This window comes from Cornus florida, unplaced genomic scaffold (assembly GCF_030987335.1).
Source record: "Cornus florida cultivar Cherokee Brave unplaced genomic scaffold, ASM3098733v1 CherokeeBrave_3.0.0_Hap2_Chr11, whole genome shotgun sequence".
NCBI lineage: Eukaryota > Viridiplantae > Streptophyta > Magnoliopsida > Cornales > Cornaceae > Cornus > Cornus florida.
Genome location: NW_026775581.1, coordinates 82,104,865 through 82,176,953, shown reverse-complemented (window position 1 = coordinate 82,176,953; position 72,089 = coordinate 82,104,865). Strand labels below are relative to the sequence as shown.

The 72,089-nt window shown below is 33.1% G+C and overlaps 3 protein-coding genes, 1 long non-coding RNA gene, 3 other non-coding genes and 1 pseudogene across 7 annotated transcripts; 3 read left to right on the top strand and 5 right to left on the bottom strand.

Moving 5' to 3' along the window:
* Positions 1–3,362: 3,362 nt before the first annotated feature.
* On the top strand, positions 3,363–5,559 carry LOC132285986 (protein JINGUBANG-like). Its single transcript, XM_059788235.1, has one exon. It carries the CDS (start codon positions 3,439–3,441, stop codon positions 4,798–4,800), a length of 1,362 nt encoding a protein of 453 aa, XP_059644218.1. The 5' UTR covers positions 3,363–3,438; the 3' UTR covers positions 4,801–5,559.
* A 15,751-nt stretch (positions 5,560–21,310) lies between these two features.
* On the bottom strand, positions 21,311–25,462 carry LOC132281410 (VAN3-binding protein-like; annotated as a pseudogene).
* A 9,737-nt stretch (positions 25,463–35,199) lies between these two features.
* On the bottom strand, positions 35,200–40,095 carry LOC132285238 (VAN3-binding protein). The gene is made up of 9 exons (XM_059787408.1): positions 39,830–40,095; positions 39,434–39,708; positions 39,265–39,327; positions 38,278–38,346; positions 37,822–38,197; positions 37,251–37,415; positions 37,079–37,128; positions 36,748–36,805; positions 35,200–36,663 (listed from the first exon to the last, which is right to left on the bottom strand). Coding segments are annotated over exons 1-9 (1,248 nt in total). The 5' UTR covers positions 39,831–40,095; the 3' UTR covers positions 35,200–36,472.
* A 2,711-nt stretch (positions 40,096–42,806) lies between these two features.
* Positions 42,807–44,014, top strand: LOC132285299 (uncharacterized). Its single transcript, XR_009472501.1, has 2 exons — positions 42,807–43,067; positions 43,770–44,014. It is a non-coding gene; the product is annotated as an uncharacterized LOC132285299 (long non-coding RNA).
* A 9,523-nt stretch (positions 44,015–53,537) lies between these two features.
* Positions 53,538–54,476, top strand: LOC132281409 (extracellular ribonuclease LE-like). Its single transcript, XM_059783116.1, has 3 exons — positions 53,538–53,648; positions 53,800–53,955; positions 54,282–54,476. Exons 1-3 carry the CDS (start codon positions 53,538–53,540, stop codon positions 54,474–54,476), a joined length of 462 nt encoding a protein of 153 aa, XP_059639099.1.
* A 1,237-nt stretch (positions 54,477–55,713) lies between these two features.
* On the bottom strand, positions 55,714–55,872 carry LOC132287225 (U1 spliceosomal RNA). The gene has a single exon (XR_009472956.1). It is a non-coding gene; the product is annotated as a U1 spliceosomal RNA (small nuclear RNA).
* Positions 55,873–56,473: 601 nt separating this feature from the next.
* Positions 56,474–56,634, bottom strand: LOC132287224 (U1 spliceosomal RNA). The gene has a single exon (XR_009472955.1). It is a non-coding gene; the product is annotated as a U1 spliceosomal RNA (small nuclear RNA).
* A 771-nt stretch (positions 56,635–57,405) lies between these two features.
* On the bottom strand, positions 57,406–57,566 carry LOC132287226 (U1 spliceosomal RNA). The gene has a single exon (XR_009472958.1). It is a non-coding gene; the product is annotated as a U1 spliceosomal RNA (small nuclear RNA).
* Positions 57,567–72,089: the final 14,523 nt, after the last annotated feature.

Here is a 72,089-nt window from a genome sequence, read left to right as displayed (position 1 = left end):
GTTTAAATATCAGTGTAGGATGATAAGTGTAATTCCCCCCCACCCCCAAAACATCAAATATTATTCATCCTGAAGAAGAAGAGTGTGGGTGTTCATTTTCCAATTGCTGACATGGCATGTTGATAAGTTAACATAACCCTTTATCTAGGATTTCGTGACAAGTTGAAAAGTCAAAAAATTGCACTAAGTCTCGAAGGCTTAATCTATCGAGCACCTCAAGCCCTGGCAAAGCACCAGTCCATCAAGCCTCGAGAACTTAACTCTCGAGCACCCCAAGCCCTAGCAAAGTACTAGGCCATCAAGCCTTGGGAACTTAACTCTCGAGCACTACAAGCCCTGGCATCACATCAGGCCACCAAGCCTTGAGGGCTTAACCCTCGAGTACTTCAAATCCTGGTAGCACACCAAGTCAACAAGTCTCAAGGGGTCAATCCTCGAGCAACTCAAACCCTAGCAACGCACCAGGTCAACAAGCCTAAAGGAACCAACTCTCGACCGACTCAAGTCCTGGCATCGCACCATGCCAATAAGCTTTGAGAGCTCAGACCTCAAGCATTACGAACCCTAGCAACATGCCAAGTTGCTAGGACTTAAATGCTCAGCCTATAAGCTCCTTTGAGCCTCATAGTGCTTCGAGGCATTAGAACCCCAGAGAGCTCGCCTACAAATGACTATACTCCCACAGGTCCAAACATACGTGAAACGAAGGTAGGGCCTTCTCGGCTATATATATGGGATCTTAACTTGGGAAATTCAGAAGGATCTTGGACTGGTGGACGAGAAGTAAAGAAGTGCCTTTGCTCCCTACGAGGCCCGATCAACGAGATGATGGAAATATATACATTATGACAGCAAACCTTTAAATCACATTTAATGCTATGATAGACTTGGCCAACCGACGGCCAAGCAAGAACAAAATGTATTAAATGCCCCAAATAGGGGAGAAGCAACAAAGTGCATGGCTTGATGAGAAGATTGGACCTCTTAGGCTCCTAGGTCCATCAGGACTACCCATGTGATCATGGTTAGGAGCGAGACGCGCAAGGGACCGCTGGTTAATAACCAGCATGTTCTAGAGCCTATAAATAACACTATCACATGAAGGAAAGGGGGGCCAGAAAAGAGCTGTCATAAATACTGTATATCTGCCCTACCTCCATCTTAATCTTGAAGATCGGTCTTCTTCTCCTCCTTCACTAAATATCTTCTCTGTTTTCCTTCATATTTGTATTCTTAATATCACCCTTATACACTTGTTTATTGTATTATTCAAAAAGAACCCCTACAAAGAGGAATCAAAATTCAAAACATCAAATAAGAGTATTTGATCTACCTGAAATATGCAGCTTTCTTTATGTGCAAAAGTTTACATTTGTATCGGGTGTCCAAATCAAATTGTATAATATATTAAGATAAAATTCATGAAATTAAAATTAAAAATTTCTATTATTTACTTATTTTTGAAAACTTCAAAAAATGGACAAAATACAAATTCAACTAAAATGTTATTGTACATGTATCTTTTCATTGTGTTTAGAAAAGTATGGCCGTAATTCACTATCATCTAGAATAGAAGGCTGAAGAGTCAAGTCTCGGGTTTAAAAAGTCTCTATGAATCATCTTATCCTTGATATTTTTTATAAATAATTTATCTTAATCTTTTTCATGAACAAATGAAACCTGAATTTCTCGAACGTATTTCAATAGATCTTGGGTAAGTCCTTTTCCAAATGATATGCAGAATATTTCGGAACTGCTCTAATTTTTTTTTTTTTTTTTTCATGAAAAAAATCATTGAATGGAACACTTTTTTTTTTCCTTCTTACTTTTCATATAATGCAATGCATTGCTCTCATCATTGATCAATTGAGAGTTGACCATGGTAGTTGGTTCCATCTCATTGTTATTTACTCATGCAACCACGTATTCCCCCTTTTTATAATATTTTGTCAGACATCTTTCAGAAAGATCAATGTCCCCCACATATATATATATATATATACACACCATTATTGATAACTAACTGCTATACATATACAGTTGAAAAATCAATCATCTTGTCCTTTTCCGTCTTAATGCTATGGCTCAATAGTAACATTTGATAAGATGTTCACTAATTAATGTCAATGTCGATCTTCTCTAGTACATGCATGATGCATCTATATATTCCTTTCGTGATGTCTATATATATATATATATCATGTTGGAAAACTCAGTATACTATATAGTTTTAATTTAATCAACCTATACTTTAATTCAATTAATCAGAGGGCTCTCATTGAGTACCCAAAAATGTCATCATGAATCTCATTAAATACCTACCATATGAGTAAAATTAATATCATATCCCCCAATTTTTTATAATCTACTCAAATCTTTTTCACGAACAACGAATGAAACCTGATGATAGTTTTGCTCAATCTTGTCCTTTTCAATCTTAATGCCCTGGGTCAATATGAATATTTGATAAGATGTTCAGTAATGCCAATGTCTTCTCTATTATATATATATATATATATATATATATATATATATTGTAGTGTATCTATTCACTGTATCACCATGTTGGGAAACTCAGTACGTATATACTACTGTATATAGTCTAATTTTTTCAACCTATGCTTAGTTAAATTTGAAGCACTCTTGAAGAAATCAGAGGCTCTCTTTGAGTACCCAAAGTCATGTCATGACCAAGTCACTTAGACAGGGTGTGGTAGCAGGAACAGGAACAAGAAATTGACAAAATTTAGAATCTGTTTGGTTTGTAATTCTAAAAATAATTTTCAAAAATTTAGATAATTATAAAAAACAATTCTATGAAAAGAGATTTTTTTATACCTTAGTTTTCAAAACACTGAACGAAACAGAGTTCTTTGTAAATAGAAAACTGTTCTCATAATTACAAACTAAGCAGGCCCTAGTCACACGCAGTAAAAGTTGTTCAATTTCAATTTTAAGGCACTAGTTTCATACTATTGAACATAACTTTTTTTATTTTTTTTTCAAACAAAAATAGAGGGAGGAAGACTCGAAAACAGGCATACCCGAAATGCTCTATTAACTAAGCCACTGCATAATGCCCTACCAAACATATCTTATATATGTATGAAATCCATGTGTGATCCCATTTGATCAATCAATTAACTTGGGAGAGTTAATTGATCATGCTGCAATTTTGATCTCTATGACACAATTCTCCCCAAATATCAATTCAATATGTCTATACTTTATAATAGTGAGTTATTCAATGGTGATAAAGGACACCACGTCTATTTTTAACCAAAAATAAATAAGCACAACTAAACCCATTAAATTGGCTTATTAATACACCCATTCAATCTTCACATTTATATATATCTACCACCCATAGCCATATTACCAATCCCATTTCTCTCTCTCTCTCTCTCTCTCTCTCTCTCACCTCTCTCTCTCTTTAGCATGGAATACTATGGCAAGAGAACTTTGTTCAGCTTCATAGATGAAGAGAAAAAGACAATTCAATCACCAACTCACCTCTATGGCCTCCAAATCCATCAACAAATATCAGAACAAGATGGCCATTTTAGCCCTCCAAGGCCTTCTACACCCACTTCCACTATGTATTCTCCACTCCCACCTCCAAGCCCTGAATCACCATGGACTCTCTCCCCTCTCCAAACACCATCCCCCTCTCTCCTCTACCACTGCATCGCCTCGCGTCACCGCCAAGAAGGCAACATCTACTCCATCACCGTCTCCAAAGGAGTAGTCTACACTGGCTCTGAGAGCCGCCGGATTCGTGCATGGCGCCAGCCGGACTGCATCGAGCGCGGGTACCTCAAGGCGAGCTCCGGCGAAGTCCGGGCCATCCTAGCTTATGGTAACATGCTCTTCACTTCACACAGGGATCACAAAGTCCGAATTTGGAACGTCACGAATTCGGATAATTTCAGGTCCAAAAAGGTCACAACCCTACCTAGAAAAAACTCATTCCTCTTGTTTTCTAGGGCAAGTGGGCACCAACACAAGGATTGTGTGTCCTGCATGGCTTATTACCATGCAGAAGGGCTTTTGTACACTGGGTCATGGGACAGAACAGTCAAGGCGTGGCGAATGTCCGATAATCGGTGCGTGGACTCATTTTTGGCTCATGAAGATAATGTGAATGGCCTAGTGGTGAACCAAGATGATGGGTGTGTTTTCACATGCTCATCTGATGGTTCGGTCAAGATTTGGAGGCGAGTATATGGACAGAACTCGCATACTCTCACCATGACACTTAACTTCCAGCCGTCGCCTGTCAATGCACTGGCCTTAAGCACATCACTGAGGTCTTGCTTCCTCTACTCCGGTTCGTCCGACGGATTCATAAACTTTTGGGAAAAAGAGAAGATGTCTGGTAGGTTTAACCATGGAGGGTTCTTACAAGGGCATAGATTTGCAGTGCTTTGCTTGGTGTCCATAGAGAAGTTGATATTCAGCGGATCGGAGGACACGACGATTAGGGTTTGGAGGAGAGAGGAAGGGAGCTGCTTTCATGAGTGCCTTGCAGTGTTGGATGCACATAGAGGGCCAGTGAGGTGTTTGGCTGCTTCATTGGAGATAGAGAGGGTTGTGATGGGTTTTTTGGTTTATAGTGCAAGTTTGGATCAGACTTTTAAGGTGTGGAGGGTTAAGGTGTTGCCTGATGAGAAGAAGGTGTGTTTGGATGACAGGACTCATGAAATGAAGAAGAAGATCATGGAGTATGAAATGAGTCCTGTGTTATCTCCTTCATGGGTAGAGAAGAAACTTCAAGGTAATAACCACCCTTTTCATTAGATTTTAATGTAGAGAGGGACAGTGCATGGCAGCAATTATTCTTATTATTTCATGATGAAAGTACATGGCCTGTTCCATACTTGTATATATATATATATATATATATATATATATATGATGAAAGTACATGGTCTGTTCCATACTTGTATACAAATATAATATACATATATGATGAAAGTACATGGTCTGTTCCATACTTGTATACAAATATAATATATATATATACATATATATATATATATATATATATATATATAAAGTTATGTATTAATGTAGAGAGGGACATGCAGTGAATGGCATGTGCACAAATGCTAGCTAACATGGTATTATTTTTGTTATTTCATGAAAGTGACTGGGCTGTTCCATACATATATATATATACATAGTTATGCATTTATAATGTATTGTTTATTTCTATTTAATCTAAGGCTCCGATTGGATACACATGATAGAAAATAAAGAAAATGATAATAGTTATTCATTTAGAAAACTTTGACTTACTACCACATTTTATTTTTGAATCATTTGATGTCATTTTTAGTCATATTCCTTTCATATACTTATATATTATTTATATCTCATATTAGAGGTATATTTCGGTAACTTTGACTAACAAAAATTGTGAGTAAATTTTTTTGAATTGGACAACTAATATAGGACGGAAGGAGTATAGGAGAAAAGAAAAGAAAAAAAAATAATATCAATAATCTCTATTCATGTTTGGATAAATAGAAGAGATTAAAAAAATAAAAATAAAAATGATAGTATTCTTATTTAGATAAGATAGAGGGAGAAAATAAAAGAAATGATAACAATTAAATTACTATCATATCCTTTTAAATAGATGGGATATGAGTGGAATAACAATTTCTTCTTTTTAATTGTTGAGGACAATTTTAGAATTATGAAAATACTACTTAAACACTATCATTTCTCTCATTATCTTCTCATTTTTGGACGGATAGGATGTGGGTATCAATCCTTACCCCTTCCTATCATTTCCTTTCTCTCATTTTAACCCATCCAAACACAATCAACATTATCCTTCCATATCCTTTCTCTCACTATCCTTCCAAATCTCTTAATTCAAATGAAGCCTAAAAGTTCAAGCTGACGGAGAGTATGTAACTCATTAAGATATTTATATACCATACATCTCTTATTCATGATTATAGTCTTTTCTTGTCTCACCTGTCTGTCATGTGTCATTCCGTGCAATATTAAATCAAAAGTACAACACATTACATACAACACAACACGTTAATTTAATACATAGCTATAACTATAAAATTGGGACTCCATGTACATTTGCTAAAAAAACAAAATATATGCATTTGTACATGTCCTTAGGAATATAAACATAGTACATGATACTGCAAGCAAAAGTATACACACACATGGAAATATAACATATAGACAGGGCCGACCTTGGGGCAAGGTGACCAATGCGGTTGCCTAGGGCCTCCAATTTGAAAGGGTTTCAAATTTAGGATTATACTGCAAATATAGTAATATGTATATGTGATCATAATTTTCATTATTAAAAGACATGTAATTCACACTTATATATCATGTAAATTTATGGTAATAAATAACTTTAAAAAAAATTATGGCAATAAACAGTACTTATAATATAATATATATATATATATATATATATATATATATATATATATATATATATTCATATCTATAATACAATAATTTGTTTGGTAACAATAATTTGTTTATGCAATGGTGTCAATAATCTTACTTACCAAATAATAATAATAATAATATTTTGTTTATGTCCCCACCCATCAAAATAAAAATAAAAATCTATATTTAAACATAGAAACTTGGTTTATTTTATTATTATATTATTTTTGGGCTCATGTGCATGCACGACAAGCTCCATTAAGCCCAATCTAAATAATCAAAATTTTAACTCATTGGTGCAATCTACTGTCACATTCTCCAAAATAACCTTGAAGATTTCCTAAAATATGATATAGTTTATGATATTGATGAGACAAAATTATTTTCAGAGGTACAAGTCTTAAGAGAAGCTTTACCAACAAGAACAAAAAAGCCAATTGAGGTATTGGATGTTATAAAAATGCTAGATTATTGTTTTCAGACTACTCCAGTTGCAGTTGCATTTGCTGAGAGAAACTTTTCAAAGTTAAAGTTGATTAAATCCTATCTACGGTTGACGATATGTTGTGGAAACTTAATTGGAGCCCTTTAATTAATAATTTTGTAATTCAAAATGCAAAACGATCACATTTATTTGATATGAAGTTGAATTTTGATTTTTGTGCCTAAGTTGTATTGAATATCTCATTAAAATTTTTGATGTAAAATGGATCGTATTATTTATAAAGCACAAATATTGGATTTTATTCTGTGTGTTTTCAACATATATTAATATATTTTGTATTTAACGTCTAATTTTAATGAAAATTTCGCACTCTTATAAAAAAATTTTTTAGCACCTGTGAAACCTTAAGGGTCTTACACTTGAAAGTTCACCTAGGGCCTATATTTTGGAACCTCAAGGTGGGCCCTACATATAGATATATAGAAATGGGCAAAAATCCTCTCCATGGCACCTCTCACTGGAGGCTGTCCATGGAGGATCCTACAACTGTGATGAAGCCAACTCAGCCACACTTGCCTTGTCATTGCCCACTAAGTGCCAACTCAATAACTGAAGTAAGAAAGTTACTTTGTTTTACCATCTACGAATACCGTATACATAATTAAAATATAAAATTATTTTATTCACTTATATGTGGGACCCCCATATTACTTTTTACTTTTCAGCTTCTCTTCTTCGTCTTCCTTCAGCTTCTCTTCTCTTTTCTGGTTCGTCTCCTCCCTTCTCTCTGGTTCCTCTGGCTTCGTCTTCCAATATCGTATCTACCGTCGTTGTCTTCCCATTGTTTTGTTTAATAGCAGTTCTTGTTGTTGTTGTTGCATCTTATTCCATCAAAAGTACTATATTATTCCATATTTTATAAGGGCTTTAAACATTTGGGGGAAAATAGAATGGCTAAGAAAAAAACTACAGCAAAGAAGAAAGTGGGAAAATTTTGGGTACCTAAAAGAATGAAGAAGACATATTTTTCAGGTGGTAGGCAGGAAGTGGTTAAACTACCTCCCACAGTGTTCGTCATGTATAGGTAAATATTCATGATGTTTTTCAAATTAATTTTTATCCACAATTGCGTTTGAAGTGGTGAGAAGAAATTAGTTAAACCGCCTCCCACAGTGTCCTTCATGTATAGGTAAATATTCATTATGATTTTCAAATTAATTTATATTCACAATTGTATTTATTTTAGGATTTTGGTTTTCTAAAAATTGATTGATTTTAAAAAAATTGATTGATTAAATAGGTTGTGTAAAAATATTTACTAAAATTTAAGTATTTGTAATTTTTGTTGTACAATTGTAAAATTCACATTGTGTTAGGAATATTTATGACGAAAAATGCAATTCTCCTGGGGGAGGATTTTTGCCCTAGAAATGCACAAGGAAGATGTGACTTATCATACCTTTCAAAAAAAAAAAAAAAAAAAAGATGTGATTTATCATTAATCATTGTCTACCGGGTGTTGCTTATGCCCCTAACTACAAGCTGGTGCAGGCACAGATTGGGAAACTTCATAGTATGTGCCTGCTGCTCGTAAAGTCGTACGTTTGTTTGATCAAGACTAAAGAGTTCCAGTACTATAAAAAATTTAAGAGGTGATTACTGACGAATACAATCCAACCAAATGGTTTGCCGTGGAATTGGTGCGAGTCTTCAATATAGCTAGGTGGCCTATTGAAAAACTTGAAATGTCACATAAAATGAACATATTTCTAACTGGTCCTGTAGTTGGCACTTAGAAGTGACCCTGCACTACCATCCATTACTAGTGGTCCTAGCAGGTGTACGAGTATATGCGCTATCGTCACTATCACTAAGACTTTACACGTGGTTCGTATTAGACTGGTTTACACAAATGCAAGCTAAGCTGGTATTATTCTTGTTATTTCATGAAAGTGAATGGGCTGTTCGTCACTATCACTAAGACTTTACACGTGGTTCGTATTAGACTAGTTTACACAAATGCAAGCTAAGCTGGTATTATTCTTGTTATTTCATGAAAGTGAATGGGCTGTTCCATACATATATATATATATACACGTGGTTCGTCTTAGACTGGTTTACACAAATGCAAGCTAAGCTGGTATTATTCTTGTTATTTCATGAAAGTGAATGGGCTGTTCGTCACTATCACTAAGACTTTACACGTGGTTCGTATTAGACTAGTTTACACAAATGCAAGCTAAGCTGGTATTATTCTTGTTATTTCATGAAAGTGAATGGGCTGTTCCATATATATATATATATATATATATATATATATATATATATATATGTATGTATGTATACACATAGTTATGCATTAATAACGTATTGTTTATTTCTATTTAATCTAAGGCTCCGTCCGAATACTAAGGACAGAAAAGAAAGAAAATGATAATACTCCGTATTAATTATAAGAGAAAAGAAAAAAAAAAATGATATCAATAATCTCTATTCATGTTGGATAAATAGGACAAAGAAAAAAAAAATGATAGTATTCTTGTGTGGATAAAATAGGGGGAGAAAAGAAAAGAAATAATAACAATTATATTACTATCATACCTTTTTAAATAGATGAGATATGAGTGGAATAACAATTTCTTCTTTAATTGTTGAAGGCAATTTTAAAATTATAAAAATACTACTTAAACACTATCATTTCTCTCCTTATCTTCTCATTTTTTGACGAATAGGATATGACTATCGCTCCTCACCCTTTCCTATCATTTATTCGATGTCGTTTTAACCCATCCAAACACAATCAATATTATCCTTTACTATCCTTTCTCTCACTATCCCTCCAAATCTCTCAATCCAAATGAATCCTAAAAGTTTAAGCCGATGGAGAGTATGTAACTCATTAAGATATTTATATACCATACATCTCTCATTTATGACTACAATCTTTTCTTGTCTATAATCTTTCCTTGTCTCATTTGTATGTCATGTGTCATTACGTGCAATATTAAATCAGTAGTGCAACACACTACATCATAATACAACACGTTAATTTAATACATAACTATAACTGTAAGATTGGGACTCCATGTACATTTGCTTAAAAAAAACAAAATATATGTATTTGTACATGTACTTAGGAATATAAACATAGTACATGATACTGAAAGCAAAAATATACACACATATGGTAAATATAACATATATGCAGGGCCGACCTTGGGGCAAGGCGACCAATGCAGTTGCCTAAGGCCTCCAATTTGGAAGGGTCTAAAATTTAGGATCATAATGCAAATATAGTAATATGTATATATGAACATAATTTTCATAATTAAAAGACATGTAACACGAGGCAACTCCAACCGTTGTGTATTTTTTTTTTTTTTTGGTGTAAATTTGATGTATTAAGATAGATTTACACAAAAATTTTGAATTATTCATTTTTAACTCCAGCGGTTGTTTTATATCCTTTGTGTAAAAATATATTTCCAATAACAACCAACCAGTGCCATGTCTGGATCCTACATAATTTTTACAAATCTACTTAATATAGAGTTGATTAGTTAATAGAATGAGAAAGAGAGAGGAAAAATGAAATATGTTAATGTGGCTGTATAAAAAGATTGTGTAAAATACACAACAATTTTACACTTGAAGCGACAATGTATCTAAACATACTGTTGGAGATAAAAATAAAATAATAAATAAAAATAAAATAGAATTACACATCATACGTGACAGTGTATATTTTATACAAAAGAGTGTTTTAACAACTGCTTGAGATGCTCTTATATATCATGTAAATTTATGACAATAAATACCTTTTAAAAAAATTATGGAAATAAATACAACGTACTTATATATATATATATATATATATATATATATATATATATATATAACACAATAATTTGTATGGTAACAATAATTTGTTTATGTCCCCTCCCATCAAAATAAAAAAAAAAATAAAAAATTTCTATATTTAAACATAGAAACTTGTTTATTTTATTATTATATTATTTTTGGGCTCATGTGCATGCACGACAAGCTTCGTTAAGTCCCGTCTAAATAACCAAAATTTTAACTCATTGGTACAATCTACTATCACATTATTTGAAATAACTTTGAAGATTTCCTAAAACATAATATGGTTTATGATATTGATAAGACAAAATTATTTTTAGAGGTACAAGCTTAAGAGAAGCTTTACTATAAGGAACAAAAAAGTCAATTGAGGTATTGGATGTTATAAAAATGGTAGATATATTATTGTTTTTCAAATATTTGGATTGCATAGAGAGTATTATTGACTACTCCAATTACGGTTGCATTTGCTGAGAGAAACTTTAAAAAGTTAAAGTTGATCAAATCTTATCCACGATGAACTTAATGTTGGAGAAACTTAATTGGAGCACTTTAATTGATAATTTTGCAACTCAAAATATAAGATTATCACATTTATTTTTAATATAAAATTGATTTTTGATTTTTGTGTCTAAAATGTATTGAAATTTTTTTTTAGTTTTTTTATATGTAAATTGGATTATATTCTTTATGAAGCACAAAAATTGAATTTTATTTTGTGTATTTTTAACATTAATATATTTTGTGTTTTACATGTGAAAGTTGCCCATCAAAATTTTGGAGTCTCGATATTAGGAAGATGTGACTTATCATCAATCATTGTCTGCCGGGCGGAGTTCCCTAACTCTAAGGTCCAGGCACAGATTGGGAAACTTCAGAGTGTGTGCTCGCTGGTTGTACAGTCGTACGTTTGTTTGATCAAGACTAAAGAGTTCCAGTACTATAAAAAATTTAAGAGGTTACTACTGATAGTACTCCAACCTTGCGGTGAAATTGGTGCCAGTCTTCAATATAGCTAGGTAGCCTATTGAAAACTTTGAAATGTCACATTAAATGAACATATTTCTAAGTGGTCCGTAATTGACACTTAGAAGTGACCATGCCCTCCCATCCAGTACTATTACTCCACATGGTGGTCCTAATTGGTATCCGAAGACACAGCGCTATCATCACTATCACCATGGCTTTACACGTGGTTCAGATTCGATTAGTTTTACAATGTTAAACCAAATCGAACTCTAAATAATTTGTTTCAGTTCGATTGGATTCAGTTTGTTTCTACAATTTTAGAATTTTTTAATAATAGTGCGATTTACCGTCAAACTCAACTCAATTGTTTATAAACAATGAAGAGTGAAAAAATCGAATCAAATTAATCTGTTAAACCGGTCAAGTTTGATTCACTAATTTAAATGATTTTTTGTGCACTCCTAACTATCTCGCCATCACTGTGTACTGGTCCTTTGATTTTTGGTATAAGAGGCCATCATCAGTGTTGCAACTTATACTCTGAGGCTGAGCTACTAATCCAGAGAAATTGGTACTCACCAACTTGGCCTCAGCTACTCTTTCGATTGAACATTAAAGATCATTTAAAGGGTAGCTCATTTTGGTGAACGATTTTAAAGATTTGAAGTAAAAGTCAGCCAATAGTTTAATTCCCTATTAAAACTTAGGACCAACCACCTTCCAAAACAACAAAATAAAAAAACTTAGGACCAACCAGGATCAGTTTTAGCCCCTATCACCAGATTTGACTGGACCAGTCTGATTCAGGAGTTTGACATGATGGTTTATAGGCCTAAAGAACTAGGATGGGACACGAGAAATAGGTGATGCATGGGTTGGATTAGGGTTCAGTGTCTTAAGTACACGATCTAAGCCAAGTGAACTGGTCAATAATGAAGTGTAGACTCCACTAAAGATTTCATGGCTTATCAACAAATCAACCATAAACTTAGTCTTTAGAGATTTAGTATTAAAAAAAAAAGACTATTGATGCAATTTATAAAATGATTCTCCATCTACCAAGATGAAGGCTTAATAATGTGTCCAACTTCAAATATTAAGGAAAATTTTTAAAGTAGTTGACGCGTGACAATCCACACAGAGATAGAGTTGTGAACCCCAACAGAACTGTTATGCTGGAGCCCATGATTTTTTTGTCTTAATTGGCTCATGTCAGTCAGTCGACATGTCTATCATAACTTGTTGTGCTTGAGAATGTTTTAAAAAATTATTTCGGGTAAAATAATTTCAATATCACAATCTTCTCTTCTAGCATCTTGCGAAGATAGCACAAAGTAGGATGATTTTCTTCTAATTTATTTTTTCCTTCACATTATGATACGCGAATTAAACGCGTACGTACGAATTTTAAAAAAATATTTTTGTTTGTTAGAGTTAAAAGATACGATAAAATATACGTTTTTTTTCACCATATCGTATGTAATGCGTTTATTTGTTTATTCCTTTTGGTTTTTTCATTTAATTCGTGTTTATCCTGTAGGGTAATCTAATTGTTTTTTTAATTTCGTTTACGTTTCTAATGGTATATTTTTCTCAAATACATATTCTTCATACAAATTATCGTCTTTTATTTGATATAGCCCTTCTCTTTCACACCATCAAAATAATAATACTTGTTGTGCAATATCGGAAAAGGTTGTGACCACTCAGTTGTTTTAATATCACCCTATTTTTGTTTTTAATCTCTTATTATTGTCAATCCAGTATTTAATCTTTAATCAAAGTAATGAAACACACACACACACACATATATATATACACCTTGTGGAATACTATAATTTTAAATAATCATAAATTTTTATTGATATTTGTAGACATTTATAAATTTTTTGTTTTGTTTTGTTTTAAGATCTTTTAAATTTTGTTAGTATCTTTATTATTATTATTATTATTATTTTGGAAGTTTATAAATCACCACATTCACTAAATGTTTTAGTAAAATATAAAGATATTTTCACAAATATCACACCATATACTTATGCATTTATTATAAATATATAGGCTACCAAGAAAAAAAAAAAAAAAAAAGAAAAAAAAAAAAAAAGATGCATTTTGGGATCTTGTTGAAGAAAACTCTAACTATCATGGAGGTATTTCAATAATCAAATCACATTTATCCGGGGTAAAAGGTAGAGATATTAAAATTTGTTCAAAAGTACCCTAAGAAGTTCAAGCAGTTGCATTTTATTTTTAATTTAGGCAACATAGTTGATTAATTGAATTAGAATTGTTTTCATTAATTTTGTGATGAATTGATCATGTTATAGACCTATGGTTATTGATTAATTATATTTAGATAGTTAATATCTATTACGATTATTGTGATAGTGTTAATTGTAATATATTTATTTTATTATTTGTAACTTATTATTCATTGGCCTTACAAATATATTATATATAAGAAACTAATAAGATGTGTATAGCCGAATTTTTTGTTCCGAATTTTTAATGCATACAATGTATTATACACGTACACATTCGTATTCGTATTTTTGCGTTTTCATTTTTTTAAAACTACTTTTTTAAACGTATTTTTAAAAAATATATATTGAATTATATTGATGCAATTATAAAGTGATTCTCCATCCATCTACCAAGATGAAGGCTCAATAACTGTGATACCCCCGGATTTCCGGATGCGGGTTGGCCAGGCCCATGCGCAATTACCCGAGGATATCAAACCAATTAGCAATTAACGAACACGAAATATAAATATGATTTACAAGAATAAATAAAAACACTGAAAAGAACTAACACGATAAACCAAAAACTTTTATTAATTAACAAAATCATCTTATACAAATCATCCTTCATCATATACAACTTGGAAATCCATACTACGTGGACCCCTATTCAAAATCAAACTGAAGATAACAAAACTAGGAAGAAAATCCCAGAAACCAAAATAGAACAGCAATCATATGCAGTCGGAAGAATGATTGACCGTCTCTGCTCAGCAAGAACAAGCTCTAAAACCTGCAACTGTCCAATACCTGAAAAAATAATAGTGAGTCAGGCTCACGAACAAGTTTTATCCTAACTACAATCCAAACAGAGACCCGATATACAAATACATCCTAGATGTCTCAACTATATCTATATAGTCCGTAAAATATATACATTCACACTAAGGGACATTCACTGAGCTACAGTATGGGTCTTAACCTGAATAGAAGGCAACATGCGAAAACACACCTAAAGGTAGGCATGAGTACCTAGACCTAATGAGGTACACCTCAACCTACTAAGGCTACTATAGCTAGCTATGCATCCACTGCATATACGCACCCTAACCAAAGATCTTGAGACTCAAGCTCATATCGCAGTATCATAAATACATATATAACCTCCATCCAAATACAATATCATGCCGGTCAACTATTCGTCGCTCAGACACAACATATAATTAGGATTTAAATGTTTTAATTAAATCTCTATCCTTCCCAATACAAAAATATAAACAACCATCCGTTATGTTGTTCAACTATTTTAGTTGACAGGACATGCATCCATGTAGGATTTAACTATTTTAGTTAATCCATTCCTTATGTATGAATGGGTTGGAATTAGCGTTTTGATCTAATCCATCCCTCTGTATACCACCGTCCCATACCGGTGCGTACCATGCATATGATCCGTAAATGATGCAACAACTTAATCAGTACATCACATAAATCCACATAATCCAAATAGTTGATAAAACGAAATTGAAACAGTACATTAACTACAATCCCAAAATACCATCCCGGTAACTGTTGACACAGTTTAATAGTCCAGCAATAAAAATCCAAATCCATAATCCAAGTAATTGCATAAACAATTTAATAATCCAGCAATTAAAATCCAAGCATTTAATTCAAGTAATTGCATAAACAGTTTAATAGTCTAGCAATTAAAATCCAAATCCATAGTCCAAGTAATTGCAGAAAAATATTAAGATTTCAACAATTAGCCTCCAAAGCATGCATAGATCAAATTCAATACATCAATGACCCTATAATGCATTTAGAACAAGTTTTATAATCATGCTATTTCCCATTAAATTGCTAAAATTTCGTTTAAGCAATTAATCTCTTCCATCCGGTAACAGTTTAACACAATTACGCTAATTTGATACTGTTTGTCCCAAGTACTTAGAACTGAATTTTAATTAATCAAGGTCTTAATGATACCCAAAACCATCTTCTTAAGTCCTCTGTGAAGACCCAAAACCATCAGAACAGTTGAAGCCTCGCATAGTTCAAAACAGTGCGTCAAAAAAACCATTAAAAACCAAATTTGAAAGAGAGCCTGCTCCAAGACTTTGGGAGCAGGCTCTAATCAGCCTGGAGCCGGCTCCAAGGACCTTGGAGCCAGCTCTACATGTGTGGGAGCCGGCTCCCACTTCTATGGAGCCGGCTCTCACCTCCTTTGAGAGCCTCCTGCTCCGATGTATTCTATTTCAGCCCGTCTGCTCCATTTCCGGCCATTCCAACCCCTCTGTTCCTTTTCAATACTAAACTTAGGAGTCTTATCTAATCCCCGTTGTATCCCCATGGGTTGTTTACAGTGGTTAAAAGCAGTTACAGTAATTTCAACAATACTAGTTTAACATGCTTAAAGAACAACACTAGAACTCAAACAAACACGAACTGTAACAGAGTGAGTTGCAACACATACAGATCATCAATATAGCATATCTTACACATGTAAAACTCAGTTAATGATTAAGTAAACCCTAGAGACTATCTAGGTGCACAGAACACGAGCCAACGGGAAAGAGGAAGAAAAGAATTTGCCTCTATGATTTTTGAATAAAAACCTTGTCGCCGTCTTCCTAGATTTTTCGACGACTTCCAATTCACTGTCAATCTCCTATTGTTCCACCTTCCCTTCTCTTAGGTCCATCCTTTAATCCGCAGCTGAACCTTGACGGCAAATCCCTCTGTTTTCCTTAAAATCTCTTTCTCTGTTTTCTCTCTATAACTCTCTATTTGTGAACGAGTGTTTGTGAATGAAGTTTTATTGATTCCTAACCCTAAGCCGACATCTAATGATATATTTGTAAGTTTAGAAAACTAAAACCCTAATTCTAATTTTAATCCTAGAAAGAAAAGAACAACCACCAAAAGTTATAATCCAAGTCGGCTAAATACGTGAGAATATACACGTAACCCTAAAATTATAACATACATTACATTATGATAAACAATACCAGTCTAATTATTAATAAATATCAATAATTAAAACTACCCTATATACATATATACCCATATATACATGTATATAATTCCATGGGTAAAAACTGTACCCATTAACTTTATTCAAACAATCCGTTAATCCTATCCAAGCCCAACCTCGTTTTAAAGATAAATAAATAAAATAACACATTTAATTGCACATTCAAATACCACCTATGCATATAATTCAATTAAAACAAACAATTCAATTAACCAATTAAACATTTAGACAATCAAGCAAATAGTCAAAATTGTAATTTAAAAACCTTTAAACAATTAATTAAAAACACTTAAGCACACACAAACAACCAAAATACAATAAAATAAAATAATTAATTACCATTTTGAAACTAGGGGTATTACAATAATGAGTCCAATTTCAAGTATTAAAGAAAATTTTTAAAGTTGTTTCGTGACAATTGACTGAGACACGGAGTTGTGAACTCCAACAGAGCTGTAATGTTGGATCTCACAGCTCTCTCTCTTAATTGGCTCTTGTCAACTGACATGTTTATCATAACTTTTGGTGTGAGAAGATTTTTAAAAAAATTACTCGTAATATAATATATTAAAATCACTTCATGTAAAATAATTTCAATACCACAATCTTCTCCTCCACCGGCATCTTGCAAAAGCAAGACCAAAGCTTGATGATTTTCTTCCATATATTTGTTTTTTCCTTCACATGTTTTGGACTTATGTGAGGTCACCAAAACCTTGTTAAGGACCTTTCCAAAAAAAAAAAAAAAAAAAACACTTGTTAAAGGGTAAGCAGTTAAGAAAGTTGACCCCAACAAAAATTTCATCAATACCACTCAGAAAAAATAAAAATAAAAAATAAAAAAATATCAGCAAATGGTATATGGGCCCTGTAATCATGGATCAGTAACATGAAAGATAATTTAGCAACAACTAAATTAATTCTTAATTCTACTTTAAGTTGCATTGGTTTGACATATGCTACTTTCCAAATTATTCGTGGTTTTTTCAAATGTATATAGGACAATGTTTTCTTTCACCACTGTTGCGACAAAATAATTAATATAACAATCAAACGTCGTAGCACGTACTTTCTCTCTTTTTAAAGTATAAAGTGTAACTTTCAAACACTCCTCTCTACACATTTAAAGGTCACTGGATACATGAGTGTGTTTAGACAAGGGAGAAAGAAATAATAATAATTTTATTATTATAAATAATGACACTTGTCATCATATTCATTTTCAATTTAAAATATAGAAGGATAAAAAATGGACAATGCTCTATTCAATATTCACCCCTCAAGTGTTCCAATAACAAAATAATAAATTAACTTTAATAAAAAAATTCAACAAAAAAAAATAATAATAATAATCCGATCGATCCATTTTAATTAGGTAATTACCCATTCTTTTAATTAGATAATCACCTTCTCTTTTTATTTCTCTTTTTCATTGCTTCACAAAATTAATTGTCAAAATTGCCGGTGATATTGCAATTTCACGGCAGGGGGGGGGTTGTGAGTGAGAGCAATGATTCGGTGGCGAACAACTTCTCCCTGTGGCGGATAACAAAATTGGGTTATGTGATTGTTCTTGGCAAATCAAATGAAAAGTCAGCTAATCCTTATTCTGACACTGAAGATCATAACTCACACCAAGGAACCACAAAGCAAATGACCAGGTTTGCTTTACGAATTAGTTCCCCAAAGGCAGAGAAGAAGAGGTATACGCTTGTGTCGGAGAATCGGTATCCAGCGGCCTTTAAATCGGAGAAACTGTTGTGGTGATTGAGTGGGTGCAGAAGATTGCACAATTAATCAATGCCACAAGTGATTTTGATTGATTCTGTAGGGTTAAAGTTGGACTCAATGTAGCCACAATTTCACATGGTTTATTGTCTTGTTTGAATCCTTTTTTTTTACACTTCTATAAACAGATTTAAGCTATTATTTTGCTCTTTTGATTTGGTTTAATTTTAACAATTAATTTTGTGCTTTTAATTTGGTTTAATTTTGTCAATTAATTTGGTGAAGGGCTGAAAAAGAGAAATAAAAAGAGAGAGGGTGAAGAAGAAGAAGAAAAATGGAGAGAGGAGGGCGTGAGTTGGGATTCAATGAGAGAGGAGAGCGTAAGTTGGGATTACACAATTAAAACGGATCCATCTGCCTTTTTTCTTCTTCTTTTTATTATTATTTTACTAATTTTTTTATTAAAGCTAATTTTGTTATTGAAACACTTAAAAGGGTAAGTAGGGTTAAGAATTGTCTGTAAAAAATATATAAAAAAAATAAATAAAAACAAAATCGCTAGAAATTTCTTCGATCTTGGAAGACCAATAATGAAAAGACACTCATAAATAAATCCAGCAAGCCGACCCCAACCAATAAAGCCAATTATCCGTCCATTCGCCATTAATTAAAGCTAGAATGAAGGACCTAAACTGAGTTCATTAAAGCCACACACATAGGCCCACCACTTCAGCCCCTAATTTAATACTAAGTTGGTATTGGGTCCAGCCCATCAATCAACTACTCTTTTTTGGTCACCAATGGACCAGGATCCTCTTCGTTATGATTACCTAAAAAAAATAGGGAGTAGAGTTACATATTGTAGTTTACTACCAAATATCCATGATATATTTGTTTATAGAGTAATGATATTTGCACCGAGTACTTTAATTTATTTGTCTAACTCAATAGATTTCTATCCATTAGATGTTGTGGATAAATTCAAACCGTGGGTTACATTCGCTAAATCAAAAGAATATAAATTCTTAGGCCTAATAAATAGGTTATATAGTTTGGTGCAATAATCATTTTCCTCGTATATATAACAACGTAAAGTATGTCCAATTTTGTAAATAACTACATTTAATTATATTTTTGTGTACAATACCCCCTAAATTGTCACATTTTCTTGCAAACTACGCGGTGAGCTATTTTTCATTAAATGATCATAATGCCCTGTCTTATTTATTTACATTTAATCCATTTAAAAAAAATTAAATTATGAAACAAAGTCATACTAATTTGATGACATATTCTCCATTAAATTTGCATAAATTTACCTTTAATTCTTAAAATTAATTTTTTAAATAAAAATCTTAAGTATAAAATTTTAAAACAATGTACATAAATTCTTAATTTTTCTTGAATATATTGCATGAAAAAGAAAAAAAAATTATTTAAGTAATTTATTAATTTTTCATAAATATATTATATGAAAATGAAGATTTTTTTTTTTTTTTTAACGGTAAACGAGTTGAATCCAAGTATAATAAGTTTTAATATAAATAGTAAAGTAATAATAATTAGTTAATCTTTTAGAAAAATGGTAGCTACACATCTATTTTTCTATTTTTTTATGATAAATTGATATTAATAATAAAATTAAAATAAATGTGTAATTAATATTTAGATAAGAGAATAGAAAATAAAAATAATTTAATAAGAAATGACAAATTTAATAAGAAAAAGTAAAATAATATGCTGTGATGAGTTTGTTCTTAATTACAATAAATCATTAATTCAACGGGACAATTTGTAGTTGAGGGGAGTCATTTATAAAAGAACAATAGTAAAGTCGTTTTTACATTTTACCCTATATAATATGAAAAGTCACATCTCACATGAGTACTTTTTTTTTTTTTTTTAACCATTTTACACATTAGTCACTAAATAAAATCACTTTACCCACCCATTTTACACAACTATCCAAATATACCACTTTACTCTCCATTCACCAAACAAGCAAAACAACTTGTTTTTTTAGTGCTATACGAAGAGCCATTTTTTAAGAAAAATTGTTGGAAGTCTATAGGCTAAAGAACTAGGATGGTCTATGATGTGTTGGATTAAGTTCTCAATAAGTCACACAATATTTCTCAATTCCTCTCACGTTTTGAGCGCGCTTCTACTCTCAAACTCCGCGCGCGTTCTTGTTAAAATTTTCACTACTCATGATTTAATTCTGCCGCTCCTACGCTCCCATTCTCACTCTGAAATTCGCTGTCGCTCTCACTCCCGCTCCAATTCCTGCTCCCGCTTTATGTGACTTAGGACTTCCCAGCCCTTGTTACAAGCCAAAATTAAAATTTTACCATCACCTCCTTCAAAACTAAATTCATTAGGATTCATAACATTTTGTGTATTGAAAAATCTTTCTTCATGTTGAATTAATTCTTACAAAAGCTACAAATGAGAAAGAGAGAGTGTGCAATCAATATTGGGGGTCCCCTGCACAACACCTGTTCTGAAATCTGACATACACATCTTCTTCATTTACATCTAACAAACTTCTATTTATTTATTTATTTATTTATTTCTATTAAATTCATATCATGTTGGTCTGCAGTTGAGATGTTGAATTCCCACCACCCACATCTCCTTCTCATCTTTGCTTCTGCATTCGAATTCAATTATTCTGTCAGCTGTTTTTATTCCAAAGTAAGCCCTCTCCTCATTTTTCTCTTCCCTCTCTCTTCCACTCCATCCTGGAATGTCACGGTAGACTCCAGACACCAAACCCGCAGTGACAAGTGACAGCATATATAGCTTAATTCAGATGCCAAAAGCAGTGTATAACAATGTGTCAATGTCACATGCTATAGTTTGTGTGGACTTTTGCTTACACTTCTTTTTCTTTGTGAATGTCCCTGCCATGTGCTTACTCTTCATTTTAGCTACCACCTGTGTTCATCCCACTTTCCATTAAATTTTGATATAGAATAAAACAAGACATATAAGATAGACTTCCGTCATTGTGGGGCCGATCTGGGAAGGATCAGATGCATTGTGACCTCCAGTTCACAATAAAACAACCATGAAACAAGCTTAGCGCAACGCTAAGCCCGACCCTCACCAAAAGAAGACATATGAGTAGTTCAAATTTAGTAAATCATATGCTTCTTGAATTTGATCAATGAATTTAGCTAGTATGTTTATTTTATTTTATTTTTACTATTTACCTGCCAATTTGACTTTATATTGAAGGAGACTTGCTTCCAGTGGAGAGCTCCTGCCATTAACATTCAAAAGATAGTGAATATATGCCACAGTTATAGAAACTACAATGTTAGTGTAGTTTCATTGCTGCACGTAAAATGGATTTTTCTTCTATCCTATAATTCTCATGTTAAATTACCTGTTCTCGTTCGCTTGAGAAGTTCCCCACGTTTAGAAACAAAGTTCAATGCTGTTGTCACACTTGATTCTTTGCCTTCTTCAACCTGTTCCTCAGCCAGAGCAATGGATGTAGTTCCATACAGTGGCGTAGCCAGGAATTTCCTTCGGTGGGGGCAATCTTTAATAATAATAATAATATATATATATATATATATATATATATATATATATAATTTGAACCAAAATAATATATGTAAAAATTAAAAACATTGATTCATAATATTTTTATTCAGTACATTCACAATTGTCTTCGATGATTTTTCATATTCTAAAAGCATTGAATAATAATATTATTGTCAACAGTACTAAATATGTCTCTCTCAATATACACAACCAGCATATCATTCATCCATTGGTCTTCAATTCGATTGCACAGTAGAGTTTTCAAAATATTCATGGCATAATAATCGGAATGATGATAAAAAATAAAAAAATAAAAAATAAAAAAAGATTACCTGTACTGCAGTATTTGTTTGGATTTTGCGAATTTTTGAAATGTTGAAGACTAAAAATGTAATGGAAACAACGCATTTGTTTGCGGTAAAGTCAAAAGTGTGAAATAATATCTTGTATTTTTGGGAAAAGTAGAAAAGAATATAATATTTTGAGAAAGTGAAAAAAAAATATCATATTTTTTTGAAAGATTATATATATAGATATATTTTGTGTAATATTCATTTGGTTATATATATATAATATATATATATGTGAACTGTCAAATTTTAGTGGGAGTAATTATACAAATATAAAAAAAAAATTCATATAAAATTAAAAAAAAATAAAAATTCAGTAGGGGCAGCTGCCCCCGCTTGTCCCTTTGTGGCTACGCCACCGGTTCCATACCCCTTTTGCAGCTTAGCTCTTAGTGTGGCAGCCCCTCTCAAGGCTGCATTAGTAGTAATTATCATATTTAAAGTAATTGCGGTGTAATATTGAAATATTAAATTATTAATTCATTAACCTTAATTTTATGAATTAATTCAGAAATTGATGTTCATTTCTAAGTAGGTAAGGAGACATTTTCATTTGAATGTTGTTAACTTGATCCTACTAAATTATAGTCCAACCCCATATATCAACCAAAATTTTTTTTTTTCAAAAAAGTTGAATTCTTAAATCAATTATGTTTGATCCACGTGGTGTTTGATTAAGTTGCACTCTATAATCTAGCTTACCCAAAATAAAGTTGCAGCCTATACAATCTTCTAGAAGATGACAAAGAACAATAGCGTTCTTGAATTAATTCAATCAAATTTTAGACTTAATATGTCAATAGAAGTTGGAGATGATACCAGTAGCTGCGCCAGCTGTTAGGGTCATGATATCGCCATTAGTCCTTGCGTTAATCGCAGAACTGACAACCGATAAGATTTGGTCATGATCAGCCCCCATGTCCTCTGCAATGTCAATGCAGTGGGAGGCTACAATAGCTGCCGCAGATGCAATTGCAGCAGTTGTCTTGGAAGGTGCCTTGTTTTGGACAGTTGAGTACTTTTCGGGAGATGTTGCCGATGAGGCAGCCAGAGCCGCCACAGCAGCAGCAACACCGGCCACGAGTTCTGAGCTCCTGCTTCTTCCTCTCCTTTTGATCTTTTATCCATCTACCAATGGTCTTTCCTCTCATGATGTTCCTGTAAAGCTGGAGGAACAATTAACAATTAACAATTAATGACCAAGATTATCGCGTTGATAACCGTGATTATGATCAGGTTAAATAAATAATTACCCCATTTTTGAGCAATTGTTGACTAGACAGTAAATCAGGGTTGAGAGCTTGATGAAGTAAAAACAATTCGTGCACATATTTGAATTGTTGTTAGACATAATCAAGATAAAGCCTGCACATTTAGGTTACATATGCTTCTATGTGTAGATAGATAAAATATTAATTTGACAGTCGTATTTAAGGCTAGCTTAGTGAACTGGATTTGTGACATTGCAGGATTTGAGATGGGTTTGACGTAGGATAATTTTACTATTTTTAAAAATTAGCTCGATAATCATTTGAATGTTGATTTACATCTGATATGACTATATACCTAGAAACTTTACAATTACGTCAATTAGTTCTATTCTAGTTTCAAATTCAGCTGCACAGAACAAAAAGAGCTGCTTTATGTTTTCGGAAGAGTATAAGAGCAAAATGGATATTACAGCACTAATTTCTATCAGATAAGGTATTTTTGCACAATGTGAAAAGATTAAGGATATTTTTTGCGCACTTTTTAAAATAGGGGTAAAAGTGGTAAACGGAGCATACTTTAAAGGGTTAAGTGCAGAAAACCCCCTGTAATATAGGTTATGTGCACAATGCATCCCTCGTTTTTGAAAAGATGTATTTCAGTTCATAAAATTTAAAAAAAATGTGCAAATAAGCCCTTCTGACCACTTTTTGGTCAAAATTGACATAAAGCAAATTTTAAAATCCTAATTTACCCTTTTCTCATATCACCAAGATCAAAGAATATGTTTTCTTTTACTTTGTCTTTTTTTGTTTTACTTTTAGTATCAATCATATTAAATGCAAATATTTATTTTTTTAGGTCAAAGATTATATGAATGTTTTACAATTTTGGTGTTAGTATGAAACATATTAAATATAAATATTTATTTTTGTAGGTCACAGATTATATGAAAACTATACAATTTTGCTTTTAGTACAAATCATATTAAATATAAATATTTATTTCTTTAGGTCTAAAATTATACGAATACTATACAGATATAATTTTATATTTTATATAATGCTTTCAAATTATTTGTTTATTCTTCCTAATAAATTTTGGTAAGTAATTTCTAATTTTTCAATTATACATATAAAATCATTTACTTTTACTTTTTCAAATATGTTCTTTAGTTTTTTTTTGGGTCTATGATGAAACAAAATATTATATAGGGTAAAATGCAAAAAACCCCCCTGAACTATTGGGGTATCTGCAATTAACCCTCTAAACTACAAAAGTTGCAGAAAATCCCCTAAGCTATACATTTTTGTTGCAGTTTACCCCCCTCCGGCCAACTTCCGTTCAAATATGACCGGTACTAAAGCACGTGATTGTCACATGACTTGCAATATATAATTGATGGACAATAATACCCTTACAAATGTTAAAGGACAATAATACCCTTGTTATCCACAACCAAACACTGCCAAATACCCAAACCCCTTCTCTTTCTGGATCGACTGAACCATCTCTCTCAACCGTGAGCGGTAACGCCAGCAAGAACTCCCACCATCACAGACCATCAAACCACACCCACAAACCCACTGTCACCACCCACCGCCACCTTCATCAGCCACGGCATTCCCCAAAAACTAAAAATTTCGTAACCACATACAATCAAACCCACTGCCACCACTCCCCTCCCGCCACAACCATCGCCGCTACCTCAGGCATATATACAAACACACAAGCAAACACATATATATGTTCTGTTCCTGAACCCCAACAACCTCGACGCCTTTACTCCTACATGTCACAGCCCGTGTACCTTTTCGTGCTCGATACAGTCATGATCAAAGTAGGATTTTTGAAATCGGTGTTTAGGTATCACTTTTGGTGTGCTCCAGTTCAGTTCAAGTGAACCCATTTTCGGCTAGCTTTAGTCAAGCATAGCAGTTCCCGCGATTGGGATAAAACGTGTTAGTGTCAATGGTAATTGGGGTTGTCGTTACACGCTGCTTTTAGGGTTACAACTCTCTCATTCTCTGTGCATATATATATATATTCGTGTCTTGGACTAAGTCTGCATCTCTTCTCTCTATGCCTATATATTATATATCTTGCTCATGTATTGGACAATTTGGTATATATATATATACACATCTATAAATGTATCTGTGTCTCTTCCCCTCTCTCTGATTAACCAGGTTTTCATGAGAATTTTTCCGAACATTGGTATACAAACATAAGAAATCAAAGAAATCATCCCTTTGATTCCTTCAAATCATAAGAAATCGCCCCCATAATCACTTCAATTCAGTACTAGAAAGTGACATCGCTCTAACCCCTGTTCTCAGCAGACATTTTCTCGAGAAAATCACGCAGCAAATAGAAGAGAAATTATATACAGTGAAAGAGAATAGGTGTGACACCCCTCGATTCTAGAGCCACGGGTGATCAAGTCCGAGCACAGATCCGAGGGATACCAAACAGTCAATATGTAACCAAGCAAGAATAAAACTGAATTAAAAGTTTAAAATAATAATGCGCTGAAAGAAACTAATATGAAAATCCTCGAACCTTAAATAATAAATTAATATAATTTAAATCCGTACAACTCGGGAATCCACCTAGTGGACCCCTAATTCCAAAACTTTAAATAAATTTACAGAATTAAAATCCAAAACCAAAATAGAAAGGAAATCCTATGTAACCGGAAGAGTGAGTGTCTGTATCTGCATCAACACGATCAAACTCTAAGCCTGGTACTGGCGAATACCTGAAAAATAGAAGTGGGTCAGGCCCACATGCAAGTTCCAATTTACTACAATCCGTATATAAACCCGATACGCAGATACATCCTTGATAGCTCGGCAATATCTACAATAGTCCATATATATATACATGCACTATAGGATGCTCACTAGCCTATAACATAGTTCAGCCTGGGTAGAAGGTGACATATAAAACATGCTTTTCAGCGGCCAAGTATCTAGACCTACCAGGGAACATTAGCTATATCTAGCTACCCAACCTTTGCAATATACGCACCCTAACCGTGATCAGGAGACTCAAGCTCGTATCACGGTACCATAAATATATATATAAATTCTTTCCTAATGCAGAAAGATAAAACAAACATCCGTTATGTCGTTCAACTGTTTAGTTGACAGGACATGCATCCATGTAGGATTTAACTATTTTAGTTAATCCATTCCGTATGTATGAAGGGGTAGGACTTAGCTTTTTGATCTAATCCATCCCTGATATGTCACCGTCCTATACTGGTACATATAATGCAAATGATCCACCAGTGATGCACATTCATTAGAACATCAAGTATATCCATGAACCAGCATAATAGAAAACAGGTATTATTAAGATCCTATTATGTATCCAGTATATGATTATAATCATAAAACTTCCATTTAAATTGCTAAAGCATAATCAACAATTTAAATCATCCATATCCACATAATTGAATGAACAGTAATTTTAACAGTTCCTCAATTAACCTATATAGCATGACATAATAATATTCAGAATTTTAACCTGAACATATTTCATTAAAATTCTCAACTAATACTTCCATTTTGGTTTATTTTAACTTACTAGAACTGCCTAACAATTTAAATCGTTCTCAATCTTTAACGGCATGCGACATAACATTTAAATTTCATTACGTCTAATTCATCCTCCAATAATCCCAGAGTATAACATAATGATACACAGAAAATATGAGCTGAGCACATTATATGAAATTCCAGACCAGTCCATTTAGATCACTAAAACAAAACTGGCAACAAAAGCTTCTATAACTCCCGACAGCATGTAACTCAACATCTAAAGTTCATGTGGTCAATAACCATATCCTAAACCAATATTTTTGGTCTTTATTAAGTTATATACATCCGTTATATAACATCAAATAAGAAATTTCATAGTTTGTTTAGGTTGCTAAACAAATTAACAACTTCATCCTTCCTCCATCTTTAACAGTATGCATAATCACATGTTTATTTTTCATGATCCACCTTTTAAGGTTAGCACACTAGCTTATACTAACTGGTTTCAAGCTTCAATAGGTTAATTTTAAACCTTTAAAACCTCCCACAACTTTCCCAAAATCACATCTAAGTCCCTGAAACCCAGAAAACCGCCTGAAAACACCCGTAGGTGTTAACAACCAAGGGAGCCGGCTCTGGAAACCCTTGGAGCCGGCTCCTAAGCTTCTAGAGCCGGCTCTTCCTCATGAAGAGCCGGCTCTCTCTTTATGGGAGTTGGCTCCCATCATTAGGGAGCCGGCTCTCTCCCTGAGAGCCGTCTCTACTTGCCTCTTCTTCGTCTGTTCATCCCCTTCACTTCCGACGAAGGTTCCAGTCACTGTCCCAATTGTTTTTAAACTTCTTAGGGTCTAACTTAAATCTAAACAATCCTAGAAGCTCCTCACCTTCCATTAGGAAATAATTTACAGAAGTTTAATACATAATCCAAAACAGTTTATGCACGAATCGATTTCAGTTATTTAAAACCGGCAAAATTCCAAGTCTCTGTCTGAATTGTTTTTTTAAAAATTCTTAGGGTCTAATTTAGATCCAAACAGTCCTAGAAACTCTTTAAAACCCCTTATGAATTGTTTGACAAAAGCTTAGCCACAATCGAAACAGTTAAGACCAAAATAGTTACAGTTTAAACAAAGGCACACTACAGATTACAGTTTGATTTAATCATGCATAACACATCCATTTTAATGTTTAATTAACTTCCTGGAGACCATTTAGAATGCACAGAACACAAGTTTATAGGAGAGGAATAGACTGAAACTTGCCTTAAGATTTCGGTTTGAAACCTTCATCGCCGTTGCTAAATTCTACAACGAACTGTAGACTACCTGCAACTCTCCCACTGTTCCAGTTTTATTCCACAAGCCATCGACTCTTTCTTCCTTGATCCCACCTTCAATCCATGGCTGCAATCCTAATTGATTCTCTCAATTTCCCTCTGTTTTTCCTTTTCAAGAAACCCCTCTGTTTTTCCTGTCATAAACCCTTACGTGAATTGAGTTTTAATTTCCTCACCCTAGCAGACGTATAAGATTTATATATATACGTCCCAACCTTAAGTCAAATTATATAACCGTATAATTATAAGATTTACGTAAAATCTAATTTATGTCAGCGACTACATGAAAATAAAACCCTAAATCTAAACCATAAATATAACACACCTAAATTATATAAGCTACCAAAAATTACACGTCAATTAAGTCACTAATAATCAAAACTTTAAATTAACCAATAATTAAATTAAAAACAATTACAATGAATTTAAACAAATACAATTATCAATTAAGCAAATAAAAAAAACATTAAACACATAGCCAGATAAATCATATTTAAATGCACATAAATCAACTAATCAATAAAATGCACATAAAATCTATAAAGAAATTTCAGTTATATCCTTTTAAAAATTAGGGGTATTACAAGAGGTTAGACATAGATTCAAGAGAGTGTGCTGGAGAAGAAGAAAAAAATAGTAGAATCGCAACGGGGTGTCGATTTGCCAAGAGCCCTCACGGACTCTAATTGCCTTATATTTCTTCGACTTCCCCTCTTCGTCTCTATCTCTCTCTCTCTCTGTGATTATATTATCTTCTTGTAGTTATATTAAAACAAATTATATTACAATCTGATTGGTGGCATTTTGATTGGAGGTGTCAAAAAATAATAATAATACAATGTGATTAGGTGAGTTGTCACTTTTTGATTGGCCCTTGAGATTGCTACCTTCCACATAATTGACTTAAGTTTATAACTTCCAAAACGACGTTGTTTTTAATGAGGGTAAAATTGTCTTTTTATTTTTCTGGTGACGGATTGTCCTCCACTGTAACAAATTAATAGTTCAGGGGGTTAATTGTAATAGGCCAATAGTTCAAGGGGTTTTTTTCATTTTAACCATATAATATTATATATATATATATATATATATATATAATATAGCTATGTTATTTTTTATAAATAAAAAAAATTGGCCCACAAGCTATTGTATCACACTATTTTGATTAATAGAAAAAATAAACATAATTCAATGACAAGAGGGTATCATAGTCTTTTTATGCGAACATGAGAGTATTTGCACCAAATTGATAGTATATGGGGATTTTATACCACATACAGACATTTTTGCACTATATCAATAGTAGAGGGATTCTTTGTACTTAACCATATTATAAAGGGTAAAGTGCAAAAAACTCCCCTGAACTATGAGGATTTTGCAAATAACCCCCAGAACTACAAAAAACCCCCCTTGAACTTTCAATTTGTTGCAATTTACCCACTCAGGCCACCAGAAAAGAAAAAAGACGAAGCTACCCTTCTTATAAAATGACACAGTTTGCTTATAATATCAATTTCACTTAATTTATAAAAATAAAACGACGTAATTTGCTTATAAAACCCTTTCACCTGTATACACACACACACATATATACATATATATATGTATGCACTGTTCATCTTCTTCGCAAGGTTAAAGTCCTGTAGCACAACGTATTGCAACCCAATCACAACGTATTGCAACCCAATCACAAAACCCACAACCGAAGGCAACGCCGAGTTCATCATCGCCGAGTTCACCGCCAGCCCTTCCCCGCCGGATCCATCACAGCTGCTGTTCTCGGCTGCTATTCCATCCCAATTCTACTAATAACATTCGCTATACTACTAGCAATTCAGATCACCTCGCGCAATCATCCCTCTTCAAGATTTAGTACCCTCTCTATTAGATACACATAAATCTCCTCCATTAGGATCCTCTTCGGCTCCTACTCCTTACTTGTCTCCTTTTTGAGATCAACTGAAGTCGTGTTGGTCCCGATATGCGGTGACCTATCACGTACACCTAAATCCTTCCTCGGCTTATACTTTTAAAGTAACGCCAAACGAACCTAAACCGTCAATCCTTAACTCTGCCTTCTGGCAACGAAATCGATAACATACTCCTCTACTCCTTTGGGTCTTTATTGCTTTCGCCTTGAACCCATCCTTTTTCTAGTGCCAACCATTCTATGACTACAGAATATAATTGACATCAGCTCTTTCTAACAAACTGTAAATAAAATACAACGAATCCTAATATGGGCTCTAAGTTTTAAGAGACGCAACGCGGAAGTCACATAACGAAAGACACTCCTAAGAACACTTGAACCTGGAGTGCTCTGATACTAACTGTGATACCCCCGGATTTCCGAATGCGGGTTGGCCAGGCCCACGCCCGAATACCCGAGGATATCAAAACAAATTGATAATAAACGAACACAGAGTACAAAAGAATAAAGAAGAATAAATAAAATGCTGACAAGAAACTAAAATGATAATCTAATAATAAACCTCAGAATATATTTCCATTAATTAATAAACTCTTCTGATACAACTGATCCTCCAAAATACAACTCGGAAATCTATACTGTGTGGACCCCTAGAAAATCCAAACTAAACAAATGACGGCAATAACTGTCTAAATCAGGAAACTGAATCATAAAGGAACTCCTATGTTGCATCGGAAGAATGAAGTAAACTGATCCCCGCTCAGCACGAACAACCTCTACTCTTGATGAACACCTGAAAAATAATGGTGGGTCAGGCCCACAAACAAGTTCTACTCTACTACAGTCCAAGCAGAGATCCGATACATGTATACATCCTAGTCAATCCAACAGTAACTAGTAGTCCGTATATATATATATACACACACTAAAGGAACTTCACTAGACTATAGGGTTGTCTGAACCTGAATAATAGGCAACATGCAAAACACACATATAGTGGGCATGAGTACCTAGACCTACCAGGGTACACAACTACATTATATCTAGCTACACATCCCTGGCGATATACGCGCCCGAACCATTGATCCTGAGACTCAAGTTCATATCATGGCACCATACTTATATATATATAATGTAGTAACCATCCTATCCAGTATAAATTAATCCTCCATAAGTCATTCAACTTGTTCAGCTGACCTGACTTGAATATAAGTAGGACTTAACATTTTAGTTAATCCATTCCCTTATATAATAAATTAATCATCCATAAGTCATTCAACTTGTTCAGCTGACCTGACTTAAATATAAGTAAGACTTAACATTTTAGTTAATCCATTCCCTTATATAAAATAAGTAGGACTTAACTAATAAGTTAATCCATCCCTAGAATGCCACCGTCCCATACCGGTGCATTAAACCACACAATCCAACAATTGATGTAACAATTAAGGAAATACATCAAACATTCCATAAATAACTATGATAATATGATATCAAGTTATCACAAAATAAGAATGACTTATTATTTATTTAAGCTTCCTATAACATATGTCCTACATAAACTAAATCTTATACATATGATGATATTTTATTATATCGTCAAATAAACATTCTCCATATCCAATTCATCCTACACATTTAATCTCAATTGGTAAAACATATTAAAAGATTAAATCCATTCGTTTGTTTAAAACATTCAAATAGCAAGCATCATTATGATTGAGTCTATTTAAATTTATTTAAACCCAAACCTAGTTCCTATTTAATGTTCAGGAATCTTAAGCATGTTTCTACGTTTCGTCATTCCACAGATATGAAAAATATATAATTTAAACATGTAAAAATTCACACCGAAAATCCAATCAAAGTCATGCATTTATCAATTCATAACACAAGAACAGATAAGAACCAATTTCATAAAACCTGTGTTCTAACCCAATTAAACATGCATAATTATTTAATTTTATGTGTTTAATAAATTCTGGAATTTCCTAGGCATGTACAGAAACACGAATCAAAGGGAAAGAGATAGAAGAAGAACTTGCCTTAAACTTTCGAATCGAAAGTTAAACTTCTTCTTCCTTGATCTTCTCTCTATAAGGTTTTTTTCCTCATTCCTTCCTTTTCCTCCTTCCCTCTCTAACACTATCTCTCCAGTATATATCACGTGAATATTTCTAACCCCCTTTTACAACCTATAGCTATATATTTATAGGCTAAATAAAATAACCCTAACCCTTTTCCCAATCCAAGTCAATTAAAAAAAATGAAAATAAAAATATAAAAAAAGTAAGCAAAATATGTTACGTATATAATTTATGTATATGTTTATTAAATAAATAAATTATACACATTTCATTATTTATTAATGGATTATCCAATAATACTTAAGTTACCATAATATTATAAAGTAACTTAAAACATAACACGTATCAAATCTATGTATATTTTTATTATTTAAATATAAAACATATACTTCAGATTAAATATTACTACCCAAGTTACCATAAAAATAATTAATAAATTACTTTCCTTTTTATATATGTATATAATATATATCTATATATATACATACATTATCCACGGGTAATAATCCATACACATCCAACCTCCTATCCAAGTAGTCCATGGGACCCAATTGGTTGGCCCATTACTACTAACCATAACCATAAAAGAAAAATAAAATAAAATAATAAAAGAAAAGAAAATATTTAATTTACAATTAAAACAAATAAATAAATACTGAGACTATCCTTTTAAAATTAGGGGTATTACACATAATCACTTCAATTCAGTACTAGAAAGTGACATCGCTCTAACCCCTGTTCTCAGCATACATTTTCTCGAGAAAATCACACAGCAAATAGAAGAGAAATTATATACAGTGAAAGAGAAGAGGTTAGACATAGATTCAAGAGAGTGTGCTGGAGAAGAAGAAGAAAATAGTATAATCGCAACGGGGTGTCGATTTGCCAAGAGCCCTCACGGACTCTAATTGCCTTATATTTCTTCGACTTCCCCTCTTCGTCTCTATCTCTCTCTCTCTGTGATTATATTATCTTCTTTTAGTTATATTAAAACAAATTATATTACAATCTGATTGGTGGCATTTTGATTGGAGGTGTCAAAAAATAATAATTATACAATGTGATTAGGTGAGTTGTCACTTTTGATTGGCCCTTGAGATTGCTACCTTCCACATAATTGACTTAAGTTTATAACTTCCAAAACGACGTTGTTTTTAATGAGGGTAAAATTGTCTTTTTATTTTTTTGGTGACGGATTGTCCTCAACTGTAACAAATTAATAGTTCAGGGGGTTAATTGTAATAGGCCAATAGTTCAAGGGGTTTTTTTCATTTTACCCATATAATATTATATATATATATATATATATATATAATATAGCTATGTTATTTTTTATAAATAAAAAAAATTGGCCCCCATGCTATTGTATCACACTATTTTGATTAATAGAAAATATAAACATAATTCAATGACAAGAGGGTATCATAGTCTTTTTATGCGAACATGAGAGTATTTACACCAAATTGATAGTATATGGGGATTTTATACCACATACAGACATTTTTACACTATATCAATAGTAGAGGGATTCTTTGTACTTAACCATATTAGAAAGGGTAAAGTGCAAAAAACTCCCCTGAACTATGAGGGTTTTGCAACTAATCCCCAGAACTACAAAAAAAACCCCATTGAACTTTCAATTTGTTGCAATTTACCCACTCAGGCCACCAAAAAAGAAAAGAGACGAAGCTACCCTTCTTATAAAACGACACAGTTTGCTTATAATATCAATTTCACTTAATTTATAAAAATAAAACGACTTAATTTGCTTATAAAACCCTTTCACCTGTACACACACACACATATATACATATATATATGTATGCACTGTTCATCTTCTTCGCAAGGTTAAAGTCCTGTAGCACAACGTATTGTAACCCAATCACAACGTATTGCAACCCAATCACAAAACCCACAACCGAAGGCAACGCCGAGTTCATCATCGCCGAGTTCACCGCCAGCCCTTCCCCGCCGGATCCATCACAGCCGCTGTTCTCGGCTGCTGTTCCATCCCGCCAAGCACCGCCACAAGCCAAGAAAGATTTTATTAACAGTGCTTTAATTAACAAAGATTTCAGTTTCGACAAGAAGTTTTTGACCATCACCGACCAAACCGGCAAGGCAGATAAGGTTTCAGAGACCATTACCAGTGAGCTTCAGTTCCGCGGCGGCATCCCCCTCCAGAAATTGACCCACCGCTCCTTCCAGGAACCGACCCAGCACTGGTCTGGCCTCCGTTCCTTTCCTCTCCTTAATGACGATGGCTTCGCCCAAATCAGCCTCCATCCTTGGAGATCTATCCCCTCCTCCAATCTCAACCCTCGTCGCCGCACCACCACTAGATCCTCTCCTCCTCCCTCAATCCCTGTCACGGCCACTACAACAGCACCACCACCTCCATACAAAAAAATTTCCCAATTTCAGATTTAGTGCTTGTATATATGTGTTTATATATATATATATATATATATATAACTTCGGGCATAGAAACGGTTTGGTCGGTGATGCACTGATGGTCATAAGCTTTTGGGTTTGGTCGGTGATGGTCAAAAGCTTCTCGCCGAAACTAGAATCTTTGTTTCGGTGACGCACCTACCAACCCAAGATGATATAACTAGAAAAGTACGACTGAGAATTTTTCCGGATGGTCGATCATTGATGCACTCCGATTGGCTTGGTTGCTGAATCTCTTTGTTGAGTTCCTCAAGCTCTCTGTATTTTCTGATATATCAAGCAGCCCACAATATATAATTTTCTCTCTCTCTCTCTCTCTCTCTCTCTCTCTCTCTCTATATATATATATATATATATATATATATATATATGTTTCTATGCCCGAATCAATGACCGGAATTTGTTTGGCCGGGTCTCGCCAGATACCTAGTCGGCGCCGTTTCTGGGTTCGTCGGCAGCAAAACAGACCAAATCACGAGGTTAAAGCCATGTTTGGCTTTGTTGACTGGGATGGGATATTGGAGTTAAATTGTTAGAAATTAAGGGCACTCATGTCTTTTCATGCTTCTAAGGGCAATATGGTATTTTTAAAAAAATCAACTAAATTTGACAGCCAATTCTCACTGAACCTTGGCTGGATGGGGGTGATCTGCAACTTTTTTGTATAGTTCAGGGGGTTTTCTGCAATTTTGGTAATTCAGGGGGTTAGTTACAAATTTCTCCAAAATTCAGGGGGGTTTTTTGCATTTTATCCTATTATAAGTTATAAGAAAGTATTAATTATTATAGTGAGATGAAGGATTCTACAACATTGAAAAATATGTAAAAATTTAGTAGATTGCAGAAGATTAGAGAATGATAAATAATAGATATTTAGGTGTACAGTTTTCGAAATTAAATATTAAGCATTAATTGTAATACATTTTAGGTTGTCTATATATAACTATTAGTGTCATTTGTAACCAGGTGAAAGAAGAGTGACTATTGTAATAATTTCAGAAAGAGTGACCAATGTAATAAATACTATTGTAAGTTCGTATGGTATTCATTAGTATATTGTTCGCGAATTTATTGAATAGGCACAAAGTTAATTGATAATGGCTGCTTATCTTATTTTCAGATACTTCAAAACTAAATTCATTAGGAATTATAGAATTTTGTGTATAGAAAAATCTTGCTTTATGTTGGATTAATTCTTAGAAAAGCTAGAGATACAAATCACTTGCCATGCTCATTTGTATTTAACAACTTCTATTTATTTCTTTCTATTAAAATCATATTATGTTGGTCTGCAGTTGAGCATATGTTGAATTCCCACCACCCACATCTCCTTCTCATCTTTGCTTCTGCATTCGAATTCAATTATCCTGTCAGCTGTTTTTATGCCAAAGTAAGCCCTCTCCTCATTGCTTTCTTCCCTCTCTCTTCCACTCCATGCTGGGATGTCACAGTAGATTCCATACACCAAAACTGCAGTGACAACATACCTTAATTCAGATGCCAAAAGCAGAGTATAACAATGTCACATGCTATAGTGTGTGGACTTTTGCTTACATTTTTTTTTCTTTGTGAATGCCCCTGCCATGTGCTTACTCTTCATTTTAGCTACCACCTGTGTTTCATCCCACTTTCCATTAAATCTCGATACGAACAAGACATAAAATAGGTTTATGCCATTACGGGGTTGATCTGGGGAGGGTCAGATTCACTGTGACCTCCCGTTCACAATGGAACAACCTTAGTGTTGTGCCAAGGCCCACCCTCACCAAAAGAAGACATGAGTAGTTCAAATTTACCACTACAATTATGAAGTAAATCATTTGCTACTTGAATTTGATCAATGAATTTAGCTAGTATTTATTTATTTTTTATTTTTACTAGTTACCTGCCAATTTGAATTTATGTTGAAGGAGACTTGCTTCCAGTGGAGAGCTCCTGCCATTAACATTCAAAAGATAGTGAATGCCACAGTTATATCAACTACAATGCTAGTGTAGTTTCATTGCTGCACGTACAATGGATTTTTCTTCTATCCTATAATTCTCATGTTAAATTACCTTTTCTCGTTCGCTTGAGAAGTTCCCCACCTTTAGAAACAAAGTTCAATGCTGTTGTCACACTTGATTCTTTGCCTTCTTCAACCTGTTCCTCAGCCAGAGCAATGGATGTAGTTCCATACCCCTTTTGCAGCCTAGCTCTTAGTGTGGCAGCCCCTCTCAAGGCTACATTAGTAGTAATTATCATATTTAAAGTAATTGCGGTGTAATATTGAAATATTAAATTATTAATTCATTAACCTTAATTTTATGAATTAATTCAGAAATTGATGTTCATTTCTAAGTAGGTAAGGAGACATTTTCATTTGAATGTTGTTAACTTGATCCTACTAAATTATAGTCCAACCCCATATATCAACCAAAAATTTTTTTTTTCAAAAAAGTTGAATTCTTAAATCAATTATGTTTGATCCATGTGGTGTTTGATTAAGTTGCACTCTATAATCTAGCTTACCCAAAATAAAGTTGCAGCCTATACAATCTACTAGAAGATGACAAAGAACAATAGTGTTCTTGAATTAATTCAATCAAATTTTAGACTTAATATGTCAATAGAAGTTGGAGATGATACCAGTAGCTGCGCCAGCTGTTAGGGTCATGATATCGCCATTAGTCCTTGCGTTAATCGCAGAACTGACAACCGATAAGATTTGGTCATGATCAGCCCCCATGTCCTCTGCAATGTCAATGCAGTGGGAGGCTACAATAGCTGCCGCAGATGCAATTGCAGCAGTTGTCTTGGAAGGTGCCTTGTTTTGGACAGTTGAGTACTTTTCGGGAGATGTTGCCGATGAGGCAGCCAGAGCCGCCACAGCAGCAGCAACACCGGCCACAGACACCGCCGCGTGCAGTTGGGCATTGTGAGTTCTGAGCTCCTGCTTCTTCCTCTCCTTTTGATCTTTTATCCATCTACCAATAGTCTTTCCTCTCATGATGTTCCTGTAAAGCTGGAGGAACAATTAACAATTAATGACCAAGATTATCGCGATGATAACCGTGATTATGATCAGGTTAAATAAATAATTACCCCATTTTTGAGCAATTGTTGACTAGACAGGAAATCAGGGTTGAGAGCTTGATGAAGTAAAAACAATTCCTGCACAGATTTGAATTGTCGTTAGACATAATCAAGGATAAAGCCTTCACATTTAGGTTACATATGCTTCCATTTGTGGATAGATAAAATATTAATTTATTTTAGAGCTAGTTCAGTGAACGAGACTCTTGACATTGCAGGATTTGAGAAGAGTTTGACGTAGGATAATTTTACTATTTTTAGAAATTAGCTCGATAATCATTTGAATATCAGAGGATTTACCTCTGACATGACTATATACCTAGAAACTCTACAATTACGCTAATTAGTTATATTCTAGCTTCAAATTCTAAGCTGCACTGAACAAAAAGAGCTGCTTCATGTTTACTACTGATTTTGCACAATTATTACTTGACACCAACTTTTTTTGTGGCTGTATTACTAAAGTTGTTCTCACATCATTTGTTAGATTACAACCAAATTCTTTGTTTGGTATGGCAAAAACCACCCTATAAATGATTTGTTTACAAAAGCCTTATCAATTAGATTTAAATTGTCCTTGAGCACGTGTGCTCTTGAACAAAATTATTACATATAAATCTATTATGTACGTATATGTGTTCCAAAAGTGTGATGAATGACTCTGAACTACTCGATTCAGACCTTAATTCTCAGTGCCATACATGCCATGAGAAAAGATAATGTTTGTCACAAAGTCATTCTAAATTATTCCCCAAAATTAAATGGATATATATATATATATATATATATATATATATATATATATATAATAGCCTTAATAGACAACAATAATAGCCAAGCAAAGACATACATATAACATATGCAGTTATAATAGCCAAGCAAAGACATAAATATATACATATGCATTTTTAATATGTATATGTGTGTGTGTGTGTGTGTGTGTATATAGAGAGAGAGAGAGAGAGAGAGAGAGAGAGGCCGGACACATAGAAATACCTTTTCATCACTTCCTCTAGGAGATATTGGAGGACTATCTGCACTTGGTAACATTTGGAATTGCTGTAATACAAATTATGAGGGAAAAAAAAACACACACACACACCTTAGCAGCATGACCTAGTCAATATGATCAACTTTGAAAATCTTTTGTTGGGACTATTCTTACAGTTTCATTAGATACTGCAGAGCGTGCAGGGGTTGCTTCAGGAATAACAGAATACAAAGGTGGCTTCCCAACATGTTTTGATGCAATTTGTGCGGGGGGAAGAATTTTGGAGAGCTGCATGGCTGAAAGACTCCATGACCTTGCAAGGAACTCCACGGACTCCGTTGAAGATTCGGGTTGGAGACATGTCGTTGGAAGCCAGATCGCCGGACGGTCTTCCTCAATGTTTTTCAGCTGATTCATTGAGCATTTGGAGCCACATGAGCTTGATGACACTGCAACAATAATACAAAGTGAAATTTAGTTAACATTTTTTCTTTTCTTTTATTTATTTATTTATTTTTTTGTGTGTGTGTTCAAATATAGTTCATAACCTTGTAGGCCTCTAATACTTACTTTCAATGAAGAAAAGGAAGTGCTAGTTTGTGATGGGATTGGTAGTTTGCTAGTATGAAATCTAGCTAGTTAACATTTGTGTGTGTGTGGTGTTCAAATAATTCTTGCTTTGCGTGAGTGTTACTTCACTTGGTTAATATGGAGGATGAGCATGAATGCAACTTCTAGTGCTAACTTAGGTAAGCAGAAAGTTTAAGAAGATGGCAATCAAGAAGAGGAAGTAATAGTTTGATTCTTTAACATATGGTTGTGCATTTAAGTAAAAGTGTCACAAGTGACTAAAATGAAACAAAAGCAAGTGGAGATAAAAATATTTTAATTAATACCATTTGAAAGGTGTCCCCATATTAAAGTTCAATCAACTTTGTCTCCAACTAACAAATTCTTCTTTTGTTTTTGCACTCTTTCAACCTTTGTGCTTTGTACATAAAGAGCTAAAGACCATTTTCTGAGAGGGGGATATCATCATGACTAGGGTTTCCTTTGTCACCATTATCATTGTCTAAAGTAATCAAGACTGGACTAGGGCCCCTTCAGCAACTTTTACACACACACTCACACACACATGCACATGACTCCTCTTGACAGTAATCAAGCATTACTCTAGGAATATATCTTTAGAAGAAATCGTGTTTGACTGCTAAGTGTTGTTGCCTCTTGATTTTTGGAATCTCTCAGTTAAGATCCAATTTTATGTCTTCTTGAGTTGTCCCACTGGCCATTATGATCGTAAAAGGAAAAGGGTTAAGAACAGGAACAGAAGGATATGATCCCAAATTTTTACTGCATTTTATCTTGTTTTTAGGTTTATTTTTATAGAATGAGGTGCACATCAGTACTATATTATCCATAAACCTTGACCCCTTTAAAAGAATACTGTACGAGGATAGTATAGTCAAAATTTAAAATCAAAATTTATAGTATACCGCGTGCTTTGTGTTCTCTTTCTTTTGATCATTTTTAATATAAAGGGTAAAGTATAAAAAAAATCCCTGCCATATGCACGATGTGCAAATAACCCTAGCGTTCGAAAAAAAAAAAAAAAAAAAAAAAAAAAAAAAAAAACACCCTGGGTATTTTTAAAATTGAGCAAATAATGATAACTTTTTAATTTAAAGACTGAAATATCTAAAATTCCCTAGACAAAATAAAATATATATATATAAAATAAAAATAAAAACACTGATTTCAAAATTTTGGCAATTTGGGATTTTTACAAAAAATTTAGAATTTTTGGGATTTTTATAAGAGATTGAAGACTACAATTAAAAAAAAAATTTTAAATATGAGTAACTTGATGATAGTATATATTATCCAACATTACTCTTTATTTTTATAAAAATCCTGCAAACGAATACGAGAGCACTTACTTGGAGAGCCGTGTGCTCTACCAATTAGGCCATGGTAATGCCCTAATTCAAACTTTCTTACAAAACCAACTTTTAAAACAAAATGGAATTCTGTAAAAAAAAAAATGGAATTTAAGCTTTCTATATAATTTCTAATCAAACCAATACTCAATGACAAAAAAAAATTTGTCTTTGCTTCGGTGTTAATTTTCTGTTGAATATTTAATTAGACCACTAATTTAGTTATAATATAAATCATGCAATGTGTTCATTAATGGGTGAACTTCACATAAACACCATGGTCATTGGTCACTATAGGCAGGTCAAAAAGGCAAATTCCATACTATTGAGGTCTCACAATTAATCAAACCCCAAGCTAGCCAGGACCCATATGACCCTGTCTATTGTCTTCTCAAACAGGCCATTGATTAAAACTTTAGATAAAAAAAAGTCATTTTGTTCAATTGAAAAAACAGTAAGATTTCTAACTTCAAGGCACGCACTCACTCACTCACAAAGCAATGGATCTCTAACTTCCAAAAAAATAAAGCAATGGTTCTATCTCTCATTTTATTCGCTCTTTCATCATTGAATTAAGTGTAATCATGTCTTAGTAAAAAAAATGGTGCACCAATCTTTTTGAGGTCCCATGACCCACTTCTCACATTCAGTCATTATATTTGTTTGAATACTGGTGAAGGAAAGAAAAGTAGAGCATCTATCAAAGAAGAGAGAGGAAATGAAAGAATAATGTTAAAGTTTTATCCTCTTTAGCTACTGAATAATGGTAATAACTTTATGATGGAAATTCTTTCCTCAAATTTTGAAGGTAGGAGTTTGAATTACTGAATGTTTGGTCCCTTTCATTTTTTTTTTTTTTTTGGGTCATATTTTAATTTGTGTGAAAATGACAAGTTTTGAAAAGTTGTGCAATCATTTTTGTCAAAAACTAATAACATACATTGCTATTGAATTTTTGAAAAGAGAAAAGAGAAAATGTATTTGATATTTTTCTTTTTTTTTTTTTTGAGGCAATATCCGCACTCCATTTTTCTACAATTCCACTCCACTTACCTTTTTCTTTTAAAGAAAATAACAAAAAAGTCATTAAATTCATTAATGCATTATTCTTTATTTTATAATGTCTAACTATTCTTTATACAATTTTAACTTTTCACCGATAATTTATTCCGCAAAGTTAACTTTTTTTTCAGCTGTGACGCTTCTGATTTTTCCTATATTCCAATTTCGGAGATTTTTCGATTTTTCAGATTATTTATTTTCTTCACCTCGTTTTGCATGCCAGACACCGTGAGGTGTGCCAGGTGAGTTCCGAGAATTGAGCGGAGCATTTCTTTGAATTTAGGCTCTTAGAAATGTATTGTTAATCATTTTGGCATTTTTCAATTTTTCGAGCTGGTAGGTCCCGGGCGGGACTAGCAACCGAATTTGTAGTGTTTGAAAATCATTTTTCGGGACTGTTGCATGTCATACATTATTAATTGATGTGTATTTATGTGGTTATGTGTTTAAATAAGTGGTTATGATGTGTTTAATATGTGTGTGTGTGTGTGTGTGTGTGTATAATGGTGACAAAAGAGATATTTTACATTTGGTGGGCCCCACATGTATTTGATCATTGTAATGACTATTTGGTCCTTACATGACCATTAGTTCACCTTCTTCCTGCGTCGTTCTCTTTCTCTCTCTGCATTTTCTTTTTCTTTTTTCAATTTCAAGCTAAGATCTACACAATTTCATTGGGAATTTGACTTTGTCACTGAAGGCAAAGTTAACGAGCACGACGAGAGCTTCGATTTGATTAGAGCAAAGTTGAATTTGTGTGGTTTTGGCGCATTTCGAATTTAGGGCTTTTTCTTCAAATCAAGGTAGAGTTGTCTAGTTGTCAAATCCCTTGATGTTGGTAGTTAATTGGATGTTTTCTCCCTTCTCTAGCATGTCAATTTGATGTTTAATCGGATGATTTGGTTTTAGGGTTTTGAGTTATGCATGAGCTTTGTCAATTACTATGTTCAATGTGAATATATGTTTAGCTTATATATAAATTACAAATGACAATTTATTGAGTTATTATATGATGGACTACACTATTCTCTTTATATGGTTGTTGTGAGGTTATTGATTATTCACTTGTTAGATGATATTAAAATGCTCAAAGCATGCTATAATTGTTAATTGATCTTGTTGTGACTATAGAATTGTTTATTGTGTTATGGAAGCATACTGAGTAGTGAATGGTTGTGTTTGAAGCATTTTTCATATGCATGGCATAAGGGTGTTTATGGGCTTGAAAGTTGTGCGGATGCACAAGGGTGTGGATGTGATGAGTGGATGTGCGAGGGTGTGGGTGTGGGTGTGACATATGGTTGCATTGGGCATTTTATGCATTGTCTTGTGTATGGATAATATGATGATTATTGGAAAATGGAAGTGTTGTACATGAGTGCATGATTCCTTACTCTTTTTCTTATTCATTGTATGTAAAACATGTAATTAGTTATCTTACTTGAGGAGATGCCACTTAGACAATCTCTACTGAGCCGTTGTGCTCACTCCTCTACATTTTTCAGGTTATGGGGAAGAGTTGGTAAATGTTGATCCTCCACTGGCATGGATGGGAATAGAAGGACTTCTTCTTAACCATTTTGTATTATGATGTATACTTTGTAAAGTCCAGGCAAATTTTAGGTAATGGCCTTATAGTCGTGACCTTGATAATGTAACCTTATTCTTTGAACATTCAAAACATGTATTTTAGAATATGTATAATGATGTAATTTAATCCCGCTATGATAAATGGATGTTATTTTGTCAATGTATACATGTTTATAGTTGTTTGGGGCAGTGTTTGATCCTATTAAGGGTTTCATTTGTTAACCATATAATATCAAGTTGTTTGGGCACTCAAACAGTGAGCAAAATGCATTTCTGGGCCATTTCGGTCGACTGGTATCTTTTGGGACCAAAACCAGTAGCTTGGGAAACTCCAGAGCCACAATCGGACAATCGGTGAGTCATTTCGGTCGACCGTTATAGCCAGCAGGGTCTGCTGAAATAAAATAGAGACAGTTTTGAACCCCCGACTTTAAACGATCATATCCTACTCATTTTAACTCCAAATTGGGTCAAATTTGAGTCCATTTTAAAGGTGTTTGAGTCAGTTTTCCAATGATACCAACTAGACTTAAAAATTCTAATCGTAGAGAGAGTTATGCCCTTTTTAGTGTGGGCTACTACGAAAATCTTTGGAACCGAAGGGAGCAATTGTAGAAATCCTCATTCTTATGTCTAGGACCTTGCGACATGGGTTCAAATGACCATTATGACTTATTTTGACCTATTATGACTCATTTAGAGTCATATCATTTATTTTCATGCCTTAGTTGATCATTTTACCCTTGAGCGTTCTCGGGTTCGGGTAAGGATTCGGACCTCCGGGTTCGGGCCATTACATTAGCTCTGTCAAAAGAGATAACTATTTTTTTGGTAAATTTTAATGGATCCCATCAAAAGAAATAATTTATTCAATATAAATAAACTTTTTGTTATAATTAAAAGAGCTAATTTATTCATTAGAGATTTTTTTTAATCCTCTTTTTTCATAATTTTTTTTTTAGCTTGACAAAATAGATAATTTCTTCAATAAATATATTTTTTTGGGGTTTTTTTTTCCTATCAAAAGAAATAATTTTTTTTAATGTTTACTTCCTTTCTTTTTTTTCTTTTTTTCTTTTTTTGGTCCAGTGAGGCAATTTATTGAACATAATATATATATATATATATATATATATATTTTTTGGTCTTGTGAAAAAAAAAAAAAAAAAAAAAAAATCACTTTTTTTTTTTTTATCTTGTCAAAAGAGACCTAAAATATTAAAGATAGAGATGAGGAGAGAAAATATAAAAGGGTAGTTCTGTCAAAAGTAGTGCAGACGCAAAAAAGTGGAATGCGAATATCACCTGTTTTTTTTTTCTTTTTAAATTAACTATTTTATTTACTATTCGAGTATAATTGAAAAATAATAAATAACACTTTTAATTTTACTATTTGAGTATAATAAAATATATTTTTAATTTTATTTACTATTTGAGTATAATTAAAAATAATAATAATAAAATAACTTTTTAAATTTTACTATTTGAATATAATAAAATATTTTTTAATTTATTTATTATTTGAGTATAATTAAAAAATAATAAAATAATAGTTTATAATCATAACCCCTTAATTCTTGCTGAATTTAATTGAATGTAAATTTGGAGGAGATACATCAAATCACAATTTTTAAATATTTTTTTTTAAAAAAAAAAAGATCACAAAAATGAAGAAATTCTGAATATGATATGGTATACAGCGGTGGAGTCAGGATTTGAAAGTGGGGGGACTAAAGAAAAAATTCAAGCAAAGAATTTACTGGGAAAAAAAAATTTCAAGCAGAGAAGATAATTTATTGAGAGAAAAATTTATTACTTCTTAGAAATCCAAATATGAAAAAACCCACATCCAACATGATTCAATAAAAACAAACAAAATGTAACCTAAAGTAAAGAAACCGATATCCAAAATTTTTAGACAATAATTCAAAAAAATAAAAAAATAAAATACCCAATTACCAAATATCATTATAAACAGAATGTTGAAGTTATTTTTATTTATTTTTTTTTTTTTAAAAAAAAAAGGATTAAAAACTGTAAAGGGGTTTTTTTTTTTTTTTTTTTTGGTAAATAAAAACTTAAAAATGGTTTTTATTTTGCTTGAAATTACGCTGAATAGTTTGGTCTTCTTCATGGATCAGCTTTGGTTTGTTGGGCTAGTGGGCTGGGCCATTTATCATGGATTGAAAACTTGGGCTGGGCTATACTGATAGAACATAGTAATAGTAATTTTTTTTTTGAGACCTGGGCTACAGCTCAGGTTAGTCCACGAAAGGCTCCGCTCCTGATGGTATATATGATTTTTTACTTTCGAAGTGTATATACAAGTTTACTAACCCAGTCCAGTATGTTTGTTGACTGTGCCTATAGTCGCATCTATTTTATATACGTAGTGATTATTATTGTCACAAATGAGGCAACTCTCAAATTTGGTTGCGCTTATAGGTTCTATAAATTATTATAGAAGCTTATAGGTTCTATAAATTATTATAGAATCTCAATTACTATTGTAAGTGAATCTTATTACAATAAACTATGATCACTCATACATGTAATTTTTGCTTTCATTACTTTTTACGGTTGAGAAGTAACAATTGTCGATCTCCTCTCATAAATTAATCACTTTAAAATGTAATATGTATGTTGTTAATTAATTTACTGATAAATGTCATATATATACACACACACACAAACCTATGACTAGTGGAAAAAGGTAATAGGAATCATAGCAGATGATTCATTTGATCCGAGACAAGGTGTAGCAGAAGCGATGGGAAAAGCACTTGGCTTCGAACCAGGATTTGTGTGCAACATTGACGAGTGAGGGAACATGCAGCTCCAAGTAATTTACGTGTGTACAGACAAGACAGGGACTTGTACTGAATTTTTCAAGTTACCTGAATTCTGAGGTCTTAAATATATTAGAGCACCTACCACCAGGGACGGACTTAAGAAAAAGTCGGGGACAATTGTCCCCCGAAATATATATTTTTTTAGTATTAAATTTTATTTTTTATAATAAATTAAATTATTTAGTTGTAAATTTAATACTTGCCCCCTGAAATAATTTTTTTAGTATTAAATTTTTATTTTTTTATAATAAATTAAATTATTTAGTTGTAAATTTAATACTTACCCCCCTAGAGTTAAAACAAAAAAGTATTGTTGCCCCTTCCCTCTTCTAATGCGTCTTTTGACTTGACTTTTTTAGAACCTTAGCAAAAATAGATCTGCAAACACACACAGATATATTAAAAACAAAGCCAACAAGGGTGAAGCCACAAATGGCAAATACCTTTTGACTTTTTGAGAACTAGTAAAATTAGATCCGCAAACTATTCCACCGAGAGAAAATCGAAAACTGAATTATATATCCAAGAAACTAAAAACTGGAAGTGGGGTTGAGAAAATCGGGGCTCTATTGAAAAGTGAAGCCGCAAATGGCAAATTTTGACTTTTTGAGAACTAGCAAAATTAGATCTGCAAACTATTCCACCGAGAGAAAATCGGAAACTGAATTATATATATTGAAAACTAAAAACTGGAAGTGGGGTTGACAAAATCGGAGCTCAATTGAAAAGAAGAAGGAGCAGGTTGAGCAGACTTGACTCACGGCGACGCCAGTCGTGCCCCGGTATACACATACTCAAAACTCTTAACTCTATTTATTATTGAATTTATTGTTTATCCTTGAATGATTGAATCCTTTTTTATGGATTAATTTGTTTTTGCTTATTAGAATGGTTTCAATTTTTTTATCTTATTATTGTTAAAGGTCGCCCCCCTCACATAAATTTTTGGATCCGTCCTTGCATACCACCTGTTTTCATATTTGGTCCAACAATGATTTATTTATAATATGGGATTCAATGGCAAATGTTTGTAAATGTTTTCCAAAAATGTTGTCTGTTTTGAAGCAGTTCGTAAATCAAGTTAATTAATGTAAGATGTTATTAAAAAAATGAAGAGTGAGATGCTTTACAAAGTATATCTATCATTCAGATGGACGAATCATTTTGGAATCAAGTAAAAATGTTTGGAAATGAAAGTGAACAAAGTTAGATGAAACAGAAATTAAACAAAACAAGTCTCTTTCAATTGTAATTCAGGATCTCTGGCAATCCCTTTTTGTGTCCAACTGAAGGCTAATGAGCTTGTTCACTGCTCTTGCCCAATTGGGAAAGCCCAAGACTATTGTACCAAGAATGACTACTCCAAAGCCACCTTCAATTTCAATGATTTTGAATATACACTACACAAATTTTTGAGCAAAGACCAAAACTATTGATGAAACATATAGATTGTCTCATTCAAAAGATGATTAGAATGACCTAAAACTCGCTGCTCCAATGAAAACACTAAGTAGCATGGATACGGAGAAGATACAGATATGTCAACACGAACTACAACACCAGACACAGTTGATGATATAAACATAACATAAATTTTCATGTGCGCCAAGTAGCATCCAATGTCTAATCATCTTTTGAATGCAAGGATATAATAGTAATAATATTGATGAATTAAAAATGCAGTTTATGGTTTTGTTTGCTTCAGTATTAATTTTGTGTTGGATTTGATAAGACCAGTAAAGCAATTGTAATATATAAAATTTTAAATCCATGCAATATGTTTATTCATGGGTGAACTACACATAAACTGCATGGTCACTAAATAGGTCAGGACAAGAGAGGACCCATGACCCTATCTCTTGTCTTCTCAGTCGGGCCGTTGAAAAAAGTTTTAGACAAAAAGCCATTTTGTTAGTTTGAAAAATTAATCAAGATTTATTATAACTTCAACATACTCAGTCACAAACCAATTGACATATATATATATAGCTCTTTTTCTTGGCTCTTTAATCATTGCATTAAGTCTAATCATGTCTTAGGGAGGAGAAAGAGAAGAAAAGAAATGGACACTAATAACCCTTTATTGTTGTGTTTGGAAAATATAGGATAGTGCAATTTATATTTTACAAGTATTAATGAAAAAATAATCCTCAGTGTCATAGTTGCGTTGGCAGGAATTCGGAAGTTAAGTTCTTGAGGTTTCACTTTCGAATCGCACTCTTGACTTGAACAGTATGTGTGTTGTGGAGTCGATACACGTATAAAAAGTATTAATGAAAAAATAGAAATCAACTTCTGATTGAAAAAGGCAAAATAAATAATCATTAAGACCTTGTTTGGTTCAGTTTTTGATAATTACAAATTAAAAATTGTACAAAAAATATATTTGGTTGAGAATTTCTTCTTTTCTCTTTCTTTCAAAATTTTTAGCTAAAGAACAACTAAAATGTAATGACCCGGTCATTCTCATTCCTTTCCTTCTTCCTCAAATTTTACGGATGAATTTTTTTCGTTAAAATTTCTTTTCTATGTTCAATTTCTTGTCACTTAGTGTCGTCTCGAGTGCTCGGAAATGGTTTCTGAGACTTTTTTCTTAGGATTGACAACTTCCTTTAAGGACCGAGTCATTTTCACATTTTTCATTTTTCGTCACTATTCACTTTTCTCTTTTCTCGGTTTCCATTTTTCCTTGCATAACCTCACTTGTTGTGCTCGGATTTGATTTCGGTTTTGCATGCATTCATGGTATTTGATTTCCATGACATTGGTATTTTTACTTTTCTTGAAAAACATGTTAGATTAGTACTTTTCTTGTAAAGGGAATAAATGTGTAATTAACCTAAACTTGAGGGGTTTTAGTGTAATTATGCAAAGTAATTATTTTTCATCTTAGGGACCATTTTGCAATTTAATTTGAAAAATATTTTCAAAAAGTACTTGTTTGCAATTTCCGAAAAGTATCACACTTTCATTAGTCCACTTGTTGACATTTGTGTGGAAACACATTGATACCTTGAATGATGGCATGTGAAGGGTGGAGATTCACCCACTTGTTGGCCTAGGATTGGTACACTTGTTGGCATGGATAGTTGACAAATGTAGGTTCAATATTAAGTTTTGGAAGTTTACATAGGATGGTGACAAGTGTAGGCTTGAGATTAAGCTTAGGAATGAACCATAGATTCATGACTAGTGTAGGTTCACCATTTAGTCTTGCATTGTGTGTGTGTGAGAGGTAGTGTAAGAGCACATAGTGAGTGGAGGATTTCTAGCCCTTCCACTCACCATTTTACACTTTATCATTTTCATTTTCACTTGTCTTCAAGAACTATAACCTAGCCACCATTGGAGAAAAGCTTGGTTAATAGTTTTCTTTTTCATTTTGGCCTCCTTCCACTCACTTTAGACATAAAACCTTGGAAGATAAAAGCTTCCTCTCACTCCCCTCTTCATTAACCCTAAACTTGTTTTCCATTTTGAGCTTGGTTGCTTGGATTATAAAGATTCAATTCTCTATTGAGGTAGGGGTGGTTGTATGTTTATCTTCTTTGGGTTTTATATATATTGGATCTTAATATATATTGATTACATGCCTTTTTAAATTCTTGTACTAGCATGTAAATAAAGATTTTATATGCTTGACTTAGGATTTATGGATTAAAGCATGTATGTGACTATTAAATTGTATAGGTAAGCTATTGTCTAATAAATTGCCTAATACTTATGATTCCATTGAAGTTTTATTATGGATATCTTGAGATTACATTTATGATGTTTAGTAATATAGATTTCATTGAAAGCTTAGTATGAAAATCTTGTGTGTGGCACTTATAATTACTTGTAGGTAGATTACTATATTTCATGATTTGTAATTATGGCCAATATTGATAATAAATTGATATAACATGATGTGTAATATCATTAACTTGCCACTTTAGACATGTAACCTTAAGACATGGGTTGTGTGGTTTTACCCTACTTGTGCTTGGTAGGTAGTTTCATGCATTGAGATTGCATAAATGTCATGAACTTGTTGATTTTTAAAAGCTTGTAAGGATATGAGATGTTGATGGTTAGGGTTTGGCTCTAGTACGGAGGATAAGAATTCTCCTAAGTCATAGTGCGCACTAGGTAGTACCTTGTGGGTCGTAATTACCCAAAATAACATGTATGGTCTCGTGGCCACATATCCTAGTCTTTCCATTATTTGATTTCGCATTATATTCTAAGTTGTAAATCATGGATTTCTTGTAGCCTGTGATTTGGTGATTTTAGTTTCAATGCGGTTAGTGTACTTGTTCATGTATACTTGGATGCTATGTGGTTGTCATTTTAAATATTTATATAACTTAAGATGATCCCTTAGAGTACCCTGAAAACATAGACATTAGGTGGAATGCACCCTTATGATGATCTATGTTTGGTTCACATTATACTTGAAACTATAGGGTATGCGCATGCACCACATCCTACGAGTAACTTGATTACTCACCCTAATTGTGTGGGCTATTTTACAGGTAAGGAGACAATATGTGTGGATGCTCATCATCCATAGGGGCTCATGAGTACTTAAAGCATTTTTATATATGGACATGCACTTGTTTAGCATGTTTTATCTTTTAAATGTTATATTTTGTATGCCATGGATGTATGGTATTTTAGAAGTTAAGATGGCTTCCTTTTTGTAATAAGTATCTAAATACATTTGGAAGTGTTCATTTTACATGTATGACATGAGGCCAAGGGCCATTAACTTGAAAGGTTACAAGTATGTTTCCTCTAAAACTCAAGTATTGCTATTGTAGCTTATTTGTGAGAAATGGAGGCTTTGTATGCTAAAACTTGTTAATGGAATGTAAAGAGGCTTTAGGCCATATTGGTACATCTATTTTATCATATTGCATGCACTTGCATACTCACTTTGACAAACAACACCATCATTGATGAAACAAAAACTTTAAGTAGCATTTTTAGGGAGTTTTACCCTATTCTGTTCTAGGGGCATTTCGGGTATTTCACAATGCGTTTTTTTCATTTTTCCTTTAAGTCACGTAGAAAACTCAATTTTGAAGGGGGTTTCTTCTTTGTGTTTTTCCAGAAAATGCCATCTTGGCCCTCAAAAATCCATATTTGTCCGAAAAATCCTTACTGCTAGGTTTTTCAGATTTTTAGTGCAAATGTACTTGGTACTATTCATCGACTTTTTTTTGAAAAGTGTGACGACCGATTCGAAACTTCCGAGGGTCTTGTGGGTGTATTTTAAGATTGCATTTTCAATTTAGTCAATTTAAAAACCTCCCGAAGCCCTATTTCCTTTCTTTGGGCAGTAGCTCGGAGAAATTTTTACCCCCTTAATCAGATTTTCTTGGGGCATTCTGAGCATTTTACAATGCATTTTTTTTTTTCCGTCTACGATCGGGGTAGGAAACTTGATTTTGAGGGGTGTTTCTTCTTTGTGTTTTTCCAGAAAATGCCATCTTGGCCCTCAAAAATTCATATTTGTCCGAAAAATCCTTTCTACCAGGTTTTGCAGATTTTTAGTGCAAATGTACTTGTTACTATTCATTGACTTTTTTTTGAAAAGTGTGACGACCGATCCGAAACTTCCGGGAGTCTTGTGGGTGTATTTTAAGATTGTATTTTCAATTTAGGCAATTTAAAAACCTCCCGAAACCCTATTTCATTTCTTTGGGCAGTAGCTCGGAGAAATTTTTACCCCCTTGACCAGATTTTCTTGGGGCATTCTAGGCATTTTACAATGCATATTTTTTTGTTTCCGTCGGCGATCGGGGTAGGAAATTTGATTTTGGGGGGGGGGGGTGTTTCTTCTTTGAGTTTTTCCAGAAAAGTCCGTTTAGATGCCCGTTTTTACTTTCAGTTGCAGCAGTAGTGGGTTGACGGCACTGTAGCTGTCACGGCCTTCGTCGGGCCGCCGCGACGTCGATTTTGTTTTTGACCTTTCTCCCCCATCCGGACTCCAAATCAAGTGAATTTTTTTTTTAAATTGATTAATTTTTCATTTTCTATCCAACGGTGTATTCGGTTGCACCCAGATATTTTTGAATAATTACCAGTTTACCCTTTTAGCTTTATTGCTCGTTTTTCTTTGTTTTGTCGTTTCTCCTTCGTCCGGAATCTGAATAATGAAATTCTTGAGTCCATCATGATTAGTTTTTCATTGTTTTCCCACTGGTGTGCTCGATAGCACTTGAATCAATTTTTTTGTAAAATGACCATTTTGCCCCTAGATTCCTTTTTGTCCGTTTTTTAAACGACACTTCCGCATTTCGGATCCGTTATCGGGTCATCTTTGGTCATCATTGATGCACCGGGTTTACAAAACTTGGGCCGTCACATAAAAAGCACAACTCAATGAGTTAGACATTTTTTTCCCTTCAAACAAATACAAGATAAGTTTTCTCTATTTATCTTTTCCTCGATCCAAACACATCATTAGGAACCATTTTTTTTTTTAATTTTTTTTTTTTTATGAAAGAGGGAGATAGGAGGGAAATAAAAGCTCAACTGGGTCGTTGGTATGTAAATTGAATTGGGTTGGTGTATTGTTTAATGAGAGCAAGATAGGCCATGACATCCACTCCGCGTGCTCAAAATTTTTTAGCGCAGAAGATCCAATCACATGAGTTGACCTTTCAATTGCCAATAAAATTATGACCCCAATACATTTTTAAATAAATAAACTAAAGCAACCATAAATTACAGTATTATATACAAACGGTATGGTCTATTTATAGAAATGATGATTCAACCAAATCCTTATATCAAGGGCCAAGGCCACAGTCCACACCATTCATAGCTAGTGAAACAACCATGAAATCAATCTCTTCCTTAGCTTCACTTCTTATCATTTGTGCTCTATCAGTTTCAACATATCCATGTTTTGCTGAGAATGGCATTGGTTTCTTCTACATTGTTCTTCAGGTACTGTCAAACTAACATTTCCAATTAACTGTAGTTTTTATATTTATATTGGATTGTTTGAGAAAGCTTATAAATTTCACCAAAATTGTCTACTTTATTGAGCTCACTGCATGAATTTCATTTTAATTAATTGTTCTCTGTGTGTATGTAGTGGCCAGGGTCATATTGTAATACAAAGCAGGGCTGTTGCTATCCCAAAAATGGAAAACCTGCAAATGATTTCAGCATAGGTGGACTATGGCCCTTTTACTTCAATGGCACATTCCCAACCTATTGCAATCCTCACAGCAGTTTTAATTTGTCTAAGGTTTGCTTACTGAAAATATTATGCATATAAGTTAATACAGACTTGATTTGTAAATAGAAATCAGCACCCAACAGCCCACTAACGCTATTGGTATGATCTGTAGCTCCTTCCCAAAGGGAGGTTGAGAGTTCATTATTGATCCGGGATTAATCGATGGATAAAATTTAAGTTAATTATTTTCAGATTATAATAAAGATATTCTTTTTGTTTTTTAATAACCATCTACCATCTAGTAGTTATACATGTGGTTCTTCATATAATCTATTGATTTTCCATGTTGTCCAGAGTGCTTATTTTATGAGCAATGGTTTCTTTTTCTGATATAGATTTCAGACCTGACCAAGATAATGCAACAAAATTGGCCATCACTCGCCTGTCCAAGGAGTGACAGTAAAAGCTTGTGGTCACGTGAATGGCAGAAATATGGGACCTGTTCAGAATCTCTACTCAATCAGCATCAGTACTTTGAGGCAGCACTCAATCTCAAGGAAAAAATTCACCTACTAAAGATACTTAATTAAGCAGGTAACATCCATTGACAATTTTCTGAATTAATGTATATAATCATTTATATTCCTAAATTCTGCTAACGTGACCGTTGCGATCCCATTGTAATAAAAAAAATTGAATAAAGATGACACATTTGTTTGCATGGTCTTTCCTAATTAGTTAGGACTACATAGTCCAGGACCACTTAATAATTTTTTCCGGAAAGGGTTAATGATCATTCATAATCTCCTCTATATATGTGTGTGTATTAATGAGTATTGCAAGTATGATTACAGGAATCCAACCCAATGGGGCATTTTATGAAGTAGGCACAGTATCAAATGTGATACAAGAAGCATTTGGCTACACACCAGGAATGGTGTGCAACAATGACAAATTAGGGAACAGTCAACTCTACCAAATTTACCTGTGTACAGACAACAAAGGGACTAGAATTGTAGATTGTCCAGGGATCCCAATGGGAAAATGTGCTTCAAAAATTAAGTTCCCTTCGTTTTGAGGGCATAAATAAAATGACCCAACCTCACCTCATATTTGCAAGTGTTTTATATGGATGTTGTTTGTATCATCAAATCAAACTGTCCCTGGTGCTCTGTTAATGTTGCTTTTAAAGAACTTTCTGGTATCATCAAATATAGTCTCTTTAATTAGAACCATCTAGAGGTTGTGACAATTGCAAACAAGGTTCCCTTACTCAAGGGTAAGAGATATAGAGCCCGTTTCGGGTACTGTTTGAATAAAAAAAACGTTTTATATTAATAAAGTTGTCAAAAAATTACAATCAGTTAAGTATTTGGTGACATATTATAATAAGTATTTTTTATAATTAATTTTAAAAAAAATTTATAATAATATCCTTTAATAAGATGCTACCATATTTGATAATAACAACTTTATTAAAAAATGAGTGTAATTGTCTTTATAAAAAATAAAAATGATATAATTGATTAATGAAAGAATTACCTAAAATATTCAATCTTTACTCATAACGCAGTTTTAAAAGTCTACGATATCCAAAAACTGCTAAGCAACCACTAATTAAAAATTGCTTCCAGAGGAGCCCAATTGATAGGGGGAAAAAACACTCTACAGTAACCATTAAAAGCGTTGTTTTTCTCAAACAGGTTTAGAGAGTGCTTAACTCAAATTTGACTAAATAGCCCCTCATAGAGTGTTAAGCCCGAATTTGACTATATTAGATTAGGAGCCTCACATAGAGTGCTAAGCTCAAATTTGACTAGATTAGGACAGGGGTTGCACGAGCACAGCCCCCACTACCATAAATTATGACGTAGGCTCCACCTTTTGGGCGGACCTTAGGCGAGCATCCCTCCCAAGTGCAATAAAGGTCACCAACCTAGGCCATGGGCCTTCTTGATCACCCATTGACCCCGTCTAGGTAAGTAAGTTTTTAATGGGCACTAGCATTCCCTAATATAAGCTTTGCATTGCCACTTCTGTTGTATATCTTATCGATGTGGGACAAGTCAAACCCATGGACACCTCCAATGGTCAAGCGCAATCACAACCCAAATTTCTTTTCACTTTTTAGTAATACTTCTTGAGTGGGAATTGTAAATCTATAGAATCTTAATTCATTAAATAATCAGAATATTACGATTTGGTACATCTATAGAATTAGCATAAGATTGCTTGCAACTTCAATTGTAGTGTAATTGTAATTCTATAATGTTGCGTTTAGTTTGCAAAAATGGAATGGACATTTCAACCAGTCTTTTATTTAGTATGCAATTTAAAGTGGAAATGGCCATTCTTTTGTAATGAAAATCTATAAAATGATATAATTGGCTAATGGAAAAGTTACCTAAAATATTCAACCTCTACTCATCACACAGTTTTAAAAGTCCACAATATCCAAAAACTGCTCAGCAACCATTAATTAAAAATTGCGCTCTCAAACGGACTCAGAGAGTGCTAAGCTCAAATTTGACTATATTAGATTAGGAGCCTCTCATGGAGTGCTAAGCTCAAATTTGATTAGATTAGGGCAGGGGCTACGCTAACGCAGGCCCCCACTACCACAAATTATGACGTAGGCTCCACCTTCTGGGCGGACCTTAGGCAAGCACCCCTCCTAAGTGCAATGAAGGTCACCAACCTAGGCCATGGGCCTTCTTGATCACCCATTGACCCCGTCTAGGTAAGTAAGTTTTTAATGGGCACTAGCATTCCCTAATATAAGCCTTGCATTTCCACTTCTGTTGTATATCTTATCGATGTGGGACAAATCAAACCTATGGACACCTCTAATGGTCGAGCGCAATCACAACCCAAATTTCTTTTCAGTTTCCAGTAATACATCTTGAGTCGGAATTGTAAATCTACAGAATCTTAATTCATTAAATAATAAGAATATTGTGATTTGGTACATCTATAGAATTAGCATAGGATTGCTTGCAACTTCAATTGCAGTGTAATTGTAATTCTATAATACTGCGTTTGGTGTGCAGGAATGGAATGGCCATTTCAACCATTCCTTTATTTGGTATGCAATTTAAAGTGGAAATGGTCATTTCATTAGAATGAAAATCCATAAAATGATACAATTGACTAATGGAATAGTTACTTAAAATATTCAACCTCCACTCATAACGTAGTTTTAAAAGTCCACATTAAAGGTATGATATCCAAAAACTGCTCAGCAACCATTAATTAAAAATTACGTCCAGAGGACCTAGACCATCCCGGGGGAGGACCCCAATTGGTAGGAAAAAAAAGAAAAAAAAAACCACTCTACGGTAACCATTAAAAGTAATTTTTTTTTTTTTTTTTCAAAATAAAAGCGCTCTCAAATAGGCTCGGAGAGTGCCAAGCTCAAATTTGACTAGATAGCCCCTCATAGAGTGCCAAGCTCAAATTTGACTAGATTAGATTAGGAGCTTCTTAAAGAGTGCTAAGCTCAAATTTGACTACATTAGGGCAGGGGTTGCGCGAACGCAGGCCCCCACTATCACAAATTATAGCGTAGGCTCCACCTCTTCGGCAGACCTAAGGCAAGCACCCCTCCCAAGTGCAATGAAGGTCACCAACCTAGGCCACAGGCCTTCTTGATCACCTATTGATCCCGTCTAGGTAAGTAAGTTTTTAATGGGCATTAGCATTCCCTAATATAACCCTTGCATTGCCACTTCGGTTGTATATCTTGTCCATGTGGGACAAGTCAAACCCATGGACGCCTCCAATGGTCAAGCGCAATCACAACCCAAATTTCTTTTCAGCTTTCAGTTGTACTTCTTGAGTTGGAATTATAAATCTATATAATCTTAATTCATTAAATAATCATAATATTGCGGTTTGGTACATCTATAGAATTGGCATAGGATTGCTCGCAACTTCAATTGCAGTGTAGTTGTAATTCTATAATGATGAGTTCACATTTCTTACATAATTCACCCCTAAATTTATATTTGTTAGTATCTTTATTTTATTTAATTAGTAGAAGTTTGTAATTGTATAGGTTATTTGTGATGTCCACCAAAAGATGACAAAAAGATTAAATTTAGAAAGAAAATGGTGGACAAATTAAAATTGGTAGATATGTATATATATTTTTACAGCCAACAACAGACACAAGGAGAACACTGGCGAAGGTGTTAGAGCGCTTCCTTATTCTACCTATGGTTTCAGGTTCCAGTCTTTAGCCAAAATTCAATCCTTTGCCACGTCATCACTAAACTAGGTCTCACATTTGTGGAAGGACACTTAAATGAAACTTATCTCTTTTTTTGGACAAAAATATCCCTTTACATGAAAAATTGACCAAATTACCCTTTGACCATTTATGAGACTTTTTTAACTTTACAATTCAATAAATTGGACCAATCTACCCTCATGAACAATTTATGCATAAAAAAAAATAATAATAAATAAATAAATAATAAAATAAAATTATATTGTTCACATTTTTTCTTTTTCTTTTTTTTGTTATTATTTTATAAATGTCCCAACTTCTAAAACAATGTAGACATCTAAAATGATTTTTTAATCCAATACATATATTTTAAATAAATTATATTTTGTTATTACTTCTTTTTTTTTTCTTTTTTATTTTTAAATTAAGATGCTTAATTCTTTCATCTTAAAAAATTAAACCAATCTCCTTTCCTTAAAAATAAAAAATATGGTATCAGTATAACTTTATGCATCTTAAATTAATATCAAATATTATGCATTTCCCAACATAAAAGGGGAAAAAATAATAATAAAAAAACAAATGAGAAAAAAGTAATAATAAAACAAAGGGAAAAAAAAAAAAAAAAAACAAAAAACAAAACAAAACAAAACAAAGACATGCATAAAGTTAAGATGCATAAAGTAATACTGGTACCTATTTTGTTTTATATTGGGAAATGCATAATAGTTGATATATAATTTAAGTTACATAAAATTATACTGGCACCATATTTTTTATTTTTAAGGAAAAGAGATTGATTTAATTTTTTTAGATGAAAGAATTAAGCATCCTAATTTAAAAATAAAAAAGAAAAAGAAAAAGTAAAAACAAAATATAATTTATTTGACATATATGTATTGGATCAAAAAATCATTTTAGACGTCTACCTTTTTAAGAAATTGGGACATTTATAAAGTAAAAAAAAAAAAAAGTGTGCAATATAAAGTTTTTTGTTTTTTTTTACTTTTTTTTTTATGCATAAATTGTTCATGAGGATAGATTAGTTCAATTTATTAAATTATAAAGTAAAAAATGTCTCATAAATGGTCAACAAGTAATTTGGTCAATTTATCATGTAAATGGGTGTCTTTATCTATTTGTGAACTTTCAGGGGATATCTTTGTCTAAAAAATAGGTAAATTTTTTTTGAGTGTCTTTTTATCAAACCACAGAGGATGTGGTTATACTTTATCCTAATATAATATATGTATTATGTATATATATATAATGTGTATATGTTGGGATGGTCAGCAAAGCAAAAGAAGAAAGAGAAAGCTTACCTTTTAACCCCAAAAATAAATAAATAAATAAATAAATAAATTTGGTGGAATGATGGAAAGCAAGAGAGAGAAAAGGTGGTGAAGAAGTGGAAGGAAAGTGGCTGTTCCAATGTTAATAAAATAGAAAGAAGATGGATGGAGCACCAAAAGATGGAAAATGCAATTGAGTTTCAGCTATTAAAAGCCCAGCACAGAATATACAGAAAAAAACATATACTTGGACACAGAGAGGAGTGCTGAGGGTGGAGTTCGCAGAAGGGGTTCTTGCCCCTTCCAAGTGTTTCTTTTTATTTTTGTTTATTTCATGCTTTATTTTTAGTATGTATTTTTAGTGTTGAGGAGGACACCACTAGTTAATGAAATAATTTTCTGATTTTTATTTATTTAATTTCTCTTAAAATGATTTTAATGTTTATGATTTTTGCTTCAAATGATTTAATTGGATTTTAGAACTTTCACCATTAATATCATGTATTCTTGATTGTTAGAGTAATTCTATATCCAATTGATTAAAGCTTGATTTCTAAACTCTTGATAATGAATTTATTTGATCTTGTGTTTTTCATTGGATTGGATACATTTGATGCTTAGAAAATTATTTTTTAATCCTATGTCTTTCATGTTTTGGATACACATGATTCTTTTGAATTTATTCTTTTAAGCGAAGTAAATTCTACTCTTAAATTATGAAGCAACCTGAGTGACACCCGAATTGTTTCTCTTACTTGAGAATTAGTAAATGAGAATTAGGAGATTATGGATTTAATCTTGGTGGACTCCTATACTTTAGTTATTCATGTTTATATTTATTTTAATTGTTTAGTTTAATTTCAAAATCTATTCTTCTACCACTTTGATTAATAGGTTAGATTTAAATTAACTTAGATTCATAATAGTTTTTCATCATAGCATTCCTTTGGGTTCAACCCTGTTTATCACTATACATTTTTAATAAAGTCATTGTAAGAAAATAAATTATTTTTTGTACGGAGTGTATCCACAATGACAATATCACAAAATACACTGTCGTCATATAATGTTGTGTTTGGTGTGTATGAATGGAATGGAATGGCCATTCTAACCATTTATTTGTTTGGTATGTAATTTAAAGTAAGAATGATCATTCTATTGGAATGAAAATCCATTTTACAACTAAACCTATGAAATGGTCATTCCATTCCTAAATAAAAAAAAAAATTTAAATTAACTTCCCAAAAAACTCTCATATCCAAATTTAAGAACCACCACTACCTTCCACCACAACCACCTTTGCCTTTCACCACCACCACCACCAACTTCCACCACTACCACCACCACCAACTTTCACCACCGTTTTCCACCACCACCAACGCCACCACCTTTCTTTGTCGCAACCACCACTACTACCGCCATCGCCTTTCACCACCGCCACCACTGCCACCGCCTTTCAATACCATAGCCACCACCTTCCACCACCGCCGCCATAGTCTTTCACCACCGCCACAATCTTTTACTACATTCACCACCTTCCACCACCACCGCCGCCACCGCCACTATTTTCAACCGCCACGGCATTCCATCACCACCACCACTACTGCCATCACCTTCTACCACCGCCGCCTCCACCGCCTTCCACCACCGCCGCCGCCGCCTCCTTCCACCACCACCGCTTTCGACCACCTTCCACCACCACCGCCGCCACCTCCATTGGCTTCCACCGCCGCCACGTACGCCACTATCTCCTTCCTCCACCACCACTTACACCACTATCGCTTTCCACCTTCACCACCATCCACCATCGCCACTGTCACTATTTATTTTTAAAAAATTATAAAAGAATGTCATTTTGTTAATTTAATTTATTTGTCAGTAAGAGAGATATTTTGGAGAACTCAATGTGAAATTTATTCCATTCTAAATTTTACATTAGTCCAACCAAACACTTGAATGGTTATTATCATTTTATTTGTACATATTTCATATTTACAACTAAATAATAGAATGAGAATAGTTATTCTATTCCATCCCATTCCTACTTACATTTTATTTCATTCCTACACACCAAACAAACACAAACGTAATTTATCACATAATCTGAATGTTGGCATTTGGTGTAGCTCTGGAATTGGCATAGCATTGCATGCAGGGACTGTCAGAAATATTCGAGTTGGGGGCCAAGCACTATATAACTACAATTACTAAAAAAAATTTAAAAAATATAAATATAAATTATTACGATCCTGTCTATTATGTTGCATTCTTGAAACTTTTATACCATTGGGCTCAATGGTCAAAGTGTGCAAGCTTAGTGAGAACACCCACACCATAATTTTTTTGTATTTTTAATATAATTTAAATAATGAGGAAGTACTTATAACCTTAAAAAAAAAATTTATAAAAGACAATTTGAAGAAATAAGTAGACGAGACTAATTCAAAAAATAATAATAATAATAATAAATAAATAAATTAGCATCCATTTTGTAGTAAGGACTAAGGACTATCACTATAATGAAATTAAATTTTCTTTTAATAAATTTGAATTTTTAAACTAAGAATAAAAAGTTATTAATGAATTTTCGAGAGGTCATATGTAAGTTTTTTAAACTCCAACTTTGACAATAAGGATAAATTACAATGACCTTCCTTGATATGTAATATAAAAAAAAAAAAAATTCAAAAAAAAAAAAAAAAAAAAAAAAGGAATACAAGAAAAAAATCTATAAAAAATTTAGAAAATTTTGGGAGACCCTAAACCCACCTTGGCTCCACCCTGATTGTTTAATACGCCAATGGCTTGTTTGGATGCACAAAACAACTTTTGGAAATGAAAATGAATTGATCATCATTTATTTTATTTTTTATTTTTTTTTATCCTGACAAGAAAACTGTCATGCCATTCGGCATTTACAAAGTAAGAACAAAAGACTATACACAAAGAAATACAGACACCAATAACAATCCAAAGCAAAATTAACATCCACGTATGTCAAGATCATAGTTTTGACAACATCATAAATTAAGAAGGTGTCAACAAAGCCAAGGATCGGACCCACCGGAAATGAAAATAGAACCTCAAAACTATTATGTCCAAACGTTAGTCTTGAAGTCCGTGGGGAACCCATCAAAAAAAGCTACAGAACGACCACCGGAGCTGACCCAAAGGGGACCGAACACGAATTGATCTGATCATCATAATATATATGTTTATAGTACCTCCATCGACTACCATCTCTCTGAATTAATTATTGAAAAAAGAAAAATTCGAGTATGTCAAAGTTCTAGTACCATCAATCAATGGGTGTGAAACACGGGTTCCACTATGATTTTTTAACTCTGATGAGTTAAAACAATATAATTTCTTCATGGTAAAGAGTCAAAGATACTCACCACATTCTTCTCTCTTTTGTAGCTATTGGGTGTAGAGTTCCGGTCAAAACCTTTACCGACCGGGCAAAAGGAAACAATTCAATACGAAATGCAAGAAAAACAGTCATATTATACAACATATACGAATACAATCATAAACACCGTACAAAGACAAACAAATCAAAAAACAATACAATAAAAATTGAAAAACAGGTCTCCGATTTGTTGAGAAATAAGTCAAAAAACACCAGTGGACTACCCAGGGAGAGCAGCAACGGGAGTGACCCAAAGGTCAGGCCATCAGTTCCAAAACTGCATCCACAAGCCCAAACCCTGCACAAAAAGGTGGGGACACTAAAACATGGCATAAATCAAGGATCTAGCCGAAGACAAAATACCAGATTCACACTGTCAAGCCAAAAGCAAGCCAAACTAGGAACAGATCTAACAAAACAGTAGCAAAACGACGTGAAACCATCCACCGAGCAAAACTATGTACACCACGTCGAGTTTATTTATAGGTGGGAAGCAAGGAGGGACCCCTCCCCACTCCCATGGGATGGAGTGGGGAGCAGAAGTGAGAAGATGAAAGGTAGGCCGCTGAGGGTTTGAGAGAGGCAAAAGAAAAAGTAGAAAGAGAAAGAAAGGCATAGGCCTCTTGTGTCAATTTGTATTAATTCAATACGACATTGTTTCAGTCAAATTCAATAATAATTAAACATGTACAATTGCCTTGTTATTTGGTGCAGTATTACAAGGTTGCTAATCTGTTCATTATTTTCTCTTAAACTATTTGTGATGGTAAGACTTAATTTATATATACAAAATTGCTTTTCGATTCGGATGACCCCTTACAACACCTACTACAATGTGATAATATACAAGACAATTTTAAATATAGCCGTAAGTAATATTTGCAAGTGTCAAATATACGTTCATCCACGTGACAATGCCACATCATCAATAGTAATTCGCATAACAAAAGTCAAACCGTGAACAGTACTTCCAACAAAAGGTCAAAAAACTTGAAAAAGGCCCGAGCCACTTAACTTGCCATTTGCTCCCATATAACTTATCCCATTTTAATTAACATTGTCTTGATAGTTATTTGAGAAATTTAATTGTCCTAGCATGACATCATTCATCCTCTCACTTGGCCTATAAAAGGAGATGCTCCAAGGCCTAGGAGGAGATAGCAAAACAAGAAGAAACTAACCTAGTGAGCTCTAATGCTCTGTTACACCCATACTTTCTTCATACCCTCTAGACCATCACCAAGGGTGTCATCTTCTTTCTCTTGCTCCCTTTGAAATTTGTCCAGACTTTCACTTCTCTCAATTTACTTTGAATTCTACCATGTTACGATTAATGCCTTATTTTATATTTAAGAACCCTAATGTCAATTGTTCAATTCGTGCAACCAATTGCAATCTAGTCATGACTTCACGAATTAGTTGCATACACCTTCGTTGAGTCTCCATACGGATTCTGATAGGTGTATGCAGCTAATTTGTGAAATCACGGTTGAATTGCTAACTTATTTGGCGAATTCTATTAATAGCTTTAGGCTTGAAGGTCGGAAGACGCCACTGATTCAGATTGTGCAGCAATTTGAATATTGTAGGCATCGAACTCTAACCCTCATTCATCAATATTGTCTACATATATACGCTTATATATACGCTTATGTAATATAGTAAATGATTTGTATTTTAGTGTTTCTTTACCATTTGAAGTTTTTTTAAAATTAGAATCTCAATAGCCAACGTGTTCTGGCCTTCAAGTCTCAAACTATAACACTAATCTTTTATTTTATTTTTGGAGGGTCGCACTACTATCCTTCTTGTTCCTATGAAGACTTGGAACGTAACACAGAATTGTCAAGAGAGCAGCAAGCAAAGCTGCCCATCTTGCCAGCCAAAAGTTGCTCTTGGAATGCATGCAACTACTAAACCTTTATTAATGTTAGATGGACATTTAAATACCATTGAAACATACTCATACTCCTTCACCTACACGATGATACATTTATGCTTGTTGGAAGACTAGTGATACTGTGACCGAAAGTTTCCACCGAATTCAACTTGGCCTAGGGATAAATTATAATATTAAATGGACCGTTAAATTAAAGAAAGTTGACTAAAACCTATATATTTCTGACCCAAATCGCTTTTTAACGCCTAACTAAAAAATAATAATAATTAAAACTTATACATTTCTGACCCAATTACTTAGTTGTTGGCCAGAACCATTTGTCTAAAAACCGTGTAATAATTTCTCCCTTTTCTGGGTATGCAAAAATATACTTTATCAGTGATAAGTGTAAAACTCATAAAATAAAATATAAAATAAAATAACTAGGTTTCATCTACAACAACTATAGCCATAAAGGAATTTCCCTTTCTTCTCTTGTATTCTTTCCCAAAATGAACAAGACCACCATTTCGTTCTTAGTCCTACACTATCTCCATCTTCATCAATACATATTATTTCTGAATTTTTTTCCTTACGATTTTTGAATTTTTATCTAGAAGAGGGAGAAGTGAGAGAGTGCATATCATTTTTTTTCCCAAGTACTGTTTCATAATTTAATTCAGTACTTCATTTTAAATAAATTAATAAAGTGTGTTTCATAGTACAATATTAATATATCACTTGAAAGAATAAGTATTACTCCATACTAAATAAATTTTTAAATGATTGAAATTCACTATCACATAGCAAAGTAATTTTCAATTTATATTTAGCACTTAAAATTTTAAGTACTTAATTTTAAGTTTTATCGAACATCAATCTTTACAAATTTATTCAATTTGGAAAAAAATTCCTTTAATTTTTATGCTTCCATTCGGAATGATCAAAGAGATTTTATGAAGATGCATTAGAAGCAAAAAGAGGAGAAAAAATGGGATAACTTTCTTTCTTCACCCCACAAAAATTGAGAGTCATTCACTTTGATCCGAGAAGAACTTGAACCCTCATGCTTTCATTGTCTAAAAGGTAAAGAATATACCCTTGAACTATAACCATTTACAAAAGTTCAAAAGAGAAAAAATTCACATAAAAAACTTATCATAACTTTTATAAGCAATTTCAAACATAAGATGATTTCCTTATATATATATATATATATATATACTAGCAAAAAAACACGCGCCATGCACGTGAGGGAAGTGTTTGTATGAGTATTGTAAAGTAAAAAAATTATGAAAGATTACAATAAAAATATAAGACAAATTTTAATGAATAAAACTAATTAATTCGTGTATATCAAAGACCATTGTGTTAGACATGAAGTTTTATTTTTATTATTATTATTTTTAATTCTAGGAGGAAAAGAAGGAGAGTTGAAGAGTTCTATGAATAGAAAAATAGTGGATGAATCTAAATTATACAATCAACTATTTTAGTTAAATTATTTTTTATTTTGATATAAATAAAACCACGAAACAAAAGTATTAAAAAATATATATAATTCTTGTAATGATAATTTCAAATTTAGAAATTAGTTAAATGTTATGCTACCATTCTATCAATTAAGTTTCAATTGGTCACTATTAGCAAGAGATTATTATAAATATATAACAAATAGCAAGTGGTTAAAAATCGTTTAAATTTTGTCCTGTAATTATTTTTCAAATCTGTTAAATCAATTTTAAATATAAATCTTGTTAAATATTAGTACTCAAAATTTGAAAAACAAAACATAGAAAAAAATGAAAATACTCTTTGTAATATAACATAGAGGCATAAAAATTATTGCGTGTTTTTAGATTCACTTGAACATCAATTTCATATATAAATATACCTTTCATTGAAAAAAGAATGATTATTATTTGGCAACTTGGGATTTCACGATGTAAATAACTTTGGAGTTTGAGAGAAAATTAGCCAAACAGGAAAGGAATACACCTAGAGATGTGAGTGGCCAAGTTAACTTTATATTAAATTTTAAAAGTAGATTTTGAGTCTAACAACAATGTTTCTAGTAAAATTGGCAAATGGAGAAGGATACATAGCTAAAGGTGTTGCGTAAAAGAGTGGGGAAAAAAAATCTACACATACATTATAAATTAGTCAAATAGTAATGCATGTTAGTAAAACCGGAAATATATGATTAATAATTCATAAAAAGTTTATAAAGTTTCCACTAACAAGATTCACATACAATAAATATACTTTCACTTCGTTATGACAGTTATCACCATAATGTGATTATGTGATCACCTAAAAATTAATAAAGGAACGAAAGTAAAATAAAATATTCCAATTTTGATTCTAAAATTTATATTAGATAATGATGCGCAAACAAAAATAAAAAATATCCAAAATTGAGAGTCAAGATCCAAAAAATAAAAATAAAAATAAAAACTTAAGATTCGCAAATCCCAAGTGTATGAGAGATTCTAATTGAATTATTAGACGTACAGGAAATTCTTTTTGATTATTTCCAACATGAATCTCAATTTGTTTTTAGCATTACGAAGAAGTAATTGATTAAGCCATTGACAAGAGTTCTATGGAAACTTCTTCGGGGGTATTCAGGAAGAACAGGCTCATTCGAACCAAATCAAACCAAATCAAACGTATACGGAACAACCATAAAACAAACTTTTTTGTCCACAAAAACAGTCCAAAAGATGTTGATCGTAAGTGAGAAGATTGGTTACGGAAAAAGAGAAAAATGGATTCGTATTCACATACATGAGAATTATATAGGAACAAGAATAATGTCTTCCGGAATTCAAAAAATACCCTCCATTTTATTTTATCAATGATGTAATGTATCACAAAATTCCAGATGTTGATGTAGTATCCCAAAAGCACCTTGTGAATCTTTAGAAAACATTATAGCATAACATTGGGATTCTTTAGAAACATTATAATTATTCTTTAGGAAAAAAGTGGACTAATCAATATCTAGATTAAAAAAAAAATATGAAGAAAAATAAAGAAAAAACCAGCGACCCAACTCGTTCAAAATTAAGAAGAAACAAAACACAAAGAAGAATTGAGGTACAAACCAAAATAATTAATAATCTAAATAACTTGACCAAATAATCAGTAGATACCTGTGATTAAATAAAAAATAAATTAATACAACGTATACTCCTAGTCAAAGAAGTACTACAACGCCATGAAGTACAAGAAAGCACAATATTTATTTGTTGATATATCTAAATGAAATCCAACGATCTTTTTTATCATCACCACACCTAATTATAGAACAGTTGGATATATAAATTCATCACTCTGAATTAAACCAAATAAGATATTCGAAAAAATCACACAACCCTCACCAGTTTATTTATTTGTATTGACATTCTCTTCACGGATGATTTTGGCAATGACAGACAATTGGAGTAGAGAGAGAGAGAGAGAGAGAGAGAGAATGGTAAAAAATATATATATTGTCCTTATTCTAATTTGTCATTTTAATGTGATTAATTCAGGAAAAAAAATAATGTGATTAATTTGATGTCGGTAGGAATTCCAAACTGAATAGGAAGGAGTAAACAATTACTGTATAATTATTGTTAGTAAAAAAAAAACTTTAAACAACTATTGTTAGTAAAAAAAAAAATACCTTTTAGAATTCCGAACCGAATAGAAGTTTGTACACCCAAATTTTGATTCCGGAAAACCTGGAACTAGGGATAACAATAATTTTATTAAATAATATTAGAAAATAAATGAAAATAAATGAGTACAGTTGTCTGTTAGAATCTCCTTGGAACTTCAGAAGCTTGATCTTGGGCCGGTGGTTGGATTTTATTTGAGTTCTTCAAAATAGAAGAAAACTCAAATGGATTAGCTTGTTGTTCTTCTTCTTCAAAAACTTCAGTCTTTGTTGAGTCAGAGCTGTGGTAGAGCTTCAATGTTCTGTTTGTCTCTTTCTATGTATGTTTGTGTCTCTATAGGTGTCCTTTCTTTTGTAAGATGGCCTTGTATTTATAGGTCAAGGGTTGGGTCGTTTAATTTGGAAACTCCCCAATATTGTGCGATTCTTCCATAAATAAGGGATTTGTTTCTTTTTAAATGGAAATCAATTCAAATTCAAGTTTGAATTCATTTGAATTTTACCGCACTTTTCTTTAAAGATTTGAACCTTCAAGATTTTGACACATGTCCATTGATGGGACCCATGTTTGTAGAATTTAATTAATCAAAGAATATTTGACTTCTTAACCAATCCGACGGTGATTAAATCATCACAAATATTAATTAAAGAATATTTGACTTCTTGACCAATCTGACGGTAATTAAACCATCACAAATTTCAAGCGTCTACAAATTGCCCCCCACTTCATAGCTTGGCAACATGTATGCTTGCCATGCATGGATGGCGAGCTTCGAAGTGTCTTAGCCACCAAGTATATCCTAGCTCCACTAGGCAGATTCCATCCTTTGGTGTGACTTAGAGGTTTTTTTTTTTTTTTTTTGCCCGCTATCTTGTAAACTTCCACCAACTTGTTCTATCACAATGGAAAGCCGAGAGATTTCCTTTCTTCTTAATCTCTAAATATATATATATATATATATATATATTGTCTCTTTTGGTAGGCTATACCAGTAAATCAATGTATTAAGGAAACCTCTCAACTTAGTAATTTTCCTTGACTTGATTGGGCTCACATGGCCTATTCTCAATAGGTAATGAAAATTTTCATTATCTATATTGACTTCCCTTCTTTGGTGAGCAATTTCCGCAATGATATGGTAGCTAACAGAATCTCCTTTCCAGCATGGTGGTGTCGTATAGAGAATATATTAGGTGACCAAAATTTGTGTAGGAAAAGATTGACCAAAGTTGCCATCTTTACAATGAATCTTTGACTCTTTATACATATATATTCATATATATATATTATGGATCACCAAAAGCCAACCCACATCACCTGCTTATTAGCAATGCCCATAATTACTTGAGGTGGTGGGGAAGAGTAAGGAAAGCTGACTCTTGTATTCCTTCCTTTTCTACTCTCTCTGTTTAGCTGATATGGAAAGTTGGCAATACGATGTAACAATGGGTTGATTTTGCGCCAAACAAAATCAATGCGAATATATTGGGCACAATCCCAATATATTGGGCACAATCCCACACTTGCCATGTAAACCTTTTTTCTTTTTTTCTTTTTTTGGGTAAATCAATTTATTAAAAACAAACAACGAACAAATACACAGCTACTCAAAAAGATAGCCCAAAAAAGAAACAACAAACAAGACACTAAGGCCCAACAAACAAGCCCGAAACCTTTGAAGGTTTACATGGCTAAAAAGGCAGCCCAAAAAAGAAACAACAAACAGGACACTAAGGCCCAACATACAAGCCCGAAACCTTTGAAGATTTACATGGCTATGGTTTAAGCCATGTAAACCTTTGACTAGCTGTATTTCTTCAATTTATTCTTTGCCATTTTTATCTTGGATCAAATCTTTTATCCAGCACTGACCATAGGAATATAAATCTTCAAAATTTCGACAACGTACTCTAAATGGCAATTTGCTCCCATCCGGTACCTCAATTCTAATGCCTTAATAAGTATCGAAAGAAAATCTTTCTTTTATGTCAAGTCGGTTTTGCAAATAAAGAATGGCCTTCTGATTATATCATTATCATGTTGACATTTTTTTTTTTTTTTTTTTTGACCTTCCTTTCCTGCATTAAGAATACAAGAAAACTCAAGTGACAGACCAGCTCCCGCCTTCTCTTAGTTTCCATATATGTGTATGTTTCCTTCCTTGGTCGTATTTCTCCCAAGTTCAAAGTCAGGATACGACATGATTGTTCCATTGTTCAAAGTCAGGATACGACATGATTGTTACTAACAATGCAAACTCATAAAGCAATTTCGATTTTTTTTTTTTTTTTTTTTTTTTTTTTTTTTAGTATAGAGAGAATCTTGCCATCTCTTGCATTAGGAAACTTCTTTCTTGCTCCACCGGGGTATCGGAGATTTCATTTTGCTTTCCATCACAGGCATTTTGACCAATCCAAAATCTTGAGATTGTATCTCATGGGAATCCTGTCAAGAAAGGAAAAGTCAGATTTCTTGAATGGAAACAAATGGGTCTCTCCAATGGTAAGCCGCACAATGAGAGGAGTGACTTCGGATTTTCAAGCAATGGGTGACACCGGCCCTTTATAAAAATGGCTCTTAGTCTTTATACAATAGACCCTTATGAGCACAAACTGATAATTCTTATGTCTTTTTTTTGGTTACATTTCTTCTCTGCCAACGTCCACGGTGTTGTGCAGTGAGAGTGAGCAGATAGAGAAGCATGTTGGTGTGCTGGGTTGTTGCATGTGGAATGGTTCGACTCCATATACGAGACCAAATTTTGCAGAAGTGCAGGAAACCCTCTTTCGCGACTTGTGTCACCAATCTTCGGAATTTGACAAGTTTCTCTTCTTATGCAAATTTCTATTCAAATTACTTTACTGATACAATATGTTTTCCTTTACACTGTCTTTGACTGATATGCTCATCTGTACGTGGCATGTATACTGGTCCAACACAAAAGACAATGTGCTCTGATCACCTTTTTTCTTTTCTTTTTTCACTCCTTTGCTTTAATGAATAGTTCACATGATATATGCATATCGCGAAAGACCAACTGCACTCTTGTGACCCATCAACATGAATTTCTTTCTAAATACAAATGGGATTTTTTTGTTTTTTTTGAACACCAATGTATTCGAACCAGGTGATTCAAGCACCTTGACTGGCATAGATTCATTGAGCGATAATCTGCAACACTTTTTTGACTTTTTCTGTCAGGCTATTTTATTTTCGCAGCACATATATCAAACACATTTTTGGCCTTGCTTTACTGACAATTACCCCATTTTTTTTTTTTTTTCTCGTTACATTATAATGAACTGGGTCTACATGATCCGCTATACACATGCAAGCTTCAAGCATTTCCTATCAGCCTATATTTTTTAACAGTTCAATCATGAATGAGCTTGTCTAAGAAAATCGATTTAATGAACTTCTCACCATGTTGGCCCTGCTCCTTTACACTACTATGCCACAGTCCTAGTTTTGGGTTTCTTCCAGACCATCACTATTAATCAACCATTATCCAAAATCTGATAATTTACATTCCGTGCAAATTTCTTTATAAAAGATTTGACTTCAATATTCATATATACTCACAGTATTGATCCCAATTTGGCATACTAACATAATCTCCCTTCATACTCATGATGGATATGCATTATATATATTTATATATTTGGTTGGAACCTGAAGAACTTTGAATAGTCATATAAATCTATGACTGGAAGCAATTTCT

What these genes read in the sequence shown, in the direction of transcription:
- LOC132285986 (XM_059788235.1), top strand. Translation starts at nt 3,439, where the DNA reads ATGGAATACTATGGCAAGAGAACTTTGTTCAGCTTCATAGATGAAGAG.
- LOC132285238 (XM_059787408.1), bottom strand. An exon ending in AACAGCTGGCGCAGCTACTG is followed by an intron (nt 37,416 to 37,821) that starts GTATCATCTCCA and finishes CTACTAATGTAG; the next exon opens with CCTTGAGAGGGGCTGCCACA. An exon ending in TCTCAAGCGAACGAGAAAAG is followed by an intron (nt 37,129 to 37,250) that starts GTAATTTAACAT and finishes TGTTAATGGCAG; the next exon opens with GAGCTCTCCACTGGAAGCAA.
- LOC132281409 (XM_059783116.1), top strand. Translation starts at nt 53,538, where the DNA reads ATGAAATCAATCTCTTCCTTAGCTTCACTTCTTATCATTTGTGCTCTA. An exon ending in TCTTCTACATTGTTCTTCAG is followed by an intron (nt 53,649 to 53,799) that starts GTACTGTCAAAC and finishes GTGTGTATGTAG; the next exon opens with TGGCCAGGGTCATATTGTAA. An exon ending in GCAGTTTTAATTTGTCTAAG is followed by an intron (nt 53,956 to 54,281) that starts GTTTGCTTACTG and finishes TTTCTGATATAG; the next exon opens with ATTTCAGACCTGACCAAGAT.